Here is a 72,089-nt window from a genome sequence, read left to right as displayed (position 1 = left end):
CGCGGATAACCGCCCTGCCGCCCTGTTTAGGGTGACCCGCTCCCTTTTATCGCAGGGGGCACGGGAGACACCCTTACAGGGTAGAGCAGAGGAGTTTGGGGAATATCTTCAGGACAAAATCGATCAGATCCGGAGTGGGTGGACCTCCGTCAGTGGACCAGACGAGCCGCCAACAGCGAGTCTTGAGAGACCATTCTGGGAGGGGTTTGACTCTGTTGCCCCCGAGGATTTGGACAGGTTGCGTGGACGGCTGCGACCCACCACATGTTTAATGGACCCGTGCCCCTCCTGGCTGGTACTGGCAGCCTGGGAGGTGACACGAGGCTGGCTCCTGGGCCTGGTGAACGCCTCATTGGGTGAGGGATACTTACCAACCGCCTTGAAAGAGGCGGTGGTGAGACCCTTGCTCAAGAGACCTTCGCTCGACCCAATGGAGCTAGCTAATTATCGTCCAGTCTCCAACCTCCCCTTTTTGGCGAAGGTTGTTGAGAATGTGGTGGCGCAGCAATTTCCACGACACCTAGACGAATCCGACTATCTAGACCCACGCCAGTCCGGCTTCCGACCCGGGCACAGCACTGAGACAGCCTTGGTCGCGTTGGTCGATGATCTCTGGAGGGCCAGAGATAGGGGTTGTTCCTCTATCCTGGTCCTATTAGACCTCTCGGCGGCTTTTGATACCATCGACCATGGTATCCTATTGCCCCGGTTGGAGGGGATGGGAGTCGGAGGCACCGTTTTGCGGTGGTTCGGCTCCTACCTCTCCGACCGGAAGCAATGTGCGTTGACAGGGGGGCAGAGGTCGTCCCTGAGGCCACTCACTTGTGGGGTGCCACAGGGGTCGGTCCTCTCGCCTCTCCTGTTCAACGCATACATGAAGCCGCTGGGTGAGATCATCCGTGGTTTTGGGGTTGAGTACCATCTTTACGCTGATGATACTCAGCTGTACATTTCAACCCCAAACCACCCCAACGAGGCCGTCGAAGTGATGTCCCGGTGTTTGGAAGCCGTCGGGGTCTGGATGGGGGACAACAGACTCAAACTCAACCCCTCCAAGACCGAGTGGCTGTGGATACCGGCACCTCGGTTCAGCCAGCTGACTCCATCGCTGGCCATAGGGGGTGAACAACTGTCCCCTGTGGAGCGGGCGCGCAACTTGGGCGTCCTCCTTGATGCCCGGCTGTCAATGGAGGACCATGTGGCAGCCGTGGCAAGGGGGGCGTTCCACCAGGTCCGCCTGGTGCGCCAATTGCGCCCCCTACTGGACCGGAGTGCCCTGCGCACGGTCACTCATGCGCTGGTGACGTCTCGCCTGGACTACTGCAATGCCCTCTACATGGGGCTTCCCTTGGGACGCATCCGGAGACTGCAGCTAGTTCAGAACGCAGCCGCGCGGGTTATTATGGGAAGTACACGTTACTCCCACGTAACACCTCTCCTGCGCGAGCTGCACTGGCTACCTGTGGCCTTTCGGGTGCGTTTCAAGGTATTGATCACCATCTTTAAAGCGCTCCATGGCATAGGACCTAGTTATCTGCAGGATCGCATCCTACCACACACGTCCCTGCGACCTATCCGCTCACACAGGGAGGGGCTCTTCCTGGTGCCGTCTGCTAGGCAATGCCAGCGGGCGACGCCTAGGAGTAGATCCTTCTCTGTGATGGGCCCAACCCTCTGGAATGACCTCCCCCCAGACATTCGAACTACCACCGACCTCCGTTCCTTCCGGCAAAAGTTAAAGACTCACCTATTTCAATCAGCTGGCCTGGCACTTTCTTAGTTTTACCTCCCGGGGATTTATTTTATTTTAATTGGGTTTGGGGTTTTAATTGTGATGTTTTTAGGATTAGAATATATTTATTTCTTAGTACAGCCTATCTCCCCCTCCAAATGTATCTTAAATGTATTTTATTATTATGACCGATTTTATTAGTATTGACTGTACACCGCCCCGAGTCCCTTTCTGGGAGAGGGGCGGTCTAAAAATCTAAGAAATAGAAATAGAACAGAAATAGAAGAGAAGCATGAAATGAAAGGAAACATAGATCTTCAGTGACCAATATGAAATGAGGTATTGCACTGTATTTGATAAACATGTCATAAAACAAGGTGATTGCTCCATATTAGGTTTTACAGTTCCTTTTGTAATTTCACATAGATAGAATTTATTCTTTAAAATGAGATTATTTGGTAGCTCACATGAGGAGCAGGATCATGAAATAGGCAGTGTTTCAGGGGTGGTATTCAGCAGGTTCTTACCAGTTCTGGAGAACCGGTAGAGGAAAATTTGAGTAGTTTGGAGAACCAGTAAATACCACCTCTGGCTGGCCCGCCCCATCTATTCTCTGCCTCCTGAGTCCCAGCTGATGGGGAGGAAGTAGGAAATTAGCAGTAATCTTCCCCTGGAGTAGCGTAGGAATGGAGATTTTACAGTATCCTTCCCCTGCCATGCCCACCAATCCACACCCACCAATCCATGCCAATGCCACACCCACCAAGCCACACCCACAGAACCAGCAGTAAAAAAAGTTGGAATCCAACCACTGCAGTGTTTAATTGACCAAATCAAGAAAAAGCAGAATTTTTAGCAAATTGGTAAAGAATATACGGCCAACATTTGGTTCTATTTAGGTTAGGATGATTACTTCGGGTTTGTATTTAGGTTATAAGAGGTATTATAAGAAGTTTATTATAATGGCTCTATGGAATCCAAAAGATTTAAATCCTTGAACTTGAAAAACGTTAGGATAGGAGCTTGTCCTACCCATCTATGAAGACAAAAGAACATGGATATATTTTGCATAATCAGAAGGAATTGTTTAGTGTTGTCCTCTCTATGTAAATCAAGGTTTTGTATGTTATTAAAAATCCAAATTTTCCATTTTTTAACAGTGAGATATTATTTCCCCCCATTTCCTTTTTCTGTAGTATATGTTGCAGTTGAGTGTTAAAACTGAGCAAGCAGGGATTGGATTCTTATTTATATATGTATTAACGTTATATGTTGCCAATCTCACTTATTTATTTATTTATTTATTTATTACTTGAACTTATTAGTCGCCCCCTCTCCCCACAGGGACTCGGGGCGACGTACAAAGGTATTATATAGCGTATAGAGGAGGTAAGAATAAATAAATAAGTTACAATACTTAAAAAGTTAAAACCCCAGTGAAATTGACCCTTAAAAACTAAAATTACAATTAAAAATGCCCTGGGCTGGGGAGGTTGTAGAGTTATGCCAGGTCAGCTAGTCGAAACAGGTAGGTTTTCAGCTTCATACGGAAGGAGCAAAGGTCGGTCGTAGTTCTGATGTCTGGGGGGAGGTCATTCCAAAGGGTGGGGCCCACTACAGAGAAGGCCCTACTTCTGGGCGCTGCCCTCTGGCACTCTCTGGAGGACGGCACCCGGAGTAGTCCCTCTCTGTGTGAGTGGACGGGTCGCAGGGATGTATGGGGCAGGACGCGATCCCGCAGGTAACTAGGCCCTGTGCCATGGAGCGCTTTGAAGGTGGTAACCAGTACCTTGAAGCGCACCCGGTAGACCACAGGAAGCCAGTGCAGCTCGCGCAGGATAGGTGTTATATGGGAGAACCTCGATCTCCCCATAATTACCCGCGCGGCTGCATTCTGGACCAACTGCAGTCTCCGGGTGCACCTCAAGGGGAGCCCCATGTAGAGAGCATTACAGTAGTCCAGGCGAGACGTCACCAGCGCGTGAGTGACTGTACGCAAGGCCTCCCGGTCCAAAAGGGGCCGCAACTGGCGCACCAGGCGAACCTGGTGGAACGCCCCTCTCACCACGGCTGTCACATGATCTTCCATAGACAGCCGGGCATCAAGGAGGACGCCCAAATTGCGTGCCCCTTCCACCGGGGCTAATTGATCAACTCCGATGGTCAGCGATGGCATATGCTGGTTGAACCGGAAAGCCGGAAGCCACAGCCACTCTGTCTTGGAGGGGTTGAGCCTGAGCCTGTTGTCATCCATCCAGACCCGTACGGCTTCCAGACATCGGGACATCACTTCAACAGCCTCGTTGGGGTGGTTTGGGGTGGAAATGTACAGCTGAGTGTCATCAGCATACAGATGGTATCCCACCCCAAAACCACGGATGATCTCACCCAGCGGCTTCATATATATGTTGAACAGGAGAGGCGAGAGGATCGAGCCCTGTGGGACCCCACAGATAAGGGGCCTCGCGGTCGACCTCTCCTCTCCTGCCAACACACATTGCGTCCGGCCAGAGAGGTAGGAGCGGAACCATCGTAATACGGTGCCCCCGACCCCCAACCCCTCCAGACGGCGCAATCTTATGCATTCTTAAGTACAGAAGCAGAAATTAGAGCACCTTTCTAAGCCACAAATGATATTATTATTATTATTGTTGTTGTTGTTGTTGTTGTTGTTGTTGTTGTTGTTGTTGCATCAACAGAATTGTATCACAGCGGCCAGTTGTTTCGCCGGATTTGGCATTAATTACTAGTCGGGCCCCACCCAGGGGCCTAGGACGTCGTAACATATTTTCGTAATATGTGTGCAGATCCAAGCATTGCAGCCTTTTGCATTTGACTGATGGTGATTTTGTCAATTTTTAACTGTTTTAAATGTAATTCCAGTGCTTTTGGAATAGCACCCAGTGTGCCGATTACCACTGGAATTACCACTGCTGGTTTGTGCCATAATCGTTGGATTTTGATTTTTAAGTCCTGGTATTTCGCGATTTTTTCATATTCCTTCTCGGTGACCCTGCTATCACCTGGTATTGCGATGTCTATGATTGTAACCTTATTTTTCTCAACCACTGTGATGTCTGGTGTATTATGCGCCAGTATTTTATCCGTTTGTATGCGAAAATCCCACAAGATCTTGACCATCTGACTCTCGATGACTTTTTCAGGCTTATGTTCCCACCAGTTTGCTGCTGTTTTAATATTATAATTTTTGCACAAATTCCAGTGGATCATTTGTGCCACTGAATTGTGCCGCATTTTATAGTCAGTCTGCGCGATTTTTTTACAGCAGCTGAGTATGTGGTCAACAGTTTCATCAGCCTCTTTGCAAAGTCTACATTTGGCATCATCAGAGGATTTTTCGATTTTGGTCTTAATGGCATTTGTTCGGATAGCTTGTTCTTGTGCAGCCAGGATTAGTGACTCTGTTTCTATCTTTAATGTACCTGCTGTTAACCATAACCAAGTTTTTTCACTGTCCACTTTATCTTTTATTTTTTCCAGAAATTGGCCATGCAATGCTTTGTTCTGCCAACTCTCCATTCTTAATTTTATCACATCTTTTTTGTATTCTTGTTTCGTCTGTTGGGCCTTCAATAGATTTTTGTTCTTTACTTCGATTAATAGATGTTCTTGACTTTCTTTTAAATAATCAGCCAGTGCATGTTTTTCTTCTTCAACTATTTGCTTCACTTGTAATAATCCTCTGCCACCTGATTTTCGGGGTAGGTATAATCTATCAATATCACCACGTGGATGTAAACTGTAGTGCATTGTCATTAGTTTCCTGGTTTTTTAGTCTAAAATGTCCAAATCAGCTTGTGTCCAGTTAACTATACCAGCTGTGTATCTTATAACTGGCATTGCCCAGGTGTTTATGGCCTTGATTGTATTTCCACCATTCAATTTAGATTTCAAAATTTTCCTAACTCTGTTGGTGTACTCTCCCCTGACAATAGTTTTTACTTCTCCATGCTTGATGTTATCCAACTGCAGAATGCCTAAGTATTTGTAGGCTTCATTTTCGTTGCATTTAATTAGTTGGCCATTGGGCATTTCAATTCCCTCACATGGAGTGATTTTGCCCCTTTTTATGGATACAGTGGCACATTTTTCCATGCTAAACTTCATTGAAATATCGGTGCTGAATACTCGGACTGTGTTTGTCAATGATTGGATTTCTAATTATTATTATTATTATTATTATTATTATTATTATTATTATTATTATTATTATTATTGCATCAACAGAAGTGTATCACAGTGGCCAGTTGTTTCGCCGGATTTGGCATTAATTACTAGTCAGGCCCCACCCAGGGGCCTAGGACGTCGTAACGTATTTTCGTAATATGTGTGCAGATCCAAGCAGTGCAGCCTTTTGCATTTGACTGATGGTGATTTTGTCAAGTTTTAACTGTTTTAAATGTAATTCCAGTGCTTTTGGAATAGCACCCAGTGTGCCGATTACCACTGGAATTACCACTGCTGGTTTGTGCCATAATCGTTGGATTTCGATTTTTAAGTCCTGGTATTTCGCGATTTTTTCATATTCCTTCTCAGCGACCCTGCTATCACCTGGTATTGCGATGTCTATGATTGTAACCTTATTTTTCTCAACCAGTGTGATGTCTGGTGTATTATGTGCCAGTATTTTATCCGTTTGTATGCGAAAATCCCACAAGATCTTGACCATCTGACTCTCTACGACTTTTTCAGGCTTAAGTTCCCACCAGTTTGCTGCTGTTTTAATATTATAATTTTTGCACAAATTCCAGTGGATCATTTGTGCCACTGAATTGTGCCGCATTTTATAGTCAGTCTGCCCGATTTTTTTACAGCAGCTGAGTATGTGGTCAACAGTTTCATCAACTTCTTTGCAGAGTCTGCATTTGGCATCATCAGAGGATTTTTCGATTTTGGCCTTAATTGCATTTGTTCGGTGTGATTGCGCGGCTGGCTGCCACGCGGCGACCTCGTCTACTTTGGGTGGGAACCCTTGCAAAGGTGAGCCGGAGCTAGGCATCGAGACCCCTGCAGGGGTGAGCCTGACTGAGCTCGGCTATGGGACACCCGCTGGGGTGCGCCTAGGTTAGGCGGGTCTGGTACTGCCAAGGAAGAACGGACTCCATGGTGTGTTGCAACGCATCAACCAGCTCAGCAAGATCAAAATACCTCGACCGGCCGATTGAGACGGTATTTATTGAAAACATACAAAAGGTTTCTGTATTACAGCGTGTTATTGCATGATTGGTTAAGATACTTGTTGCTGGGCAAGCTTGTTCACTTGTTACACATACTTGTTACTGGGCAAGCTTGTTCACTTGTTACAGAAAGATGTTACAGAAAAATGTTACAGAGCAGAACCTTGAGCAGGCTTTGTGCAGGCTCAGCAAGAATGTAATATCTTTAATGCAGCTAGCAGCTTTAAACATAATCGCTACATCTCCTCTGTTTTTACTTTATTAAGGCTGAAAACATGGAGCTTTTACGTCCATGGAGGTGAGTGCTATATCAGGTTGCGTGTTGCCCTCCGACCCCAGGCTTCCTGTGTCCGCACCTACCATTCTTTTAGCGTCATCTTCCGAATCATTATCCGAGGAGAAATGTAGCAAGGGTTGCTTACTATCATCTGTTGGTACCAACATATATGCATTATTCTCAAGCATCATAATTTGTGCAGTAGCTTTTGCTTCAGCAATAGCATTCAAACTACGCTTTATCATGAATACAAAAATAGGCAATAAGCAGGGTAATAATATACATCCCATAGCAATCATTGCAACAAATATAAAAACAGCTTTTAAACCTGGGAATTTGGGTAAAATACCATCAAACATACCTCCAAAATTAAATCCATTCCATGTTTGTACAGGAACATGGGCAATTTTCATCATTTTGTCAGTAATTTCCTTAATTACTTTACCACTTTCATCAATTTCAATACAACAATTAGTTAAATTGAATTTTCCACATACTCCTCCTTCTTTAGCAAGCAGGTAGTCTAGTGCAAGTCTATTTTGCATTATGTATGTTCTGGATTTTACACTTTCTTTGGCTAATTGTGTCAAGCCTTTGACAGTCTCATTTGTTATTATTTCTACTACAGCTTGTAAACGAATAAGTCGGTTTAATAAGTAGATGGGTGTGCGGTATCCATACATACCATCTTCGGCCCATGTGGCAGGGCCGTATACTTGTATGATACGGTCAGCTGGCCATTCATCATTTCCCCATGTGCCTTGGTTCCCTCCCACAACAACTTTACTTATTGAGGAAACAACGTCCTCGCGCTTTCTGCGGTGGTTTCCTATCTCGTCGTAAACGGGGACCCCTAAGACTTGTCGTGTGTTTAGTGGGAGGAGAAAAAACCCAGGTCGAATAATGCCCAAGACACATGTTCCGCACCAATTAGCTGGGAGGTGTCCATAGGCCATTTTTCCACATATCCAATACAGCCCATCGGGTGCTAACCATGTGAGTGATTGATTGTTTGGGTTTGTCAAGAACTTTTTCATGTTTATAACTTTAAACAAAGCAGTTTCGTCTTGTCCAGCTGAGCTATTTTTTCCTGACCACCATATCCCATTTTCCCATTTCCCAGTACAAATTAAGTTCCCTACTTTTATACATTTGGAACCAACAGGTCTGGAGAAGCAAACATTTCCCACAAGATTTGTTGTAAGAGTCCAGTCCCCATCTTTCCCTTGTGTGTATGACAAATTACCCAGCTTGTCCATTTCCATTATTTTAGAATAATTCAGTTCTTGGGCTTCCCAGGGCCATTTTTCCCCCATGTTGGTTCCCCCACATACAAAACAATTAGTAACATTCAATGTGTTAGCAATGTCCTATGCCAGTTGGACAAAAGTGTTAGTAACATGTTGTGGTATTTCGGGGATATTCAATTTCTCAATTTCCTGATAAAATGACCAAAAAAGTCCTTTAGTTGTTCGCAGTTGCCTAGTTTGCTTGGTTACTGTCCAGCGTAACGCAATGTGTGGGTCTCTACCATTTGCTTCTATGGCCAAGCCATATTCTACTTCTCATGTTTTGGTAGGTGTGCAGGTTATGGTAATTGGGTTGCACGAATTTCTTGGACATTTGCTGTTGGCTATGCCCGTTTCCAACTTGCATTTATGGTTTCCACCAGGTGGATCCCCTGACCACATGCTGACACAGGACCAATATGGACAAAAGCTGTAAGTGTCCCGGTCGGAGCAAGTCCCTTTGTTATTGTAGCACATGTATTTTCGTTCGAGCATGAGACTCCTTTCCCATTGTAATGTCCCACAAGTTGATTTCCAACAGTTGCGATTGATTGCTAAGCAAGCGTCAAAACTGAGGCGGACTTGCGTGTTGAGGGATTTAAACTCAGTTTTGTTGAGTAATTCTTGTCTACCGCATTCAATGGTGTAAATGGACATTACATATGTAGTAACGGTTTTCGCTTCTTTTGGGTTGTAACATTGAATCTTGTTGTTAAGGGTACACATGTGATATACAGTATTGTTGACTCTACAAGTTGATGGAGTAGTAATTTGACAATGTTCAGGTTTGATGGTATGATATATCAATGTCTTAGAGACCTTGCCATTGTGTATTGTGGTGGTGATGCAATCACTACAACTTTGATTGTTAGACGTAAGTGATGTAGCACGCCGAATTCGTGGGGAATGAGAGGATTGTTTCTGAAACAACAATAAGGTCAATCTGGCAGAAGTGGCAAGTCCTTTAACCATTTTGGTAATTTCACACTGATATAGTCCCAAATCTACTGCCTTAGGGTTTTTGACAATCAATTGAGTAGTACGGAAATGAAATGTTTGTAAATAATGTTCTGAATCGTCAGGAAGCCATGTGTTGTTAAAAAACCATCGCCAAAAAGTACCTTTTTTCTTGATAGGAGATCGTTGTCGACAAGACATGGTGGGAGCATATGGCACTCCTTGTATGAAGGTGTAGCGTACCTGGTGTGTTCATATGAGGGAATTGTATTTTGGAAAGTCAGGTGCATTTCGGCAAATTCTTGCTCCTGGGAGAGGCTCACTTACTCCTGGTACATAGTCTGGAATTTCTTTGGCTTTCCACAAACAAGTATTCACATCGCATGGCTCTGGAAAACAGCATGAAAAATGGCGAAGCAAAGTTCCTGAAGAGGGGTGTGAAGAGGTGTGGACAAGAGTCATCCAGGAAAGAAAAATTGAAGATAATGGAGGATAAGCCACAGAGGGTGTTGAGTAGAGATAAACAGTTTGGTTAAAATAGGTGTTATTGGACAAAAATCCGATGCACGAGTAGGAGCCAATAGTTTGAGGAGTTACGTGTAAGGAAAGACGAACTTGACAAGAGTCATGATATAAGTATTGAATTAATATCAAAGGTTTTAAAGAAGGGAAAAGAAATTGGCCCTGATGCTGCAAGGCATAGGGGCAAGCAGTGAGAAGAGTGTCTTTGAACACAAAAGTCACATGAGTGTCAAGAGGTGCAAAAATCACCCGAGGGTGAGCAACAAATCGAGCAGAGGCATAAGATAACAATGAGAGAAAGAGTTTAAAGAAAAAGGAGTGATATGTCAGGGGGAGAAGAAAAGGCAGGGTCATCTTGATCTTCTTCGGGAATGCGGTGATACGGACGAACACAACGAGCAGGAACCCAGAGAGTCTTGTCGTCAATTTGTACCGCTGCGTAGCCTTTTCCCCAAGTGATCAATTGTGCCGGACCTTTCCACTGTGGATCCGGCAATTGCCTGTAGTAGACAAGAGGTCGGGAGGCAGGGAGAGGAGGTTTAGAAAAGTGACGAGAGGCTGCAGAGGAGGCAGGTGTGCCAGTAAGGTTAAGAAAGTTGATAGTATAAAGGCAAGTATTTAGAATGTTTTGCAACATCGGGAGATTGGGTGTGTGTGACCCTTTTGACCCCATATGCCGATCAAGAGCTAATTTCAAGGTTTTATTTGCTCGTTCTACTATTGCTTGTCCTTTTGAATTAAAAGGAATTCCAAATTTATGAGTAATGGACCACCTATAGCAAAACTCAGCAAAGGCAGAGGAGGTATAGGCAGGACCATTATCAGTTTTTAAAATTTTTGGACACCCCAATGTTGCAAAAGATCGAATACAGTGATTAATTGTTTGTTTGGTATTTTCACCCCTTTGCGGGGTTACCATAATAAAACCCGAAAAAGTGTCCACAGAAACATGAAGGTATTTCCATGGGGCAAAGGGAGAATACTGAGTGACATCCATTTGCCAAGTTTCACAAGCCTCAGTACCCCTTGGATTTACTCCTTGCGGGATACTATTGGCTTGGAGACTACACGTGGGGCATTGTTGAATAATGGCAGTTGCTTCTGCCATTGATATGCCAAATTGCTTCATCAAGGCTTTTTTATTTTGATGAAAAAAGGTGTGACTTTCACCTGCTGTCAATGGGGCAGGCTGAGGTGAAACAATAGTTAGAGGCATCATTTTGCAGGCCTCGTCTGCCATGTGATTTCCTTCAGATAGGAACCCAGGCAGATGCTGATGACTACGAATGTGTGCTACAAATAAAGGTTTAGTCCTTGCGTGTAGTACTTTTTGCAATTGTGTAAACAACATCAAAAGGGAAGGTGTTAAAGAGGGTGAGATATAGGCATCAAAAATGTGCAAAGTTAATTGAGCAACATACAGACTGTCTGTGATGATATTTAGAGGTTCGGAAGAAAATAATTCCAAAGCCAGAATGAAGGCTGCCAATTCAGCCTGTTGTGCAGATGTTTGTGTATCAGTCAATTTCTTATGCCATATCTGTTGTGTATTCCAAGTACATGCACCATGATTTTTGGACCCATCTGTGAATACGGTTAACGCATCTTTAATGGGTTGTGATGTTATTGGTGTATAAAATTGTATCGGAATGGTCTTAATAACTTGTAGCCTTGGGTCAGCTGGCAGATGACATGAAATTTGACCAGGCCATTCCGTGAATGCATCTTGGAGAAGAGTAGAATTTTGAAAAAGAGGTTCCCATTGAGATAACTTGAAAGGGAGGTAAAGCGTAACAAAATCCATTCCCATTAAGGCACAGGTTCTTCTTCGTGCCTTTTCAATGAGCAAAGCCATTTGGGCTGCTCTGGGTGTGAGTGAGTTGCGAGGTGTATGTGCTAGATGTAACCATTCTAAAATGTAAAGTTTAGGTTTTGGGATCATCACTACTTGTATGATGATCCCTGTCAAAAGTTGAGGAGTTGCAAAAAGAGCTAATGAAAGGGGAGTGTGTGGGAGTGCTCTATCCACCCATATAGTTTGTAATGTATGGTTGATCTTTTCCAAAGAATCAAGTTGTTGCTGATTCAAATGCATGGTATCAGAAGGATGTTTAAGGCCTACCAAGCCTTGAAACAGGGGGGAAAGGTCATTTGTAGAAAGGGATAAATAGGGTCTGGCCCAATTAATGGATCCCAAATATTGTTGTAATTGCAAAAGTGAAGGTTTGGGTGGCAACTTAATGTGAGGTACATTAGGTGAAGCATGAGATGCAAGCATTTTATATCCAAGGTATTGAAAGGGGGGGAAACCTGTACCTTGTCTGGAGCAATATGAAGTCCCCCCATATGTAACAAGTGCGTCCTTGTGGCAAAATTATTCTGTTTGATGCACAATTCTGCAGGAAATGAGATAAAAAGTGCAACTGAGTAAGTTTTGTTCGTAGTGTGATGGTTTGTAAAGTCATCTTCTTTCAAAGGGCTAGAAAAGGAGCTATGTCAGGAGAGGGATATCCCTGCAATTGTCTATACAAGGCATAAACCTGACCCTGGGGCAACGTTAGAGGTGGTTTCGGGATTAAACATGTAAAAAGCAAATTTTCCATATATATCCCCAAGTAATTAAAGGAATCGGTGTTTTGTCTGGTAAAACAGTAAAAATATACCAGAGGGAGAGGCAAACTTGTTTTTTGTTGAAAATGCCTCTGATACGTGGTCAAATTAGAAAGTGAAAAAATTCAATTGATTGAAAGGTACAAATGCAGTGGTTGATCACACCCTTTGGCGGGGTGCTATAATAAATCCTGAATAAATATCCATGGAAATGTGCAAATATTTCCATGGGGCAAAGAAAAGGTATTGAATCATCCGTATGCCAGAGTTCACAAGTCCTCACATACACAAGTCCTCACATATTCATCTTCATGTTCCGTCTTCAAAAACATACTCTGACTGTCTGAAAAAACATTTCTCTAACTTTCTTTCACTTACTGAAATCCTTTCTTGCAATGACCAGTTGCTGTACAAAATGCACATTGATTTGGTCCCAAAATGACCTCACCAACTGCCAAGCTTCAACTGTCCTTAGCAACTTGCCTTTCTTCCTCTCTTTTGTTTCTGCAACATCTCCAGTACCTTCCATTCAACAAAGCACATATTGTTCTTTTTCCCACGTCCATCCTGACTTCCAATTTAGGTCAGATGCCTTTTACAACATTCTCTTCCCATCTATATACAAAGTAACTTTTTTCCGAGGAGCTTCCGGGGAATGGCAGCTGACTTCTGAGCTCCGAAAATGCTCCGGAGCTCTTTGACAAAGGAGGGGCTGCTGCCGGCCCTTTTTCCACCTTTTGGGCCGGGATTGAGCCTCAATGACCACCAGAGGGAGATTAAGAAAGCACTGGCTGACATGGAGATTGCAGTTGGAATTGGAGACCGATTATGGCGGCGGCCACCGGAGGGCAGCGCGAGGACGGAGAGAGGCCCGTGATGCAGGATGCCGACGGAAGGCCTTCGAGAGGCCTTCAAGAGGGCCGTAAGTCGGCTGGAACGGCGCCCAGACCAGGAGGGGAGGCAGGTTGAAGCCAGGACTAGCTGCTGGAAGCTGTGGAAGCTGTGCTGTGTGCTGGAACCAGGCAGAAAGGGGAAGAGGGGCAGAACAGGGCTTCTGCAGTAGGGGCAGAACAGGGCCTGTCCTGGAAACAGGCAGGAGCCCCCCCCACCTGGCAGACTAAGATCTATTGCCCCCCCCACCTGGCAGACTAAGATCTACTGTCCTTTTGCAAACTACCTGCCATGGCTTGTGCTCAGGTGCCCCTGATGACTATAATCTGCCCGCTTAACATCTGGTATCCTGCTGACTTCCTGCTATTTATGACTTATGGCATTTCACCTGCCGGGCTACTCCTACTACCTCTCCCCCTCCCACCCTCGCCATCTGCTATTTTATAACAACTAGCTACTACAAACTATCTGCCCTCTTCCGCCCATAATGGACCGCACCCAGGCCTCCATCTATTTATTTACCATCCATCTTCCAACCGATCACCTGGCCAACATAAGATCTTCCCACCTAGTTGTGATCGTGGACATTTCTTTCCTCCCATTAGATCCTGGCTTATTGATTTTAACATCAACAGCACCCTGACTTTGTCATAGCTTTTTACCATTACGTATTCGAGGTCGGACTTGCTCCAGCTGCAGGAATCCCCCCTCTCGCAGGCATGGCCCTTTGCCCCCTCCGGGGCCCACCTTGATGACGGGTTTGTGAACCCAGAGAGGTGGAGGAAGCGCAAACTTAGGGGGTTTTTAATGAAATGTTTTCTATCCTTTTTAGGGGGCTCCAGGGTGGGGGGGCGGGGGCGGGTGGGTCAGATCAGGAGCGATGTGAGAGCTGGGCCTCCAGGTGTGGTCGTGAGCAGAAGGAGCGGAAGGGAGGAGGAGGGGGAGGATATCATTCCTATACAGGGCTCTTTAATTCCAACGGTCGCAGGGAGGGGCAGATACGAGGACAGATTAAGAACTTATAGTCGGTTGGGAGACCGTGGTTGCTGGTTACACCCGGTCGCTTGTACCAATCCCCGTGGTCTAGGTGGTCAAGAGTTACAGACCCAGGGCCTGAGGCTGTTGTTATGCAATGCGAGGTCCGTTGTTAACAAGGCCCCCCTCATTCACGATCTAATTTTAGAGGGGGAGCCGGACCTCGCGGGAATAACGGAGACCTGGTTGGGCCACGAGGGAGGTCTTCCCCTCATGGAAATGTGCCCACCAGGCTACCGAGCATTTCATCAGCCCCGGGCCCAGGGAAGGGGCGGTGGGGTGGCAGTAATTATTCGGGAGGACTTAGAGCCGAGGGAGTCTACTGCGCCACAGACGTCCGGATGTGAATCCCTTGTTGTGAAATGGGGCCCTGGGAGACAGTTGGGCCTGCTGATAGTATACCTGGCTCCTCGCTATACATCAGCGGCCCTGCCTGAACTCCTCGAGTTGATCGCATCGGTGGCGGTTGAGACCCCCAAACTTTTAGTGATGGGGGATTTTAACCTGCCATCGATGGGAGAAGCATCAGAGGGGGTTCAGGAGTTCATGGCTTCCATGACAGCCATGGACCTGACTCAAATGATTCAGGGCCCGACACACGAGGGAGGACACACTCTGGACCTCGTTTTTGTCTCTGGCCAGTGGTTGAGTGATCTGGGAGGAGGGGACTTAACCATCACTCCCCTGTCATGGTCAGATCACTCACTCCTTCGTCTTGACTTCCCTGGTGCTACCTCCCGCTGCGGGGAGGCGGAACCGGAAAGCACTAGATGGTTCCGCCCCAGGCGCCTGATGGAACCAGATAGGTTCCAGACGGAGCTTGGGCCACCTCCTGTAACCTTGACCCGCCCCCGGGTAGAGGACCTGGTGGTCGCGTGGAATAATGCGACTTCTGGGGCCTTGAACCGGGTGGCGCCTTTGCGGCCTCTCCGGCGGCAACGATCCACCCTGGCCCCTTGGTTTACCGAGGAGCTGAGGGTGATGAAATGCCGCAAGAGACATCTAGAGAGTCGTTGGAGATCCTCTCGTTCCGAACTTGATCGAACACAGGCACGAGCCCATTTACGGACGTACCTTGTGGCATTGAGAGTGGCCAAACGCCAATATTGTGCCACTCTCATTGCATCCGCAGAGAACCGCCCTGCCGCCCTGTTTCGGGTGTCCCGCTCCCTCTTGTTTCAGAGGCCGCGGGAGGCCCCTCTACAGGGCAGAGCAGAGGAATTTGGGAAATATCTGCAGGATAAAATCGCTCAAATTCGGAAGGATTGGGTCCCTGTTAGTGGTCCAATGGAGACGTCCGCAGCGAGTCTTGAGGAATCGACCTGGGAGGAGTTTGACTTGGTTGCCATCGAGGATTTGGACAGAATGCGTGGACGACTGCGACCCACCACATGTTTATTGGACCCGTGCCCCTCCTGGCTTGTACTGGCATCCTGGGAGGTTACACGAGACTGGCTCCTGGACCTAGTGAACGCCTCGCTGAGCGAGGGGTCTCTCCCGGCCGCCTTGAAAGAGGCGGTGGTGAGACCCTTGCTCAAGAAGCCTTCCCTGGATCCTTTGGAGCTGGCCAATTATCGTCCTGTCTCCAACCTTCCCTTTTTGGCGAAGGTTGTAGAGAGTGTGGTGGCCTACCAGTTTCCACGGCATCTGGAGGAAAATGATTATCTAGAACCGCACCAGTCCGGCTTCCGCCCCGGTCACAGCACGGAGACGGCCTTGGTCGCGTTGGTGGATGATCTCTGGAGGGCCAGAGATAGAGGTTGTTCCTCTATCCTGGTCCTATTAGACCTCTCGGCGGCTTTTGATACCATCGACCATGGTATCCTGCTGCGCCGGCTGGAGGGGTTGGGGGTCCGGGGCACCGTTTTGCGGTGGTTCGGCTCCTACCTTTCTGGCCGGACACAGCGTGTGTTGGCAGGGGAGGAGAGGTCGACCCTAAGCCCCCTTACTTGTGGGGTGCCACAGGGGTCGGTCCTCTCGCCACTCCTGTTCAACACATATATGAAGCCGCTGGGTGAGATCATCCGTGGTTTCGGGGTGGGATACCATCTGTACGCTGATGATACTCAGCTGTACTTTTCCACCCCGAACCACCCCAACGAGGCCATCGAAGTGATGTCCCGGTGTTTGGAAGCCGTACGGATCTGGATGGATGACAACCGACTCAAGCTCAACCACTCCAAGACGGAGTGGCTGTGGGTACCGGCTCCCCGGTTCAGCCAATTAATTCCATCATTGGCCATCGGGGGCATTCAACTTGCCCCCGTGGAGCGGGCGCGCAATTTGGGCGTCCTCCTGGATGCCCGGCTGTCCATGGATGACCATGTGACAGCCGTGGCAAGGGGGGCGTTCCACCAGGTTCTCCTGGTGCGCCAATTGCGCCCCCTACTGGACCGGGACGCCTTACGCACAGTCACTCATGCGCTGGTGACGTCTCGCTTGGACTACTGTAACGCTCTCTACATGGGGCTTCCCTTGAAATGCACCCGGAGGCTACAGTTGGTCCAGAACGCAGCCGCGCGGGTAATTATAGGGAGTACTAGGTACTCCCATGTGACACCATTCCTGCGCGAGCTGCACTGGCTTCCTGTGGTCTATCGGGTGCGTTTCAAGGTTTTGATAACAATCTTTAAAGCGCTCCATGGCTTAGGACCTAGTTACTTGCGGGATCGTATTCTGCCCCATACATCCCTGCGACCAATCCGCTCGCACAGAGAGGGCCTCCTCCAGGTGCCGTCCACCAGACAGTGTCGAGGGGCGGCACCTAGGAGTAGAGCCTTCTCTGTGGCGGGCCCAGCCCTGTGGAATGACCTCCCCCCGGATATTAGGAATACCTCTGACCTCCGCTCCTTTCGTGTAAAGCTCAAGACCCACCTTTTTCAAGTTGCTGGCCTGGCTCAACTTTGATCCAACTATATCGCTCCTGACGGGTTTTTTATTTGGGGTATTTTAATTGCATTCAATTTATTTAGGGGTTTTTAAACATTGTGTTTTTACTTGTTTTTATCTATCAGTTCACCTCCTCCTTGTATATGTCGTATATATGTCTTGGTATATGTTTTGTTATATGTATGTCGATATATTTATTTCCTATGTTTTGTTGTACGCCGCCCCGAGTCCTTCGGGAGAGGGTGCGTCTAAGAAATAAATATATTATTATTATTATTATTATTATTATTATTATTATTATTATTATTATTATTATTATTATTATTATTATTATTATTATTATTATTATTCTGGCTCCAATATTTGATCGTCCCTCTAAATGTCCGTGTGAAACTGATCTGGATTCTAGCAAAAATGTTACTCATTCTTTCTGACTGCATTTTGTATTTTTTAGGTCATCTCTGTTAAAGTTCTAAAAGGGACAGCAACCAGTGCTACCGACAAACAAACAGACAAAGAAACAACCAACAGACCAACAAACCATTGAACAAACAGACGTGACTTCTGTTAAGCATACAAAGTGCGCGCAAACATAAAAACATAAAAGAGAAAAAACACAGCTTCAAAAATAAAACAAACAATTAAGATAGTTTGAGTATACTCTGAAATAGAAGGCAACGTTGCATTGAAACTACAAATGAAGGCATCAAATATCACCCTTAACCCCGCCTTTCTGAGGCTGGCAGGGAGAGGAGAGAAAAAAAAATGGTGAAAAGAACACAGCCCCCCCTCCTCCTGCCTTCTCACCAGAGGCAAAGAGGGGGATGAGAGGAAAGGAAAAAATGTTTTGTTAAAATGACAGGCTCCCTTTTCCTGGGAAGACAGGCAGAAAAAATAAATTATCATTATTCATCCAAAGCACCTCTTTTAGCACAACACGCTCTGCTTTTTCAGCCAACAAACCTTACATTTCAAGCATCCAATACTGACGACATACACACCCATTCACACCTGTAGTTACATTTCTTTTGCAATAAATCAGTCATTAAATTTATTTCAATGAACTAGCTTACCCCCAAAGCAGTGAAAACCCAGGCAGCAGTTTCAATCACAAAAGTGATAGGGCCCTTTAACGACTGCCTGTGTTGGCCTGCCTCAAGGCAAAAGCACATTCATTTTGCTGGCCAGCAATTAATTAATTAAATCACATTAATTTTACACACTATCATTATAGATGCTAAAAACGATAAGTCAAAGGAAATTAAATGCACAGCGGGGGAGGATTGCAAAAGCAAAAGTCAGGAAAGGGGAAGCGAGAGTTGTATCTTTATTCCAAGGCAATTTACAATCCATAGACACATAAATCATTTTGTACTAGGGTTTTGATCCCTGATGAAAGAGAGGGCGAGATGTTACGGACATGCCCCTCCTTGGATTTTTACACTCCCTTTTAAAATAAGACTTTCCTTGAGGTTTGCTGCCTTGTAATAAAGCAGCTACTAACAAATTAGTTTTATAAGAAGATATTCTTATGTCCTGACACACTTTAATCATATCTACCAAATATATTTTAAAAGGTAAATCAAATTCTTTTTTGATATTACGGGCAGGACTTTCCCATTATTTGTAAAATCAGCCAATTGTTTTTCTTTATTGGTAAGAGTTTGCCATGATTAAGACAGAAGGTCAATTAATTCCTTGTTTTTCAAATGGGGAAGTGTTTTTCCACCATTAGAAGAGATTTTAAGGCAGGAGGCGGTTAACTCTCTCATTTCCTTTAGGTGCGAGACCAGATACTGAGAGAGTTTTCCACCTATACTCACGATTATCCAACCGTGTTTCAGGCAGGACGAAGTGCACATGCTCGTAGATTCTTTTAAAACACGCAGTTCAATGTTGGTATGGACAGGAGGGCCGGGGGCGGCCGGCACAAAGGTAAGAGGATAGGCGGCAGGGAGATCGGAGGAGTCAAGGGAAAAGGAACGGGAACGGAGAAGGGAGGAAACGTGACCGCCCTGGGAGGGAGAGGGGAGGCAAGAGGCAGAAGAAGGAGAAGGAGGAAGAGGAGGATAATCAGGAGCCGTAGGTGGAGGATAGGGAGGGGGAGGATCAACAGTTACAGGAGCATACAAAGAGTGTTTATCAGAAGAAGAAACAGAAGGGGGGGTGTGGGAGAAGGAAATGAATCCTTGGGATAGACAGTATTGAGGGCTGCCATAACGGCGCGCCAAGAAGACATAACACCAAAGGGAGCACGAGGAGGAGAGTGAAAGTAAGAGCCGAGGCGTTCCCATGTGGAACGTTTGACAGCTCCAGTGTCAGGATAACCCGGGCAGTGTTGATAGAGATAAAAAAGAAGGTGATCAATATCAGATTTAGAAAGAGGATAGACAGTGGTGCCGTTAAGTTTTTGCAAACTATTGGCCTTCTTGATTAAAAGTGAAAGTTCATCCCGATGAGCGGTATGAGACTTTGAGAGTGAGGTGTCCATACTTACGATGCACTTGCCCGCCAGGTGCGTAAGATGGGAATCAAGGCGCCGAACGCGTAGACACGGGACTTGGCGAGGGACGTCCGAAAGGCAATTCGAACCGTCGGGGTCACCAGTTGTGATTGCGCGGCTGGCTGCCACGCGGCGACCTCGTCTGCTTTGGGTGGGAACCCTTGCAAAGGTGAGCCGGAGCTAGGCATCGAGACCCCTGCAGGGGTGAGCCTGACTGAGCTCGGCTATGGGACCCCCGCTGGGGTGCGCCTAGGTTAGGCGGGTCTGGTACTGCCAAGGAAGAACGGACTCCATGGTGTGTTGCAACGCACCAACCAGCTCAGCGAGATCAAAAGACCTCGACCGGCCGATTGAGACGGTATTTATTGAAAACATACAAAAGGTTTCTGTATTACAGCGTGTTATTGCATGATTGGTTAAGATACTTGTTGCTGGGCAAGCTTGTTCACTTGTTACACATACTTGTTACTGGGCAAGCTTGTTCACTTGTTACAGAAAGATGTTACAGAAAAATGTTACAGAGCAGAACCTTGAGCAGGCTTTGTGCAGGCTCAGCAAGAATGTAATATCTTTAATGCAGCTGGCAGCTTTAAACATAATCGCTACAGTTCGGATAGCTTGTTCTTGCGCAGCCAGGATTAGTGACTCTGTTTCTTTCTTTAATGTACCTGCTGTTAACCATAACCAAGTTTTTTCACTGTCCACTTTATCTTTTATTTTTTCCAGAAATTGGCCATGCAATGCTTTGTTCTGCCAATTCTCCATTCTTAATTTTATCACATCTTTTTTGTATTCTTGTTTCGTCTGTTGGGCCTTCAATAGATTTTTGTTCTTTACTTCGATTAATAGATGTTCTTGACTTTCTTTTAAATAATCAGCCAGTGCATGTTTTTCTTCTTCAACTATTTGCTTCACTTGTAATAATCCTCTGCCACCTGATTTTCGGGGCAGGTATAGTCTATCAGTGTCACCACGTGGATGTAAACTGTAGTGCATTGTCATTAGTTTCCTGGTTTTTCGGTCCAAAATGTCCAAATCAGTTTGTGTCCAGTTAACTATACCAGCTGTGTATCTTATAACTGGTATTGCCCAGGTATTTATGGCCTTGATTGTATTTCCACCATTCAATTTAGATTTCAAAATTTTCCTAACTCTGTTGGTGTACTCTCAATTTCAATTCCCTCACACGTAGTGATTTTGCCCCTTTTTATGGATACAGTGGCGCATTTTTCCATGCCAAACTGCATTGAAATATCATTGCTGAATACTCGGACTGTGTTTGTCAGTGATTGGATTTCTATTTCTGACTTTCCATAGAGTTTCAAATCATCCATATATAATAAATGTGAAATTTTTTCAGCTTCTTTGGCTGTTTGGTAGCCTAATTTCATTTTTTTAAAGATTACTGATAGTGGGATCATCGTGATGATGAAGAGAAGAGGTGAAAGTGAATCATCCTGGAAAATTCCTCGCTTGATATTGACCATTCCGTAGTTCTCATTCCCTACTGCCAACTCAGTTCTCCATTGTTTCATCGCCTTTTCAGTGAAGGATGTAATATTTTTACTAATGCCAGTTGTTTCTAAGCATTTTATGATCCAACTATGTGGCAATGAGTCAAATGCTTTTTTATAATCAATCCAGACCATATTCAAGTTCGTTTTTCTTTTCTTACAATTTTCTAATATCATTTTATCAATTAGGAGCTGATCTTTTGTGCCCCTACTCCTTCTTTTGTTGCCTTTTTGCTCTACTGGCAAGATGTTGTTTGTTTCCAAATAATCCATAATGTTATCTGCAATAATGCCTGTGAGTAATTTAAAGGTTGTTGGCAAGCATGTTATTGGTATTATTATTATTATTATTATTATTATTATTATTATTATTATTATTATTATTATTATTATACGATTGTATCACAGCGGCCAGTTGATTCACCGGGTTTGGCATTGATTACTAGTCGGGCCCCACCCAGGGGCCTAGGACGTCATAACGTATTATTATTATTATTATTATTATTATTATTATTATTATTATTATTATTATTATTATTATCATCATCATCATCATCATCATCATCATCATCATCATTATTATTATTATTATTATTATTATTATTATTATTATTATTATTACGTGGTTAATCTTTGGTGAGATTCACAGCCATCGGGGCTGGTTGGTAGCTCAACAGCTCAAGTCCTAACCAAGGACCTAGGAACTGTTAAGGTAATGTCGAAGGATATAAGTAGGGCGGTTTTTTGTAGAATCAGGATGTTCAAGTCTGATAAATTTAAAATTTCCATATAGCAAGTTAGCCCCTTGGGTATTGCTCCAAGAGCTGCTATTGTTGTTGTTGTTATTGCTGTTGTTGTTGTTATTGCTGTTGTTGTTGTTGTTATTATTATTATTATTATTATTATTATTATTATTATTATTATTATTATTATTATACGATTGTATCACAGCGGCCAGTTGATTCGCCGGATTTGGCATTGATTACTAGTCGGGCCCCATCCAGGGGCCTAGGACATCGTAACGTATTTTCGTAATATACGTGCAGATCCAAGCAGTGCAGCTTTTTGCATTTGACTGATGGTGATTTTGTCAAGTTTTAACTGTTTTAAATGTAATTCCAGTGATTTTGAAATAGCACCCAGTGTGCCGATTATTATTATTATTATTATTATTATTATTATTATTATTATTATTATTATTATTATTATTATTATTATTATTATTATTATTATTATTATTATTAGTTATTCTTTCCTTTTAATCTTTGATTCAATAGTCACACTTGGTTGCAGCAAAGGCGGTTGAGTGTTGTTACCATGAGGAAGTTAGGCCTGGGGAAAAAAAGGCCTGGAACGCCAAATACAAACCCAGTTTGAGAGATTTTTGGAGAATCTTAGAAGTAAAAAAGGTATCTGATAACCTCAAGTGATATTGTATCGAGTCTCAATCTGCAGAAATTTTTTAGTATCTGAGTAGTTTTAGTAATAAAGCCAGGTACCACCTATTCTATACTTGTGCATTTGGTTTCTCTTGCTTAAATGTATTCCTTTTCTCTACATTGAAATTCATTTTGTTCTTTTGAAATCTTTTATTTTTCTGCTTCTTTGGAATTGTGCTAGACTGGGCTTTTATAATCTCACTTTTCACTTTCCCAAGATTCTTAGGTTGTTTCCTCCCTGAGGATTCTTATCTATAGAACCCTTCTCAAGCTCTATCTTCTCAAGCTCTATTTATTTATTTATAAGTTCTTTTGAAGTCCATGACTTGATATTTCTCTATTGCTTGAGCTTGTATAATGTAGAATTCCAATAATGCATGATCATTTCATGAACAAGGTTCCTATAATTTCAGCTCCTTTTACCATTTCATCTCTGTTAGTGAGAACGAAGTGCAATATGGTTGAACCTCTACGTTCTCTACGTTTTGTGAGACAAAGTTGTCTACTAGGTTTTCAAGAATCAGTTTGATCTTCTATTTGGCGCAATCCGTTTGATTTTCTACTCGCCTTTACTAACTTTTTACTCCTGGCACCATTTATTTATTTTTAATAAGCTTTATTAGACCAAATTGCTATTATAAGGTGACCAACTTTTTTACAATGAAAAGGAGGACAAATAAATTGGAAAAAATATATCGTAAATAAAAGAAATATTTTATTCATTGCAACAATAACACACTAAAATATGATATATGCATAATAAAAACATTTGCAACATTTTATATTGTAATTATGCTTACATGCCTGTTAATTATTATTTAAATGAGTACTTTTCCATTGAATTAATATTTTTTGTCAATGTATTATCTTCTAACAATATATTGGAAATATCTGAACAAGAAATATCCTTCATATTGAATTTTACGGCAGGTGCTGCAGCTAGAGTATCAACATTCAATCTCAATTTCTCACTTGTCTAAAAATCATTGGCAATTGAAAAAAACTCTTTCAACTGCTGCATTAGTTCCAGGGCAGCACAACGTAAATTGAACAAGTATAAATAAATGTTCACATGGAATATGTTCATTTTTGAAATGGCTGAAAATATCCACCCATCTTTTATCAATTTCAACATATTGATTTTCCCATTGTATTAATTTTTCAGAATTTAAATATACATTCAGTCTTCTAGTTTCTTCAAAGAGACAATTGTCATCTATTTTAATGTCTAGCATTTCTTTAGATAAAAATTCAACACAAGATTCAATATCTGTTCAATATATTTGCGATGAAGTAAAAAAAACACCATTAAAAACTATTTAATAAAACGTGAATTGTACTTACCTCTGTATAATTGAATATTCACTGAGAAAGAAATAATTACCGTGAGTCATTCAATTGCCGACTTGCCGTGAGTCTACCGCGTGAGTATGTGCCGTGTTTCGGTAAGAAGTAAACAAAGCCACTTGCACGCGACACTCTCTCTCAAGGTCTCCCGTGCGGAGCGTATGCATCTCATAATCGCGTCTTATACCGCACTATACCGAGTCTTGACGAATTGTCATGTCAAATACAAATACGTCACATAACGCGCAACAGATTAGTCTTCAAATATCGAAAAGGAGGACATGTTAGGAGGACACTTTTCGAGGGAGGACAGAACTTAAAAAAGAAGGACTGTCCTCCCTAAAGGAGGACGTTTGGTCACCTTAGATATTACTACTAACATGAAAGCCAGAATTAATGTGAATATTAATAAAAGTTTTCTGTCATCAGGACAGCCATTTGACCCATCAATGTACATGACACATTTTGTTAGCAATGTGATCGCTGCTATAGTTTTGGGACATCGTTTTTCCACTGAAGATAAGGAGTTTCTGGAATTGCTTAAATCCATGGATATTTTTTCAAAATTTGTAATGACTTTCTCCCACATCGTAAGTATTGTGGTCATTGACCTTCTTCCCTAAGTGGTGCAGAATTAGCCAGAACAATGGACTCTTTAGAATTACCAGAATTGTATTTCACTAAATTATTTTTTCTTTTTCATTCTCAAATTGCAATACGTATACTGTTATTTTTAAACTAACTGATCACTAAGCTTAAAGTTGAATAATTTTAAATGTACATGAGGACCATTGGGAGCAGATAATATTGCACAGTGGCAGGCACTTTAGTTCCCCAAATATTTTGGGAATTTAAAATGGAGTGTTGGGTGGCAATATGTATTTAGAGGACTAACCTAGGACAGAAATTCTATACATTTATGTACTCAGTTCAAAGAAATGTGTTCAGTGTCAGATATGGGACAGAACATGAGGCTGAACTGGTAATTTATAGGAACTGATTCATGATTCATGTGACCTGTCTTGTAACAGGACTTATTTTCTCTTTCTGGTAGATTTATGAAATATTTCCATTTATCATGAAATATCTCCCAGAGCCTCAGCAAAAAGCCTTGTCTGCTGTGGAGAGTATACTTGCTGTTATGAAGAAGGAGATCACACACCATAAGGAGTACCAGAGCCAGCATGAACCACAGGATTTCATTGATTATTATTTGCTTCAAATGGAGAAAGTAAGTACAGGTAGTCCTCAATTTATCACCACAACTGAGCCAAAAATTTATGTTGCCAAGTGAGAAATATGTTTTCGCTCCATTTTATGGCTTTTCTTGCCACATTTCTTGAGTGAATCACTGCAGTGGTTAAATTAGTAACAAGGTTAAATGAATCTGGTTTGGAATTGCTTGGCAGAAGGTTGCCAAGAGTGATCACATGACCATGGGACACTCCAACCATTCTAAATGTCAAGCAACTGATTGTAAACCATGTGATCAGGGGATGCTGCAGTGGTCATAAGTATGTCCCAAAGGTGATTTTTTCTCTCTCTCTCTATCAAGAGGCAACTGGACTTTCTGGTTTTTCTTTGAAGGCGTTTTGCTTCTCATCCAAGAAGCTTCTTCGGCTCTGACTGGATGGTGGGGAATGGAAGGATTTATACTTCCATTCCAAGGATTTAATTTCGGAAATTAATTTTTACTACTATATTAGTATAGTATGGTGGGAGGGGTGGGTGCGAGGATGGAAGAAAATCCTGAAGTCGGTTGGGAGACCGTGGCTGCTGGACACGCCCGGTCGTTTGTACCAACCCCCGCAACCTAGGTGGCCAGGACCTACAGAGCCAGGGCCTGAGGCTGATGCTCTGCAATGCAAGGTCCGCTGTTAACAAGGCCCCCCTCATCAATGAGTTGATCTCAGAGGGGGAGCCGGACCTTGCAGGGATAACGGAGACCTGGTTGGGCCACGAGGGTGGTTTACCCCTCGTGGAGATGTGCCCGCCAGGCTACCGTGCATTCCATCAGCCGCGGGCCCTGGGTAAGGGTGGTGGGGTGGTGGTAATTATACGGGAGAGTCTGGAACCGAGGGAGTTCACTGTGCCACAGATATCCGGGTGTGAGTCCCTTGGTGTGAAATGGGGCCCGGGGAGGCAGTTGGGCTTGCTGATTGTATACTTGGCTCCTCGCTATGCATCAGCGGCCCTGCCTGAGCTCCTCGAGCTGATCGCGGAGACAGCGGTTGATACCCCCAAACTTGTGGTTATGGGGGACTTCAATCTGCCGTCGACGGGCGAAGCATCCGAGGTGGCTCGGGAGTTCATGGCTTCCATGACAGCCATGGACCTGACCCAATTAATTCAGGGCCCCACACACGAAGGTGGGCACACACTGGACCTTGTTTTTGTCTCTGGACAGTGGACGAGTGATCTGGGAATAGGGGATTTGGTTATTACACTCCTGTCATGGTCAGATCACTCATCTCTCCGGCTCAACTTCCCCAGCGCTACCCCCCACCGCGGGGAGGCGGAACCAGATTGTCCCAGATGGTTCCGCCCCAGGTGACTGATGGAACTGGATAGGTTCCAGACGGAGCTTGGGCCACTTCCTGTAGACCTGACCCGCTCCCGGACGGAGGACCTAGTAGCCGCTTGGAATAGGGCGGCTGCTGGGGCCTTGGACCGGGTAGCGCCTTTGCGGCCTCTCCTACGGCAACGAACCACCCTGGCCCCTTGGTTTACCGAGGAGCTGAGGGTGATGAAACACCACAAGAGACGCCTAGAAAGCAGGTGGAGGTCCTCACGCTCCGAATCTGACCGAACACAGGTAAGAGCCTATTTACGGACCTACCTTGTGGCAATGAGAGCAGCCAAACGTAGACACTGTGCCGCTCTTATTGCATCCGCAGATAACTGCCCTGCCGCCCTGTTTCGGTAGACCCGCTCCCTCTTATCACAGAGGCCGCGGGAAGCCCCCTTGCAGGGTAGAGCAGAGGAGTTTGGGGAATATCTGCAGGACAAAATCGCTCAGATCCGGAGTGGATGGGCCCCCTTCAGTGGACCAGGGGAGACGTCGGAAGCAAGTCTTGAGGCACCATGCTGGGAGGAGTTTGACACTGTTGCCCCCGAGGATTTGGACAGGTTAAGTGGGCGACTTCGAGCCACTACATGTTTATTGGACCCGTGTCCCTCCTGGCTTGTACTGGCATCCTGGGAGGTTACACGAGGCTGGCTCCTGGGTCTTGTGAACGCTTCGTTGGAGGATGGGTCCTTACCGGTCGCCTTGAAAGAGGCGGTGGTGAGGCCCCTACTCAAGAAGCCTTCCCTGGAGCTGGTGGAGCTAGCTAATTATTGTCCCGTCTCCAACCTTCCCTTTTTAGCGAAGGTTGTAGAGAGTGTGGTGGCACAACAGCTCCCACGTCACCTGGAGGAAACCGACTATCTAGACCCGCGCCAGTCTGGCTTCCGGCCCGGTCACAGCACGGAGACGGCCTTGGTCACGTTGGTGGATGATCTCTGGAGGGCCAGAGATAGGGGTTGTTCCTCTATCCTGGTCCTATTAGACCTATCAGTGGCCTTCGATACCATCGACCATGGTATCCTATTGCGCCGGCTGGAGGGGATGGGAGTTGGGGGCACCGTTTTGCGGTGGTTCTGCTTCTACCTCTCCGACCGGATGCAATGTGTGTTGGCAGGGGAGCAGAGGTCGACCCTGAGGCCACTCACTTGTGGGGTGTCGCAGGGGTCGGTCCTCTCGCCTCTCCTGTTCAACACATACATGAAGCCGCTGGGTGAGATCATCCGTGGTTTTGGGGTTGGATACATTTTCATTTCCCATCTCTCGAATAATGCTATATAGTCTATAATAAAAAATTTCCTGGCCTTCATTAGGTGCATATATTACAACCAGTGACACCTTTTTTTGGTTTAACATTATTTCTACAATTAATATTCTCCCTTCCTCATCATGATAAATTAGTTTAGTCTGGATCGTATCTTTAACATATAATGCTATTCCCCTTTTCTTTTGATCAGCTAATGCTGTGTAAAGTTTACCCAATCTAGGATATTCTAAGATCTGGATCTGTCGTTTAGTTATATTGACCTCTTGTATTGCAATTATATTGTAATTCTAATGTTTTAGTTTATTAATTATTGTTTTCCTTTTCTGGGGTAGGTTTAGACCATTGATATTCAATGATAGAATCTTGATTTCTCCTGACATAATTCTAGGTGTATTTAGGTCGTGTGCTTCTTGTTGCCCTTATCTCTCTCACTTCCTTTGGTTCTTCCCCCTTTTTGTCTAGAACAACTTCTTTCTCCTTTCTTGTCTCCACTGGTTCCTTTTCTCTTCTTATCTGTGCCCTGAGTCCTTGCATCCTAACTTCCGACTGTTCTCCTTTGTCTTCCTCATCCTCCTGCCCAGCAAGATTGTTGTAGAAATCTTCCGCTTGTTCCACCGTGTCTATTCTGAATTTCTATCTCTCCAAGTTACCAGTACGCCCTCCGCATCAGCCATCTGCCTTCTTTCCTCTCCCTCTCCTCCCTTTCCCTCTCCTCTTCCCTCTTTCTCTACTCAATTATCAATTTTAAGTAGTATTAAAGGGTGATATAGTCTATATATCAATACATTTGTATATTATATGGAAACAACTGTCATAGGATAGAGATAGAATGAGAGAGACTTATCAATTTATCACTGTCTATATATCTATCTATATATCTCTATCTCTATCTCTATCTATATCTATATCTATATCTCTATATCTCTATCTCTATATCTATATCATCTATCTATCTATCTATTAATAATATAGAATATATATATATAAATAATTTTCTTTTCGTAGATTTTCACGGGTGTAGGTATGCTGGTTTTGTTGTATTCGGGTCTTTTCCCGTGTAAGGTTGAGACAATCTCAACCTTACACGGGAAAAGACCCGAATACAACAAAACCAGCATATATATATAAATTTATTAATCCATTCTATTAACCTAAGAATAAGATCTAAGAGTAAATTGCTTATAGTAATTGATTAATCAAACCATCTCCTTAATTAATCAATACTAATGCCAATAATATTGAAAATTGTTGGAATTAATAATCTTACAGCAATAACAATAACAATATGTTCCTTTGATAGTAGTATTATAACATTACCTGCGAGGCTCCTGAGTTAAATAATTATATGAAAATATTCTGGGTTCCCTTGGTCCGGTAAACCTTCTTTCTCTCTCTCCTGTTGTTTCTTTTAGTAATGTCCAAAGATTAACCTCAATATTCTCCAGTAGTCAGCTCTCTTGTTATCCAAGGGATATAGTCACCAAAATTTCTGTTTTCTCTTAAGGTATTAAGGGGGGAGGGGGGGGAGTTCCAGATTTCGCCAGTAGATGTCACTCTTCCACAAGCTAACCAAATACAAACTAACAAAAAACAGATGTGGCAAGTTATACTGCCATGAGCCAGCTTCTTTTTCCTTCTTCAAACTTTGAATAGTTAGCTCATTCCCCCCTGAAGGTATCTATGTAATCAGAGTTATTTACAACCGGCCTTTGTTTTGTTAACAAATTAAATTTAGATTCAGCTCCTCAGACAGTTCAGAGAATAAAAGAAGATCGCCTCCAGCCTTCACTCAGCGTATTCCTCTCACCACTATAATGCGGGGGGGGGGGGGTTAGAAAAAAACAATCACCCCACTTCTTTATTGAGCCCTTAATCTCTTGAGCTGTTTTGGAATAAAAATACCTTCTGCCAAGATCAGGAATCTGTTAAATCACTTGCGACTCCGGCAGCTTCTCTGTAATAAATCCTCGCTTATTTTGAACTGCTATCAGCACTCTGGGATGGCCATTACAGATCGCCCTCTTCCACGTCCGGGGTTATGAAGGAAATTTCAAGCATAGACCATGAACTGCCATCCTATGGTCGTGCCAAACCAACCTTCTCTTCAGTCTTCCCTCCAGGAAGCCTTGGTTTACCAAAATCTTTTCAGCAACCCCCTCCAGATGCTAGATCCAGCTGCTCTTCACGGAGCTCTCAGTTCAAGCAGCTGTCGGTGCTGGCAGCTAGCCCCACCCTCACATTTTGTTCTTTCTTTTGGAAGCTACTGGGATGTTTGCAGATTTCAAAAGCCTGTTTCTGCTGTCATATATAGTTGACCAATTGCCCAACAGAAACTTATTAATTAAACTTGTATTAATTTGGATGAGAAGCACAGGGACAATCTTCATATGAAACTTAATGTATCTGCCAATGGCTCTGGTTATTTCAAATTCAAGGTTTGGAAGATTAATTTCAATATCAATTTACATAGTAATTTGGGGCTTCTACAAAGGAGGCAAGTCCTAGAAGAAACGCTACAAAATACTGAAGACATGTTAGTCATCTCATCTAAGACCGTGATGGCGAACCTATGGCACGCGTGCCACAAGTGGCACGAGGAGCCATTTGTCAGGGCACGCGAGGCGCTGCCCTGTCAGCTGGCCAACGCGCATGAGCACGCTGGCCAGCTGAGTTCACCTTTTCAAAACCTATTTTTCGCCTTCCCCAGGCTCCAGAGGCTTTATAGGAGCCTGGGTAGGGCAAAAAGAGCCTCCCCCCCCCCCCCCGAGGCTTCAGGGACCATCCCTGAAGCCTTCGGAATGCTTAAAACCACCCTCCGAGCAAACCGGAAGTGACTTCCGGGTTGCTCAGAGGGTCGTTTTAAGCGTTCCGAAGGCTTCATGGACCGTCCGAGGCTTCCCTGATGCCTTCGGAGCGCTTAAAACGACCCTCCGAGCAACAGCGCTCCGAAGGCTTCAGGGACCGTCCGAGGCTTCCCTGATGCCTTCGGAGCGCTTAAAATGACCCTCCGAGCAACCCGGAAGTCACTTCCGGTTTGCTCGGAGGGTGGTTTTAAGCGCTCCGAAGGCTTCAGGGAAGCCTCCGGACAGTCCCTGAAGCCTCCGGAGGGCCTCTGGGGGGTCGGGGAAGGCTCTTTTCACCCTCCCCAGGCTCCTATAAAGCCCCTGTAGCCTGGGGAGGGCAAAAAAAATGTAAAAATGGGGGGGTTGTGCGCGCATGCGCACTCGGGGGGTCGCGTGTTGCATTATGGGTGCGGCACGCCCGCACTCGACCCCCCTGCGCTCCCCCCACTTGTGGCACGCGAGCCAAAAAAGGTTCGCCATCACTGATCTAAGAGATACCTCCACAAACCTAATGAAATAATGGAGACCGTGACACTGATGATGAGTGCCATTACCCTCCAGTTATATTACTGGAGTGATATTCCTACCATTGATTTGTATTTTGTGGAAGAAACTTTTAAATTCAGCTGCTTGCTTTGCTGGAATTAAACCTCTAAAAATGAATGACATTTCTTCTGAGTTAACATCACTGCGCTCTTAATAGGAAGGAGCGATAATTCTTTTTAATGTTATTAATTTGACCATTTCTCGAAAGCTCCCACATCTCAGTTGAATGCAGATTGCCAATGCAGATACAAAAAATACAAAAAGAGAAGATATATTTGCCTCTTTTCTATGAAGGGGCAAAATTTCAAAGAAATCAGGAAAGGCAATAGGCAGTATACAATAGTGCAATAAGTGGAAAACCAAGTAGATGTTTATTTAGAATTATCTGAATAAAGCCAGACATGAAAAATTGAAATTTAGGTTCTACAACATCAAGTTAATACATTTCCATGAGACAGTTAGAGGGTTCCACATCATTAACAGAGGTGAAAGCTTTTCTGAAAGTGAGGATGATTTGGAGAGGTAAGTTTCATTTGTACATAATTATAGCTGAGCCTATGTACACAATACACATACATATGGCTTTTAATACCAATCAATTCTTGACCATCATTAGATATGTAAGCCCTTGGCCAACAAGAGCTTGGTAGAGATTTGAAGAGTGCCCTAGACTTGCTCCATGTACCAAACATGTAGCTTCAGTCTTCAGAAAGCAATACTTTCCGTTCAGTTTAATTATCATAGCACACATTCTTTTTCTGTAGTTAAGTAGTGTTCATCCTGTTTTATAGCAGAGTGTAAATGAAGTTTACAATTCACTTCACATTTAGCTTTATTCTTATTATCGCAATATAGGTCGCTTGCTGCTGGGAAATATTTCAGCCAAAATCAAGATATAAACACCATCACTGCACTACCATCATCCTACATTTATTGATCTGGAAGGAACCATTGAGGACATCAAGGTGAATATCCTGCTAAATTCAGGATTCCAAATGAAGAAATTCTAAAAAGATGTTTATTCAACCTCTTCATGAACATATAACACCAGAGCCCACTGCTTCTGATCAATTGGTTCGACTGTTAAACTGCCTTTATCATTTAGATTTCTTCTTCTTCTAAAAATAAGAGATTTGTTCCAGCTACATCACAGGGCCAGTTGATTCCTACACAGTAGAAATGTCCCTCATTCCAAGATTTTTTTTTTCATCCTGATTTGGTGATTTGGAAGACTGCCAAATTCAAGTTTAATTTTGCTTCTGAGATAGAAATTAATGGCAATAATTTTCCCATGAAACAAAATTACATGGTCTTTGATCGGTTGATCTTCAGATCCATGTTGCATTAAATTATCCAGGAACTGATTAAATCATTGTGGTTTTCAGCCAAAACCCTAAGTTTTGTCTACATAGAAAACTGCACATCACTATAAGCCTTCTTGAGTTTTGCCATTCAGAACCCAATGAAGGGTGGTTGCTGATTGACCTAATTATTTGCATTTTCCTTCCAATGCAGTGCAAGGACCTTAATTGGTACATGGTGTTCTCTTTGTACCAAGCTTAACAAAAGCAAAGATCGGAGGAACATTTTAGACTACTTGAGTGGAACTGCCGCATAAGTGACTTAGGAGTACTCTTCTCAAATGATCTAAGTCCCAGGACTCACTGTAACAGCATTGCCAAAGAGGCATTAAGAGATTTTAACCTAATTTTGCGAAGCTTCTTCACAAGTAACATTGTACGGCAAACTAGGGCATACAAATCTTTTGCCAGACCAATTCTTGAGTATAGCTCATCTGCCTGGAATCCACACTGTATATCAGACATTAAGAAAATCGAGCGGTCCAGAGGTATTTCATGAAAAGAATCCTCTGCTCACAATACAATACCTTATATCACCAGGCTTGAAATTTTGGGCTTGGACAACCTAGAATTACACCGACTAATGTCTTACTTAAGCGAAGTACACAAAATTGTCTGCTACAACGTCCTACTTGTCAATGACTACTTCAGCTTCTCACCGCAATAATACATGGGCAAGCAATAGATACAAATTCAAGGTAAACCGCTCCAAACTCGATTGAAAAAATATGACTTCAAGCAACAGAGTAGTCAATGCCTGGAATGCACTACCCGACTCTGTTGTTACATCCTCAAAACCCCATAACTTTAACCTTAAACTGTCTAGCGTGGACCTCACCCCTTTCCTAAGAGATCTGCAAGGGGATGCACATAAGCCCACCAGCGTGCCTACCGTCCCTGTCCTATTGTCCCCATTTATTCGTACCCATTTCCTGTGTTCATATCCACTTTTGTACTTATACCTGTTAACTTGTACATGTTTGACAAACTAAATCAATCAATCAATCAATAAAGTTAGAAGAATTTCTAGCAATGCTTGTTAACTGCTCTGTTTAAACAATTAAAATGGAAGTTGCTACAAAAAGAACTTTGAAATAAACAATGACCTAGAAAGAGCATTTGAAGATTTTAGAATAATTTAGAAAAAACAGAGTTGGAAGGGACCTTGAAGGTCTTCTAGTCCAACTCCCTGCTTAGGCAGGAAACCCTACACTACTTCAGAAAAATGGATATCCAATATCTTCTTTAAAACGTCCAGTGTCTTTAAGACAAGGAGTAGACGATGATGTGAATCCAAAACGCAAGAAACTGAAATGAAGATTACATCTTAAGTTTAAGCTATTTGTGGTAATAGAGAACATTTCTCTATGTTGTTCCCAACTGTAGTTGGCAATGTAATATGGGTAGCAATATATACAGGTAGTCCTCAATTTACAGCATGGTTTAGTGACTGTTTGAATTTACAGTGGCACTGAAAAAAGTGACTGGATCATTTTTAACACTTATGACCATTGCAGTATCCCCAAGGTCAAAATTCACACAGAATAAGAGTGTTGGAAGGGACCTTGTGAAGTCTTCTAATCCAATCTATTCTTAAAAACCTCCAGTACCTTCCTATATCTCTGCTTCCCAATATAGGTGTCTGCCTGCTTTAGTGGGACAGTTGGGATGACCTTCACACTTTGGGTGACCCTATTGGGAATATACACTCCCAGCATATTTCGCTCATCCCGCTCAAGACACACACAGGTTTAAACTGGTTGCAATCGTCTCCATACAGAGCAAACTCCCAGGCAATGGTGATATCATCAGCTAATCTTTTTAACTCGGAAACACCTTGGTGCTTCTAACACAAGTGTTACGCAATCACTCTGAATTATTCTTCTATCCCTATTTGTGACCTTGACTGTCCTGGAAAAAGGCAGAACTCCCAGGCAATGGTGATGTCATCAGCTAATCCTTTTAACTCGGAAACGCCTTGGTGCTTCTAACACAAGTGTAATGCAATCACTCCGAATTATTCTTCTATCCCTATTTGTGATCTTGACTGTCCTAGAAAAAGGCAGAAAAGAAGCCACAATACAAACTATTGTGGATCCATCATAAAATTCAATTATTATCCTTTTTCTACATATTTTTTCTTCCTTCATCCTTTTTTTCTTTACACTATTTTTTTGTCTTTTTCTTAATTTGTATATAATTTGTATATTATTAAAGATTTTTAACGTTTAATGCAATTATTAGTTGTTGTTTTTTTTAAAGTAATGTATTAAGAGGACCCAAACTTGACTTTTATCTCTGGTGAAGTTATCAACATGCCATTCTTAGCTTGACATGTACTGTAAATGGCCCGCTAACCAGAAGTGGGTTGCTACGGTGGTGGTAGAAACTATTGTGGATCCATCATAAAATTCAATTATTTTCTGGGAGCTATTTTACAGTGGGTCAGCATTCTACCATTGTTTTGTGAATATTCCACACATTGCTAAATAAAACTTCCACAAGGATAAGGATCATTAGTTTTCCCCAATACAATGATTTCAGGTTGGTAATATCCACAGCTCCCAGCTGAAATCTTTGATTTTGCAAACCTCACATATTGGGAGATACTAGATTGGGAAAAGCTAATCTGACATTCCTAGCTTTTAATTTATCAACTGATTTCTGAAAGAAGCAAAATGGGATCTTGGTAACATGTTCTTAAGACTGGCCAGAGGTGAGATTTCCTCCAACAGATTTTGAGGATGGGACATTCGGGAAAACTAGTTTAGAGGTTTAGCCAGCTAAATGGCATCAAAGTGGCCATCATTTAATTAAGGCATATCGCTCATTGCAAAAAGCTATTTCAAATTAAAATCTGACAAAAGGAGAATATCTCAATACCATTATGTCTTTAAGAATAATCATTTTTAAAAAGTCTTTTAAGAATAAACATTATTTTCTGTAGCTGGGATAATTTTTGAAAGTTAAACCTATTTTACTGGAACAACAGAAAAGCAAGCACTCTCCCCAGTGTCAATTAGGGAATACACAACATGTTTATGAGAAGTTCCTAGGAAGCCAGGAATAAAGCGACAGCTTAAAGGACGATATCAGTATCTTTCTTTTATATAGATCTCAGATACCTGAGATTGTCATGAGTAATAGTTAAAAACTCTACAAATAAAAAGGCATTGTACCAGTGGTGAGTTCCAGATCTCATCGCAATTGGTACGCTGTAACAGGTCCGGGCATCCATCTCGGGCACAGGTGCTGCGCAGGCATATGCACCCACCACCCTGCAATGCTCCAGTTCCTCGGAGGGGGTCACGTAGGCACCGTACACTGCACGTGTGCGATCATATGGTCTGATTAGCTTAAATATAGGCAAGGAACGCGGGCAGGCAGAACAGCATTCCGGTATGGTGGCTTTGGTACCCAACTGCCACCGGTACACCCGTACCGGGGATACCGGCTGGAACCCACCAATGCATTGTACCATTTTTCCCTATAATGACACAGCTATCCTTAATATCTATGATACATACTTGATCTTTTGCAAACTACGGTTGTGCAATATAATCTCTGAAGTTTCAACTCCATGCAATTATACATTTGCAAAAGGCTATAAATTATAACCCATAGCTTATTGGTTGAGATAATCACAAGGTGTTTAAAGTGTCCTGCATTTTTGCAGCAGCCACTCAAAGTTGGAAAAGGGGAAGGCAGGAGAATGTTGATGCTTGTTCTGCCTGGAGCATTGTAGGCTTGTTTGGGCTCGGCTCGAAGTTAACTCCATGCTTAGGAATCTCATTCAGATCAAGTTTATTAGCAGGCATTCTTAATAGCAAAACGTAGAGTTCAGTGTTAAGATTCTTCTGACTTTCCATAAACTGTCCCATCACGTGGTGTCAAAAGATGATGATTTTACTCCCATTCTTGAGAGAGGGGGAGGAACATAGCTGCAGGCAGAATGTCCCAGTGGCCAATCAGAAACACAGATGTGATCACATGTCATGGAATTACACTTCCCATAAGGCAGTCTCTGCCTATATTTCCACGGATGTAGTTTCTTAAAGGAGACAGCTGTTAATCCCTACACTCACTAGCTACTGCTGGGGCAGCACAATGCTAGCATTATTCTTTATCACTGTGATTTTGTGTGCAATGCTTTTCTTTCTGAAACAGTTCAATAAACACAACAACCATCCCCCGGGACCTTCTCCAATTTCCTTATTAGCAGGAAGACTGTTAGTGAGATCATCCGTGGTTTTGGGGTTGAGTATCACCTCTACGCTGATGATACTCAGCTGTATATTTCAACCCCAAACCACCCCAACGAGGCTGTTGAAGTGATGTCCCGGTGCTTGGAAGCCGTCGGGGTCTGGATGGGGGACAACAGACTTAAACTCAACCCCTCCAAGACCGAGTGGCTGTGGCTACCGGCACCTCGGTTCAGCCAGCTGATTCCATCGCTGGCCATAGGGGGCGAACAATTGCCCCCTGTGGAACGGGCGCGCAATTTGGGCGTCCTCCTTGATGCCCGGCTGTCAATGGATGACCATGTGGCAGCCGTGGCGAGGGGGGCGTTCCACCAGGTTCGCCTGGTGCGCCAATTGCGCCCCCTACTGGACCGGGATGCCTTACGCACGGTCACTCATGCGCTGGTGACGTCCCGCCTGGATTACTGCAATGCTCTCTACATGGGGCTGCCCTTGGGACGCGCCCGGAGACTGCAGTTGGTTCAGAACGCAGCCGCGCGGGCTGTGATGGGGAGTACGAGGTACTCCCACGTAACACCTCTCCTGCGCGAGCTGCACTGGCTACCTGTGGTTTTTCGGGTGCGTTTCAAGGTGCTGATTACCATCTTTAAAGCGCTCCATGGCACAGGACCTAGTTACTTGCGGGATCGCATCCTCCCACATACATCCCTGCGGCCAATTCGCTCACACAGGGAGGGACTTCTCCTGGTGCCGTCCACTAGGCAATGCCAACGGGCGACACCAAGGAGTAGGGCCTTCTCTGTGATGGGCCCAACCCTCTGGAATGACCTCCCCCCCGACATTAGAACCACTTCTGACCTCCGCTCCTTCCGGCAAAAATTGAAGACTCACCTGTTCCGATTAGCAGGCCTGGCATAATTACAACTGTCCCTCCTGGCAAATGTATTATTATCTGGTTATCTTAGGGTTTTTTAATCTGTTGTGTCAGTTTTAGGGATTTAAAAAAAATTATATTTATTTAGCTTTGTACAGTTCTTTTAATTGCATTTTAACCTCCTCCAAACTGTACATATTTAATTTTTTATTGTATTTTTGTGATATTCTCTATGGACTGTACACCGCCCCGAGTCCCTTCTGGGAGAGGGGGCGGTCTAGAAGCACAAATAAATTGAAATTGAATTGAAATTGTTGGAACGGTCTCTCTTGACAGAGAAGACATTAATGAAGGTATGTCTTTTAAAATGTTAATCAAATAACAATTGAAATAGGGGGAGCTTGACAGACTTGGACTCTAACCAACAAAATTTGCTCAATGGTGAGAAACATAAACTATGTTTATTTAGGCAAATACACGGGAATAATATAGGTAGTACCTGGTTAAGCAGTGATACTTTTGAGACGGACAAAGGCAATAAGAGCCAGCAGTATTTAGCAGCTGGCAAAAGATCCAATACAGTTTTGGTCTGCCTCAATACAGCTATATCAAAATCACAGAAATTGATAGCAATTGCACCTACGGACTTACATTCCATAGATAGGAATTTTTCAGCACTCTGGCGGACTTAAAGGAAGAACTCAGACAGAATCAACATCAGACTGTACAAAATAGTCAAAAAATAAATGCTTTGGAGGAGAATGCTGTAGGGGTGGGAGAAGAGATGAAGGCTTTACAAAAAAAAGTGTTGGGTTTGAGAGCTATTTGGAAAAAAATGGAATTTGAAAGGATGTCTCTTTTTCTTAGGTTTCAAAATATACCTGAAACAGAGGGTGAGGACCTAAGAGAGATTATGATAACAATGTTAGCAGACTATACCAAAAGGGATAGGCAACAGCTGGGGTGGGATATTGACCTGATATATAGAATCAACTCAGCATATGCCAGAATACACAATGTCCCAAGGGAGGTTCATGTTAAATTTTTCAGAAAAACTACAAGAGATGAGATTCTAGGAATTCAAATGGGGGAACCTCTAAGATATAAGGACAAAGAAATAACCATTTTGAAACAGATACCAAAAAGAATAAGAGATAAGAGGAAGAAATTCCTCTTTATAACTAAAAAGTTATATGAAAAAAACATCTGGTTTCGGTGGTTAATTCCAGAAGGCCTGTTGATCTTTTGGGAGGGGGCCAGAGTGAGAATTAATACAGTGGTGGAGGCAGAAGCCTTCATGGAAAAACACAAAGACCTCCTAGGTGAAACAAGAGAGGGCGCACAAGACACGAAAGGGGGGGAGCCTTGGCTCAGCCAACAGACAGGGGAGAGGAGACAGTAATGAAACTTAGGTCACAGAAATGAATTAAAAACATATTGCAATTGCTAATATAATGAAATGTAGAAGTGATATAAAATATGGTTGAAGATGCTAAAGAATTGAGTAAAATAACTGCTAATATAAATGTAACAATGATATTATGATATATATAAAACATGAAAGAGATGTAAGATTCCGGGGAAGTACCACTTTCCATATGATGTAGCTGTCAAAAAATTTTCTCCCACATTTATGTACCCTTTTCCCCAAAATACTTGAAAAAAAACCAATAAAACTTTTGTTTGGAAAAAAAAAAAAGAATTTTTCAGCACTCTGAGTTGTTTACAAAGTCAGCATATTGTTCTCAGCCATCTGGGTTCTCCTATTACTGACCCCGGAAGGATGGAAGTGTGAGTCAAACTTGAGCTGGATAAAGATTTTTTAAAAAAGAACTTTATAGATTAAAGGCATACGTTGATGATTTGATGTTATTTATGGAGAATCCATTCAAAGGAACAGAAATATTAATGGGGAAACTGAAATAATTTGATATGCTAACAGATATTAGATTTATAATCAGAAGATTAAAAATGTTAACAAAGATATGTAAATAGAGAATCAAAGAAAATTAATTAAATTAAAGGAGTTAAACCAGTTTGTGTCCAGGATATGAGAGGTCTGTAGACACTTTCTCAGCCTTCCTTCTGACTTGTGCAATATACAAGTCCTCAACGGAAGGGCAATTCTGGTTCCAATTGTTTTTTCCTGCAATCCTAACTATCCATTGAATTCTATAGCTGTCCTGTTTGGTTGCTGTTCCAAACCAGGTAGTTACAGAAGTACAAACGACAGACTCAATAATTCCTCTGTAGAACTTTATCAACAGCTCTTGAGGCAGCCTGAACTTTCTGACTTGATGCAGGAAGATCCTTAGAGTCATTGGTATACCGTATTTATCGGCGTATAACACGCACTTTTCCCCCCGAAAAATAGGGGGCAAATGATGTATGCGTGTTATACGCCGATATACGCCAGGCGATATACGCCAGGTGCACAGAAAAGGATCACGGAGCGCTTCGCCCCAAAAGCAGCTGCTTTTCTGTGCGCCTGGCGTTTAAAACATCCGGCTATCTATCTAAACGCCAGGCGCACAGAAAAGGATCACGGAGCGCTTCGCCCCAACAGCAGCCGTTTAGATAGATAGCCGGATGTTTTAAACGCCAGGCGCACAGAAAAGCAGCTGCTGTTGGGGCGAAGTGCTCCGCGATCCTTTTCTGTGCACCTGGCGTTTAGATAGATAGCCGGATGTTTTAAACGCCAGGCGCACAGAAAAGCAGCTGCTGTTGGGGCGAAGCGCTCCGCGATCCTTTTCTGTGTGCCTGGCGTTTAGATAGATAGCCGGATGTTTTAAACGCCAGGCGCACAGAAAAGGATCGCGGAGCGCTTCGCCCCAAAAGCAGCTGCTTTTCTGTGCGCCTGGCGTTTTAAACATCCGGCTATCTATCTAAACACCAGGTGCACAGAAAAGGATCACGGAGCGCTACTCAGCGGGGTGTGGGCGAGAGGAGGAGAGAATGGATGAGCCGTCTCTCCTCTCCCAGACACCCGACTAAAACACTTTCTTTCGCCCGCGGAAGAGCTCGGGCGGGCGAAAGGAAGCGCCTTAGACAGCGGGGTGTGGGTGAGAGGAGGAGAGAATGGATGAGCCGTCTCTCCTCTCCCCGGACTCCCGACTAAAAGTTAATAAAAAAAAGGAAGGAGGGAAGGATGGAACTGGAAGGGAGGCAGGGAAGGAGGGAGGGAGAAAGGAAGGATAGGAGGATAGGGAAAGAGGAAAGAAGGCAGGCAGGCAGAAGGGAGGGAGGTGCAAGGAAGGAAGGAAGCATAGATAAGCAGGAGGGAAAGAAGGCAGGCAGGCAGGAGGAAAGAGGAAGGAGGGAACTGGAAGGGAGGCAGGAAGGAAGGGAAGGAGGAAGGGAGGGTGGAAGATAGTAGCAGTGAAAGCAGCAGTGTTCATAGTTGCTTTTACTGTCCTTTTACATTATTTACCTTATAAGTGGTAATAATATTAATAAAAAAAAAAGTTCTGAGCTACCCTTATTTTGCTTCAAAGTTCTTTATTTAAAATTTAAATTTTTTTCCTGAAATTTCCCTCTTAAAATGAAGGTGCGTGTTATACGCCTGTGCGTGTTATACGCCGATAAATACGGTATATGATACAGATGCAGTACTGGGAGTCACATGTAATGGAAATTCACTGAGTTCTGGAGGAAGAAAAAGGCAGGTAGTTGAGAAGGCAAGAGGCAGGAACCTGGAACAGAAGGTCACATATTAATCTGTATTATGCATTGTTGGATCAGGTGAATGGATGAGACAGACTCAGGCTTCAGTGACAAACAACAGCTCTTTATTCGACAACTATTTACAAATCCAGCACCGGCCTTTTTCACAGCTAGCCTTTTTATAGGGAGCTGTCAAACGGCTCGGCCAATCGGCTTTCAGTATTTTCCCACCAGATCAGAGGACCTTGGTGGAACCAACCATTTGGCTGTCAGTATGTAAGATGCATAATAACACAGAAGGTTTATCTTTTCCACTTTGTACAAACTGCAGCTGGCAAAGCAATATGGGAACATTTATTCTCTGTGGGGAGGAAATTATTATGTTATAGTCTTCTCTGGATACCAAACTGTGAAAGAAGCATTAACTAAACATGCAGAAGCCTTTGTTGATCGTCCGGTTACACCATTCGTATTGACTGTCATCAAAAATAAGGGTAAGTTTTGACCAACTTTGTGAATTTACTGGACTCTCCATATTTAGCATCTACATATCCATGGCCAATTTTTGTTTAGATTTTGTTATAAATATGTAATCTTTCTTGGGTCTGATGAGAGGAGATGTGATATAAATAGTAAAAAAAATTTTTGAATAACTACAATAATAACAAAGAAATGTTAATTGATAATGTTTAACGATTTTTACATGTGTTGGCATTGGTAAAAGCAATCAGATATAAGCCTTAAATAGTGAGTTGGAGGGGGGGGGAGAATATGTTATAAAAGGGTAATGATTGGAGGTTTATTGAAATAGCTAATGAATGCCAGTAGGTGGTTGTGTCTTTAAATATAAATGATTCCAGATAAAAGCACGTTTAAATAATTCTAGTTAAATGAGAATGGTGGTACATTGATAGTAAAATTCATAAAGATTTTTGATTTAAAATGTACAATTCAATACGAAGGAAGTATAAATAATGACTTTGGTAGTAACGCACGAAATCTATTTGTAACCAATCGACACGCTTTCTACAAGATGTAGTGAATGATTATTCTTTTTTTGTATTTTTGTTTAACTAAAACAATAAAAAAAATTCAAAAAAAGAAACTTTTAATTACATTCCTGCTAATATTAGTGAAGCACAATGTTGCCTTAGCCGATTAATTCCTGTTTTGCTTAATACAATGCAACACAATAGTAGAGTTGGAAGGGACCTTGGAGGTCTTCTAGTCCAACCCCCTGCGTAGGCAGGAAACCCTATACCATTTCAGACAAATAGCTATCCAACATCTTCTTAAAGACTTCCAGTGTTGGGGCATTCAAAACTTCTGGAGGCAATTTCTGTTCCACTGATTAATTGTTCTAACTGTCAGGAAATTTCTCCTCCGTTCTAAGTTGCTTCTCTCCTTGATTAGTTTCCACCCATTGCTTCTTGTTCTACCCTCAGGTACCTTGGAGAATAGTTTGACTCCCTCTTTTTTGTGGCAACCCCTGAGATATTGGAACACTGCTATCATGTCTACCCTAGTCCTTCTTTCTAGACATACCCAGTTCCTGCAACCGTTCTTCATATGTTTTAGTCTCCAGTCCCCTAATCATCTTTGTTGCTCTTCTCTTCACTCTTTCTAGAGTCTCCACATCTTTTTTACATCGTGGCGACCAGAACTGAATGCCGTATTCCAAGTGTGGCCTTACCAAGGCCTTATAAAGTGGTATTAACATCTTGATTCTATCCCTCTGTTGATGCAGCCTAGGACTGTGTTGGCTTTTTTGGCAGCTGCTGCACACTGCTGGCTCATATTTAAATGGTTGTCCACTAGGACTCCAAGATCCCTTTCACAGTTACTACTACTGAGCAAGGTACCACCTATACTGTACCTGTGCATTCCTTTTTTGTTGCCTAAATGTAGAACCTTACTCTTTTCACCATTGAATTTCATTTTATTAGATAGTGCCCAATGTTCAAGTTTGTCAAGATCCTTCTGTATCTTAAGCCTATCTTCTGGAGTGTTGGCTATTCCTGCCAGCTTGGTGTCATCTGCAAATTTGATGAGTTCCCCATTTATTCCCTCATCCAAATCATTGATGAAGATGTTGAAGAGTACTGGGCCTAAAACAGAGCCTTGGGGTACTCCACTGCATACTTCCCTCCATGTAGATGCAGTTCCATTGAGGACTACACGCTTTTTAAACAGCACCTTCACTCAAGCCGTTCTCGACATGGAGTCATGCTAGACAGCACTTGTGAATCTGAGATAGCTTTGCTTAATAAAATAGAATATATAGCATTGGCTATATTTATAGTGGGTGTGCCAGTGCCTGTTGCTTGCGCTTATTTTAATATTAAGGCTGCTGTGTATAATTTGGCAAAAATAATTAATGCTACTTTTTAAACTATTTTAGTAATTAATGTGTTGTTTCAATCTTTTAGATGAATTATGAACTATCCAGCACCAGTTTAATATTTTACACAATTTGGCCTCTGATTTGAAAATTGATACTTTAGGATCTTGGTGGGAAAGCTTTTGGGCTTGGTTGCCCACAGGCTTATTGGGAAATGTCCTACATTATTTAGTCATCATTTGTGCTATTCTAATAATAATAATAATAATTTATTAAATTTCTAGACCGCCCCCTCTCCCCGGAGTGACTCTGATTGGTGGGTGCTGTTTTGTTTAGTGTCTTCCCTCCCTTTGCAATATATATGTATCACAGATTTTTGCCCTCAAACCCGCTTCCACACTGCCTCAGGGTCAAGTATATGCCCTGTATAAGTAATTATAAGGATGTTCTTCTTTTGACTATGATTCTTTTACTAACCCCTCCTATGTTGCCTGGTCTAACAAAATAAAAAAGAGTGTGATGTAGAAATAAGAGGAAAGGTTATGTAAAGACATACGTAGCAAACCCATGATCTCAGTGGCTGTTTACCTTTTAACCTATGAGCTCACCTAGCAGAGACAGGCCGTAGCAGGGAGTTATGTGAGATTCAACCTTGGCTGGGATGGTCTTAGAGATTAACAAGGACAAGGCTACCCCTGCTTTTGCTTTGCTTGTTAAAACTGTATAAAAGCCAAATAAACTCTGCGTAAGGCAGACAGGCCTGCTGTGATGGATTTCTGAGACCTACAGTTTCTTTAGGTTATTAGAGGTATTATAAGAAGTTTATTATGGCTCTATGGAATCTGAAAGACTTAAATCCTCAAACTTGAAAAACATTAGGATAGCGGCTTGCACTAGCCCATCTACGAAGGCAAAAGGGCATGGAAATATTTTGCATAATCAGAAGGAATTCTTTAGTGATGTCCTCTCTATATAAATGAAGGTTTTCTATATTATTAAGAATCCAAATTTTCCATTTTTTAACAGTGAGATCTTATTTCTCCCCCATTTCCATTTTCTGAAGGATATGCTGCAGTGGGGTGTCAAAACTGCACAGGCAGGGATTGTTTTCTTATTTATTTACTTATTAAAGTTATATATTGCCAATCTCACTTATGCATACTTAAGTACAGGAGCAGAAATTTGAGCTCCTTTCTTAGCCACAAATGATTTTAATATTATTATTGGTGTGAACTATTCTTTCCTTTTAATCTTTGATTATTCAGGTATTGCATTTTCAAATGGTCACACTTGGTTGCAGCAAAGGCGGTTGAGTGTTGTTACCATGAGGAAGTTAGGCCTGGGGAAAAAAGGCCTCCCAAATACAAACCGAGGTCGAGAGATTTTTGGAGGATCTTGGAAGTAAAAAAGGTATCTGATAACCTCAAGTGATATTGTCTCGAGTCTAAATCTGCAGAATTTTTTTAGTATCTGAGTAGTTTTAGTAGTAGAGCCACGTACCACCTATTCTATACTTGTGCATTTGGTTTCTCTTGCCTAAATGTAAACCCTTATTTTTCTGTACATTGAATTTCATTTTGTTAGATAGGGCCCAGTGTTCAGGTCTGTCAAGATCATTCTGTATCTTGAGCTTATCTTCTGAAGCATTGGCTATTCCTGGCAGTTTGGTGTCGTATGCAAATTTGCTGAGTTCCCCATCTATCCTTTCATCCAAATCAGTGATGAAGATGTTGAAGAGAACTGGGCCTAAAACAGAGCCTTGGGGTACCCCACTGCATACCTCCCTCCATGTAGATGGAGTTCCATTGAGGACTACACATTGAGAGTGGTTCTCATCAGTAACCAATCCATCTGGTGGTGATGCTGTATAACCCACATTTTTCTAGCTTATCAAGCAGATTTATTGCTTGATTATCTTTTCTAGAATCTTTCCAGGTATTGATATCAGGCTGATAGGTCTGTAGTTTCCTGGATCCATTTATTTTTTTTCTTTATTGAATATGGGAACTATATCAGCTCTTTTACCATCATCTGGTAGTTCTCCAGTGCTCCAGGATCTTTGAAAGATGTGGTTCAATGGTTTTAAGATCAAGTCTGCCAGTTCCTTCAGAATCTTGGAGTGTAATCCCTCTGGTCCTGGTGATATTTTTTTTTGAAAAAAAAGTTTTATTGGTTTTTACAAATATTTTGGGGAAAGGGGTACATAAGTATGGAGAAAAATTTTGACAGCTACATCATACGTAAGGTGGTGCTCCCCCGGGATCCTACATCTCTCTCTTATTTTATATATATCAAAGTGTTGTGGCCCAGCCGGTGCCGGTGCCGCTGCCACCAGACTCCGAGAGTGATAGTCCATACGAGTCAGCTCCAGAGGAGATGGGCGATCCTGGACAGGATTCGGAGGCTGAGCAGGGATCCGAGAGTCTGGTCGGCCACCAGGTGGTGCCAGAGGCATGGAGCAGCAGTGAGAGCCAGGGGAGGAGGACTCCCGATGCCCTGCCTTGGAGCAGCGGGGAGGACTCATGTGACAGTGACTCAGGACTTAGCAGGGCGTTTCTAGATGCCCGTTTCCAGCGCGCCCACAAACGCAAGGAGCGTGGGCGTAATTATAGGCAGTAAAGAGCTCTCAGGTGCTGTTTGGGAGACACCCTTTTTAGGTTATAAAAGGGTTGACTCTGGAGAGGCTCTGCGTAGCAGTCAACAAAGGACTTATGCCAGAAGCTCTAGTCTGGGATCCTGGCAAGCTGGATAGCTGCTTTTGTGTTCTGTCCCTGTGAGTTTTGTCTTGGTGGCTTGCTGCCACGAAACCTCTTGTCTGTTCGTGTAATAAACCTTGTTCCCTTGTACTGTTCCGGAGTGTGTGTGCTGTGTGGGCAACGGAGGAAGGGGGGTCAGAACATCAAAGTATCATTATTACATACATATTAGCAGTTAAAGTTTACCTCAAATTCTTTAACATCTTCAATCATTTACTTTATATCACTTCTAACCATTTCATTATATCAACAATTGCAATGTAATTTTAATTCACTTCTGTGACCTGAGCCTCATTGCTGGCTCCTCACCCCTGTCTGCTGGCAGAGCCATGGCCCCTCCCCTTCCATATCTTGCGTGGTGTCTCTTGTTCCGTCTAGAAGAGTCTTGTGTTTTTCCATGAAGGCTTCCGCCTCCACCACTGTATTAATTCTCACTCTACCACCCTCCCAGAAAATCAACAACCCTTCTGGTATTAGCCATCTAAACCAGATATTTTTTTCATACAATTTTTTAGCTAAAGAGGAAAATTTCTTCCTCTTATCTCTTACTTTCTTTGGTATCTGTTTTAAAATGGTTATTTCTTTATCCTTATATCTTAAAGATTCCCCCCTTTGAACCCTTAGAATCTCATCTCTTGTAGTCTTTCTAAAAAAAATTCAGCCTCTTTTTAGAGGAAAAACGTGCATCTTATACACCAAAAATATGGTATTTATTTTAAATAAACTCTATTAAACCAAATTGCTTTTATTACTAGCATGAAAGCCAGAACTAATGTGAATATTAATAAAAGTTTTCTGTCATCAGGGCAGTCATTTGACCCGTCAACGTACATTACACATTTTGTTGGCAATGTGATCTCTGCTATAGTTTTGGGACATTGTTTTTCCACTGAAGATAAGGAGTTTCTGGAATTGTTTGAATCCATGGAAATTTTTGCAAAAGTTTTAATGAGCTTCTCCCACATCGTAAGTATTGTGGTCATTGACCTTCTTTCCTAAGTGGCACAGAATTAGCCCGAACAATGGACCCATGGGAATTACCAGAATTGTATTTCACTAAATTATTTTTTCTTTTTAATTCTCAAATTGCAATATGCATATTGTTATTTTTAAGCTACCTGATCACTAAGCTTAAAGTTGAATAATTTGAAATGTACATGAGGACCTTTGGGAGCAGATAATATTGCAGGGTGGCAGGCGCTTTACTTCCCCAAATGTTTTGGGATTATAAATTGGGCGGTTGGGCGGCAATATGTATTTAGAGAACTAACCTAGGACAGAAATTCTATACATTTATGTACTCAGTTCAAAGAAATGTGTTCAGTGTCAGATATGGGACAGAACATGAGGCTGAACTGGTAATTTATAGGAATTGATTTTAGATTCAAGTGACCTGTCTTGTAACAGGACTTACTTTCTCTTTCTGGTAGATTTATGAAATATTTCCATTTATCATGAAATATCTCCCAGGGCCTCAGCAGAAAGCCTTGTCTGCTCTGGAGAGTATACGTGCTATTTTAAAGAAGGAGATCGAGCACCATAAGGAGTACCAGAACCTGCATGAACCACAGGATTTCATTGATTATTATTTGCTTCAAATGGAGAAAGTAAGTACAGGTAGTCCTCAATTTATCACCACAACTGAGCCAAAAATTTATGTTGCCAAGTGAGAAATATGTTTTCGCTCCATTTTATGGCTTTTCTTGCCACATTTCTCGAGTGAATCACTGCAGTGGTTAAATTGGTAACAAGGTTAAGTGAATCTGGTTTGGAATTGCTTGGCAGAAGGTTGCCAAGAGTGATCACATGACCATGGGACACTCCAACCATTCTAAATGTCAAGCAACTGATTGTAAACCATGTGATCAGGGGATGCTGCAGTGGTCATAAGTATGTCCCAAAGTTGATTTTCTTTCTCTCTCTCTCAAGAGGCAACTGGATTTTCTGGTTTTTCTTTGAAGGCGTTTTGCTTCTCATCCAAGAAGCTTCTTCGGCTCTGACTGGATGGTGGAGAATGGAAGGATTTATGCTATTCCAAGGATTTAATTTTGAAAATTAATTTTTACTACTATATTAGTATAGTATAAAGACAAAAATATGATTAATAAAGGCAAGCATCAGATGAAACACTACATCCTTTCATGTCAGTGCAAGCTCAACAATGCGTCTGAATTATTCCTAATGTTTTCTTCTACTGAAATGTATCTAAATTGGGTCTATATTTCACAAATATGTCCCACTTTTATAAACAGTCTCTCACCTTGTTTCATCTTGATGGTTTGATTACAGCTTCAATCTCTACAGAGAAAATGGACCATGAACTAGAAAGGGGAAACACTAGGTTGGGGAAGAAGTGGTAATAATAAGGAAAATATCTAGAAATGACATTTCATCTTTCTCACTATTAACTTTAGAGCAAGGATGATCCAAATTATACTTATGATGAAGAGAACTTGGTTTATTGCATTCGTGACATCTTTATTGCTGGGACAGACTCAACTAGTAGTTCTCTGCAATGGGCATTGCTACTCATGGCAACTCATCTGGATATCCAAGGTGACAATAAAGTAGAATTTTTAGTAGGGAACTGAAATGGAATAATTCAGGTGGAAAAGAATCTCTCCACATTCATCTTACTTATTTTCTGAGATAATTTATAAGCTCTTCAATAAAAGATACTTTTTTACCCTTTTTCTCAGACAAGGTCTTCAAGGAGATTGAAAATGTTTTGGATCCATCTCACTCCATCTGTTATGGAGATCGGAAGAACCTGCCTTACACCAATGCTGTGGTTCATGAGATTATATGAAGCAAATTCATCACATTCTTTGGAGTACCAAGAAAATGTAAGAAGGACGTTTACTTCAATGGGTTTCTCATTCCCAAGGTATGAGTCTCTCTGAATTCCAAGTATAACAAAAGAGAATAACAGAGTTGGAGGGGACTTTAAAGGTCTTATGTTCCAATCCCCTGCTCAAGCAAAAGACTGTACCAATCCAGACAAATGACTATCCAATCTCTTCTTTAAAATCTCCAGTGATGGATCACCCATAACTCCCAGAGGCAAACCACTCCACTGATTGATTGTTCTCTCTGTCAGGACATTTCTCCTTAGTTTTAGGTTGAATCTCTCTTTGGTAATTTTCCATCCATTGCTTCTTGTCCTGCCCTCAGGGGATTTGAAGAATAGGTTGACCTCCTCCTTCCTCGTGACAGTCCCTCAAATATTGGAAGATGGCTACCATGTTACCCCAGCCGTTCTCTTTGTTAGACTTTACCAGGGGTGTCAAACTCACAACAACACTTTGTCATCACATGACGTATCAAAACTTTTTCCCCCTTCGCTAAAATGGGGGTGGCCAGGCATGACACATCTGGCTCACAGGCTGCGAGTTTGACACCCCTGGACTAGACATAGCCAGTTCTGCAACTGTTCCTCATATATTTTAGCCCCCAGTCCCCTAATAATCTTTTAAGAGTTCTGTTGAACTTCCACTGTTTGCTAATATTTTGTTGGAATGCAGTCTTTCGATCCAAGTGATCCATTTGCTGTTATGCTAAGGGTGTCTTTTAAGGAAGAATGTATAAATGCTGGTTTTGTCAAAATTCTGGTTTATCACACTAGGCCAACTTCCAACCCAAAGCTTTCTTCCAGTAGCTCACCTGAGAAGTTTCAATGCCTTATTGTCATACTTCTTTTAAGTATACCCCACTCAGTGGGCTCCACAACATAAGAGAGTCAACCCCAAAACACAAGACCTTAGGCAACACACATATAAGCACTTACATGCCTGAACTCACTGCTCACTACTCCACTCTTCCACACTACATCTCCTCCTACTGCTCCTCAATCTTACTCCTTGTTTTATTTATTTATTTATTATTCGTATTTATAGACCACCCCTTCTCCCGAAAGGGACTCGGGGCGGTGTACAGTCACTAAAATGCGTTATAAAATACATACATAAAACAGTTAAATAATTAAATACGTAGGTGGAGGAGGTTGCAAGACTGTATATAGAATAATAAATATAGTACATTAAAAGCTTATTAAAACCCCAAACCCAATTAAAATGAATAAATCCCCGGGAGGTAAAACTAAGAAAGTGCCAGGCCAGCTGATTGAAATAGGTGAGTCTTTAACTTTTGCCGGAAGGAACGGAGGTCGGTGGTAGTTCGAATGTCTGGGGGGAGGTCATTCCAGAGGGTTGGGCCCATCACAGAGAAGGATCTACTCCTAGGTGTCGCCCGCTGGCATTGACTAGCAGACGGCACCAGGAGGAGCCCCTCTCTGTGTGAGCGGATAGGTCGCAGGGACGTGTGTGGTAGGATGCGATCCTGCAGATACCTAGGTCCTATGCCATGGAGCGCTTTAAAGATGGTAATCAATACCTTGAAACGCACCCGAAAGGCCACAGGTAGCCAGTGCAGCTCGCGCAGGAGAGGTGTTACGTGGGAGTAACGAGTACTTCCCATAATAACCCGCGCGGCTGCGTTCTGAACTAGCTGCAGTCTCCGGATGCGTCCCAAGGGAAGCCCCATGTAGAGGGCATTGCAGTAGTCCAGGCGAGACGTCACCAGCGCATGAGTGACCGTGCGCAGGGCACTCCGGTCCAGTAGGGGGCGCAATTGGCGCACCAGGCGAACCTGGTAGAACGCCCCCCTTGCCACGGCTGCCACATGGTCCTCCATTGACAGCCGGGCATCGAGGAGGACGCCCAAATTGCGCGCCCGCTCCACAGGGGACAGCTGTTCGCCCCCTATGGCCAGCGATGGGGTCAGCTGGCTGAACCGAGGCGCCGGTACCCACAGCCACTCAGTCTTGGAGGGGTTGAGTTTGAGTCTGTTGTCCCCCATCCAGACCCCGACGGCTTCCAAACACCGGGACATCACTTCGACAGCCTCGTTGGGGTGGTTTGGGGTTGAAATATACAGCTGAGTATCATCAGCGTAAAGGTGGTACTCAACCCCAAAACCACGGATGATCTCGCCCAGCGGCTTCACATATGCGTTGAACAGGAGAGGCGAGAGGACCGACCCCTGTGGCACCCCACAAGTGAGTGGCCTCAGGGACGACCTCTGCCCCCCTGTCAACACACATTGCTTCCGGTCGGAGAGGTAGGAGCCGAACCACCGCAAAACGGTGCCTCCGACTCCCATCCCCTCTAACCGGCGCAATAGGATACCATGGTCGATGGTATCAAAAGCCGCCGAGAGATCTAATAGGACCAGGATAGAGGAACAACCCCTATCTCTGGCCCTCCAGAGATCATCAACCAACGCGACCAAGGCTGTCTCAGTGCTGTGCCCGGGTCGGAAGCCGGACTGGCGTGGGTCTAGATAGTCGGATTCGTCTAGGTGTCGTGGAAATTGCTGCGCCACCACATTCTCAACAACCTTCGCCACGAAGGGGAGGTTGGAGACTGGACGATAATTAGCTAGCTCCATTGGGTCGAGCGAAGGTCTCTTGAGCAAGGGTCTCACCACCGCCTCTTTCAAGGCGGTAGGTAAGTATCCCTCACCCAATGAGGCGTTCACCAGGCCCAGGAGCCAGCCTCGTGTCACCTCCCAGGCTGCCAGTACCAGCCAGGAGGGGCACGGGTCCGTTAAACATGTGGTAGGTTGCAGCCGTCCACGCAACCTGTCCAAATCCTCGGGGGCAACAGAGTCAAACTCCTCCCAGAATGGTCTCTCAAGACTCGCTGTTGGCAGCTCGTCTGGTCCACTGACGGAGGCCCACCCGCTCCGGATCTGATCGATTTTGTCCTGAAGATATTCTCCAAACTCCTCTGCTCTACCCTGTAAGGGTGTCTCCCGCGCCCCCTGCGATAAAAGGGAGCGGGTCACCCTAAACAGGGCGGCAGGGCGGTAATCCGCGGACGCAATAAGAGCAGCACAATGTCTACGTTTGGCCGCTCTTATTGCCACAAGGTAAGTCCGCAAATAGGCTCTTACCTGTGTTCGGTCAGATTCGGAGCGTGAGGACCTCCATCTGCTCTCTAGACGTCTCCTGTGGCGCTTCATCACCCTAAGCTCCTCAGTAAACCAAGGAGCCCGGGTGGGTCGATGCCGCAGGAGAGGTCGCAAAGGCGCAACCCGGTCCAAGGCCCCAGTCGTCGCCCTATTCCAGGCAGTCACCAGGTCCTCGGAGCGGGAGCGGGACAAGGCTACAGGAATTGGCCCAAGCTCCGTCTGGAATCTATCCGATTCCATCAGGTGCCTGGGGCGGTACCAGTTTATAGAGTCTGGTTCCGCCTCCTCGCGGTGGGGGATAGCGCCAGGGAAGTCCAGCCGGAGGGATGAGTGGTCTGACCATGACAGGGGCGTGATGACTAAATCCCCTATTCCCAGATCACTCGTCCACTGTTCAGATACAAAAATGAGGTCCAGTGTGTGGCCCCCTTCGTGAGTGGGGCCCTGCACTAATTGGGTCAGGTCCATGGCCGTCATGGAAGCCATGAACTCCCGAGCCACCTCGGAAGCCGCTCCCGTTGACGGCAAGTTGAAGTCCCCCATGACCAAAAGTCTGGGAGTCTCAAATGCCGTCGCTGAGATTAGCTCGAGGAGCTCGGGCAGGGCTGCTGATGCATAGCGAGGAGCCAAGTATACAATCAGCAAGCCCCACTGCCTCCCTGGGCCCCAGTTCACACCAAGGGACTCACACCCGGGTATCTGAGGGACAGTGAACTCCCTCGGCTCTAAACATTCCCGCATAACCACCGCCACCCCTCCACCCTTACCCAGGGCCCGAGGCTGATGGAATGCACGGAAACCCGGTGGGCACATTTCCACGAGGGGTAAACCACCCTCGTGGCCCAACCAGGTCTCCGTTATCCCTGCAAGGTCTAGCTCCCCCTCTGAGATCAACTCATTAATGAGGGGGGCCTTGTTGGTGACAGACCTTGTGTTGCAAAGCATCAGCCGCAGGCCCTGGCTCTGTAGGACCTGTCCACTTAGACTGCAGGGGTTGGTACAAGCGACCGGGCGTAACCAACAGCCGCGGTCTCCCAACCGACCTTGGGATCTTATCCTGTCCTCGCATCCCCTCCTCCCCGCGACCGTCCTACTGCTGGAAAATAACATCTTTCTGTCTGTTTTAGGCTACTTCAGGCACTTCCACAGACAAATGCACCACCCCAACCTGCCTCTCTGCTCAACTTTTATAGCCAACAGTTCAGAGGTGGGTTTCAGATGGTCCTTTCTGGTACGAGTGTACCAGTTGAAAGAATTTGGCATGCCTTCCCACACCAGGGCTTCCGGGGGGCCTGGTACCGGAACGGTCCCTCAGGAGGTTTTGGCTGGCAGGTGTGTGGAGGGAGGGTGGGGAATTGCAGAGGGAGGAAATCGCATGGATTCCCCACCCCCTTCATTGGAAATGAGGTGGATGTCAGAGGAGAGAGCAGCATGCGCCCATGGGCTTGCCCAACAAATCCTCCCCTCCTGTTCCTTCTTCTGCTGTTTGAGCAAGCCACATGGGAAATGAGGCGTCTGTGAAAGACAAGGCAGGGCGCCCCATGCAGCATGTACAAACAGCAAAAGAAGGAACATGAGAGGAGTTCAATGCGGGGCTTTTCAAACAGCCGAACTCCTTCCTGTTCCTTCTTGTGCTATTTGTACACGCCGTGCAGGTCGTACTCCCTTGTCTTTGACTGCTGCCTCATTTCCAATTGGGGTAGGGATCCATGGAGAGGGATGGAAAAGATGGAATTCTCCCCCCCAATTGGAAATGAGGCGGCTGTCAGAGAGAAGAGGGCAGCGCATGCCACATGGGCTTGCCTTGCGCAGCAGTGGAAGAAGGAATAGGAGGTGAGGATTCTGCTATTGCATAAGCCCATGGGCGCTTGCTGCCCTCTTCTCTCTGATAGCTGCCTGGTTAAAAAGCCATTCCCAGCGGCATTTTTCCCTGAGGGGGCTCCGCAGAACATCCCAAGACCGATGCCACCCCATCTGCCCTCTTCGGGGATATGTCCTCTTCAGAAGAATGAGGCCCCGCTGCCCCCCTCATGTTCCTCATCTTCCAGCCACAGCCCCATGCTGTGGAAAAGATAGGCACCCCCACACCTGCACAATTACAGGCCCGGAGAGGGAAGCCTCTGCACAAGCCTGGGCGAGTGAGAACAAGTTCCTGCGGTTAAAAAGGCTCTGGAATGAGGGACGGAATCTTCACCGTGGGTCAGTAAAGCTCTGTCGGCCAGAGGCAGGCAGGACCAAAGCCCCTCTCCCAACTGGCCCTTCCTCCCTCTGAGGGTGAGGGGCCCGCCTGCCCTCCGCTCTCCAGGGCTGTAATTGTGCAGAGGTGTCTACATCTTTTATACAGTGTGGGGCTGCGAGCGGAAGACAAGGAACGCGAAGGGGCCAGCAGGGCCTCATTCTTCTGAAGAGAACCTATCCCCGAAGAGGGCAGATGTGGTGGCATCAGTCTTGGGATGTTCTGCAAAACCTCCCAGTAAAAAACGCCACTGCCAATACTTTTAACTATATATTTTGGTGCTATGACTGCAGAATGCTGCAAAAAATCAGAAATACAGGCCAGTTGTTGAATGTTCCAAATGTGATTGGAATACTCAACAAGGTGACCACAGTCTGTGTGTGTGTCTGTGTGTGAGTGAGTGAGTGAGTGAGTGAGTGAGTGACAGACAGACAGACAGAGGCGCACAGAGAGGGAGAGACAGAGAGAGACACAGAGAGTGTGAGAGACAGACAGACAGACACACACACACAGAGGGAGGGAGGAGATACACACAGACACACAGACACACAGAGAGAGAGAGAGAGAGACAGACAGACAGATAGACACAGAGAGAGAGAGAATGACAGAGAGAGACACAGAGGGAGGAAGGGAGGAAGAGACAGAGTCACACAGAGAGAGACAGAAATAGAAAGCGAGAAAGAGAAAGGTAGAAAGAAAGAAAAAAGAAAAAGAAAAAGTGGGAGAGAGAGATTAAAGAAAGAAAAAAAGAAAGAAAGAGGGGGAGAGAGACAAAAGGAAGGAAGGAAAGAGAGAGAGAGGGAGAGAGAGAGAGAGAGAAAGAAAGAAAGAAAGAAAGAAGGAAGGAAAGAAAAAAAGAAAGAAAGAAAGAAAGAAAGAACTTATGACCACAATTGAGCCCAAAATTTTAGTTGCTAAGCAAGGAGCGTTGTTAAGTGAGTTTCACCACATTTTCCAAGTTTGCCACGCCCACCTGGTCACATGACCGCCGAGCCACTCCCACAAAACAGGCCACACCTACAGAATAGGTTCTAAAAATATTGAAACCCACCACTGCAACAGTTGATCTTTGACCAGGGGGAGACCTTAAAGGGACAGCAGCAGCACAGATGCTGGCCCTTTCTAAAAAAAATATTATTATTTAATAACTGCACTGTTTGAGCATTTCCTGCATAGGCAGACATTCTAAACAATTGTGTTGAAAATTAAATCCCTTTCATCTCTTTACCTACAACCCAAAGCCATTTTTGAAATTTTACATTTAATATGAAATTAAACATTAAACAATGTTTTAAGCACATGCCCAGCTAATTCAAATAAAATATTCCAAGAAAATTCCCCCTTAATCATTGCTGGGGCTTAAATGGCATTTGCTCATTCATTTGCTGTAAACATGATGTTCATCCATCGTGTTCGAAGAGGACCTTGACATCTAACAGGTTGTGGGTTGTCCATGATGTGTCCGCAGGTGGCTGGTAAGGCCTATCCGAGCACAAAATGTTCTGCCACATGTCGGACAGACATCTGTGGGCACCATTGTTGCAGCATTTGCAGCTCTGGCCATAAACATATATAAGCATGGTCTACACCTTTTTAATACCGCACCTCAAATTTCCAGTTCCCTAATCACTGTGACATCAATTCCTCATGCTTGCATAAGCAACGTTGGGAAAAGACCCGAATACAACAAGACCAGCCACACGGGAAAGAAAAACTTTCTCACACATCTCAACAGCCTACACCCCAAAATACAATTCACTATGGAAATAGAAGCAAATAACCAACTTCCCTTTCTGGACGTTCTAATCTACAAAAAACCTAAAGGCTCCCTAGGTTACACCATCTACCGGAAAAACCGCACACCAACCGCTACTTAAACGCACAATCCCATCACCACCCTCCACAGATCAACTTTGTAGCCAAGACCCTCATCTCCAAAACCAAACGCCTACCTGACAAAGACCACCTGAAAACTGAATTACACATTCTCACAAATGTAGTAATCTCCAACGGATTCCAAAGAAAAACAATTATCAACCTAATCCAAAGGGAGACTACCCAAAAAAACCAAGACACAGAACAGGACAACGGCATTGCCCTCCTCCCTTACATCAAAGGCATCACAGATAAAATCAGCAAAATGCCCCTCAAACACAATATCAAGACAGTCTTCAACACTGACCAAAAAATAGCCAACATCTTAAGAAACCCCAAAGACAAAATCCAGCTGGAAAACCAAGGAGTCTACAAAATACCATACAATATCTGCCCTGCAACATAGATAGGACAGACGAACAGGAGAATAAATGCACGCATCGCAGGACACAAGAATGCAGTAAGGAAAAAAGAAAAAAACTTCCTCCCTTTTCCAGCATCTTAAATCTACAGGACATGAAATTAATTTTGAAGGAACCAGGTAAATCTAAAAAACTGAACACTTCAACAAGAGAATAATTATGGAAGCTATCGAATTAGAGAAACACCCCCACAACATGAATAAATGTGACGATACCTCCCGCCTACCAGACATCTGGAAACCAGCCCTAGTCAAAAAAAGAGCCCTAACCACCACCCAGGCCGTTACAACACAAAACAACAACGGACACACAGCCAGCACCAATCAGCACCAATCTACCAATCATGATACAATTCCACTTACTGAAACAAAGCCAGCAATCCACACATCCCCACCAAGATTTATAGAAAGACGGCAATTCCGACCATGCTTTAAGCCCAAAACCCAGCCGAAAGATGGCAAGTGAGACTTCGCCGAAACGTTGCCAAGACAATCAGAGACTGAACAGATGAAGACAAATATCAGTAATTAACATTGAGGTGCATTAAAGGAATTAACTGTTTTGATAAAAAATATCTAGGTGCTGGCCATTTTCTAGGCAGCCTGTCCGGTCAGACTTACTTTTGTTAAATGCTTATGTCTTCTCCTTTGCAGTTTTTTTTCCTTTTTATTTGCATGATTCAGTGTCTGACATTCATCCATTCACATCCAAGGTTGCTCCCTCTTGGTAATATAAAACAGCATTCATGGTGGAAACCAGTGTCTGGGCCTCGGTTTACCCTTCTGCTTATTATTTCTATCTGATGTCTAGGTGTGAATGAGGAATTCCTTTTTAAACTTACATTGTCTGTTCACTTCTTTCACTATTGTATCAAACCACCAAGGCTTCTTTCTTCTTCAACTGAGTTGGCTTTCTTTTGTTTTGACACATATACATACACTTCAGAAATGACCATTTTTATTTGCTGTAAACTGGGCTAATTTCCAGGCTGTAACTCAAAGTAGACCTTATGTTAGGTCTTTCATTGGGAAAATTAGCACTACCCACCCAAGACTTTGAGGAGACAAATTCTCTCAATGGAGGACCTCCCCATTTGCCTCTCAGCTGCTCCTATGAAGAGATGGGAGTCAAAGCAAAAAGGCAGATTAGTTATTTCTAAAAATAATAAATTCAGGGTACAAATTAAGAAATAAAAAGGGAGGTGGCAGATGTAGCCTGCAAATTAAGCAAGGGAGTGCTTGAAGAATTTATTTTATTAACATCAGATTAATTTTTAATTATTTTTATTATTTTATTGACTTTATTATAAGTAACTCAAGGCACCAAACATACCTAATATTCCTTCCTCCTATTTTTTTCCCACAACCTCCACCCTGTGGGATGGTTTGGGTTGAGATTGCTTGGCCCAAGGTCATCCAGCCAGCTTTCTTGCCTAAACTGGGACTAGAACTCATAGTCTCCAGGTTTTCCAAACTAGCACCTTAGCCACTAAAAAAAATCTGACTACCAGAATATGCTAAATATATACCTGAAACATGCAAAGAACAGAAGTAGGATATAGAGAAACACATGAGATTGTCTAGATTTTTCCATTTGTTTCTTTCTTCATTTTAGGGAGCTATGATTTTACCGGACCTGCGCTCTGTTCTTTTTGATCCTGAACAATGGGAGACACCTGAAAAATTCAACCCCAACCATTTTCTGGACAAAGAAGGAAAGTTTGTCACAAAAGAAGCATTCATGCCCTTTGGAATAGGTAATATGTAGGTTTCTGTAGAACCAAGGTGGCACAGTGGTTAGAGTGCAGTACTGCAGGCTACTTCAGCTGACTGCTAGTTACAGTTTGGCAGTTCAAATCTCACTAGGCTCAAGGTTGACTCAGCTTTCCATCTTTCCAAGGTTGGTAAAATGAGGACCCAGAGTGTTGACGGCAATATGCTGACTCTGTAAACCACTTAGAGAGGGCTGTAAAAGTACTATGAAGCTGTATATAAGTCTAAGTGCTATTGCTATTTCTTTTTCTTTTGTAAAAAGAAAAAAAGATTTAGGTTTCTTTTGCTTGTAAGGAAAGAGATTGCATTTGAAAGTGTTAAGGGGCAAAATAATATTTATCTACTGGAGATTTGGGGAAAGGTGAATTAAGAAGCTTCTTTTCCACATAACTGGAGCAATGGAGAAGGGGACACAATAAAACTGAAATAAATATTTAATGATGCAATTTCCCCTGATGTTAGATTAATCTAAGTAAAACTCAGGAATGCACATAGCTGTCTTAGCTCCAGCCAGTTAGTTTAGTAATCTATATTTCTCCTAAGATGAGACAAAAGTCCCAGAGAGGCTGTTTGAAAAAAGAGGCCCCAGTACTCGGTATCTTATGGATCCTCCACCCTCATCCCCAGAGCATCTGGCAGGGTTAAAAAAGAACAGAAATACAGTATATCCATGGTGGGTCCAAATGATGATTCTGCAGTGGCCCTGGACTGTATGTTTCCTCTCTATGCTTGTCTTAAGAAATGGCCCCAGCTTGAAGAAAAGGGAGGAAAAGGTAAGTGGATCAGGAAATGAGGGTTTCCTTGAATATTTACTACAGCTGGGGAAGGAGCCTCTAAGGTACTGCAGACACCACTATCAGACCTCACCATCCTGAATCAAGGGCTGACAGTGCCTGATATCCAAGGACAGTGACTAAGAAGAAGACAGCTGGTTGAGTCAGAGGAAAAGTTCAAGAAAGAATTAGGGGAAGCTGCTCAAATCGCACATATAAGATGGGATCCTTCTATCTCTAAAGCCTGTATGCTGAGGTGAGGGAGATCAGAGAGAGGAGATGAGAGAGGGAGAAAGAGCTGAGAGAGAGAGAAAGAGATAGGGAGAAAGAAAGAGAGAGAAATGAGAGTGATAGGGAGATAGAAAAAGAGAGGAGATGAGAGAGAGAAAGATATGAGAGGGGGGGAGAAAGAGATGAGAGAGAAAGAAAGGGAGAAAGAAAGAGATAGATGAGAAAGAGAGATGAGAAAGAGAGAGAGATAGGGAGAAAGAAAAAGAGAGAGGAGAGAGAGAAGATGAGATAGAGAGAAAGAGAGTTGAGAGAGAGGGATAAATAAACAGACAAAGACCAGAAGAGCTCTGGAGGCCAGGCAAGCAGGGCGAGGCAAGGCGCCCCTTGATCTGAGTGATGTTTAATTGGCCACACCCATCCACTCACATGACCACCAAGCCACACCCACAGAATCGGTAGTAAAAAAAACTGAATCCCACCACTGGGCAAACGTGCTAGTCTTGGTTGAGGATTTCTCCTGATAGGGTATGGAAGAGGAGCCAGATCCTGGAAAAGTCTCAGCCTAAGATAGTTGTGTCGTACGGACTATTCTAATGAATGTTAATGAGTAAATGAGTAAAAAAAAGAGAACAGTGCTACAAAAGTGGTTACTAATAATAGAATTGCACTAATTAGTTCCTGCTGGTGTCTTCCCACCAACATCTAGTTTCCACAATAGAAACAGAAGCTTAGACTAGATAAGCCTTTGGTTTGAAATCTTTGTTTTATGAAATTTATTATAACTATCCAGTCAGGCAGAGTCCATTCCTGTTAATTAGTATGGGATTAGTAAGTGAAGTAGGAGATACCTTTTGTAGATTGTTGCTAAATGTGGTAAAGGCTGCTACTAAATGAACAGGCTACTTTTGATTTTGTGTTTTTATTTTATTTTCACTGTAGGTGCTCGGAGCTGCTTGGGAGAACTCTTTGAAAGGATTCAGTTCTTCATTCTGTTCACCAGCCTATTGAGGACATTTAGATTGCAACCCCCAGAAGGAGTGGAGAAACTCAGTGAAAAACCAGTGTTAGCAACGACTCTGCATCCCTCTCCTTTTAAGATCTGCGCTGTTCCTCGCTCTAGTACACCATAGAAGGGGAAAATGACTAAATGTTTATTTCATTTTAGAGATCTTATTGTCTTTTCCTATTTCAAGTATCTGTCACACCAGTATTGAAAAGTCAAGGATTTGTCACACCAGTAATGAAAAGGAACAAGACAGATTAGACATATGTATGGCAATATGAGTCAGGGCTTATCGGGATAGGTAGAGTAGAATTTCCGCAAAAGTCTAGGAGCTCTAACATGGGACTTATCAACCCATTCAGCTTGGGATGGGGGAAAATGTTTCCAGGAGACCAGATATTGAACCTGATTCCTACGTCTCCTGGAATCAAAAATCTCTTTGATCTCAAAATGTTGCTCTCCTTCAATGAGAAGAGGGGCAGGAGGCGGCTGTACGGGTGACCGAACAGAGGAGGTGTGCACTGGTTTCAAAAGGTTAACATGAAACATGGGGTAAATACGGTTGAGATACTTCGGCAATTCCAACCGTACAGAAACAGGGTTAATGATGTTCACAATAGGAAACGGACCAACATACTTAGGCCCTAATTTCTTCGACTTTTGGGTAGTTTGGAGAAATTTGGTAGACAGAAAAACTTGATCTCTAATCTTGTACTCCCTTTCTTTCACCCTCTTTTTGTCAGCTTGTTTCTTGTGTGCTCAATGAGCAGCTTCCAATGTCTTTCGGGCTATGGGCCAAACCTTTTGGAGGTGGTCACACCACTCTGAGAGGGACAAGATTTGTGGTTTTCTACGGGGCAATTCTGAGATTGGCACAAAGTCCTGCCCAAAGACAAGTCTAAATGGGGTGAAACCTGTGCCGCTGTGCACAGAGTTGTTGTACGCTACTTCAGCATGTGGTAACAGTTCAGTCCAATTACCTTGCTGATAATTGATAAAACACCAGAGGTACTGCTCCAAAACAGAGTTAGTCCTTTCACAAGCTCCATTAGTCTGAGGATGGTGGGCGGAGCTTAACCCCTGGGCGGAGCCCATCAACTTCAAAAACTCCTTCCAGAAGAGGGAGGTGAACTGTACCCCTCTATCTGATATTATGCGCTCTGGCACCCCATGCAAATGGTATATATGTGTAATAAACAATTTAGTAAGGACTTAGCTGAAGGGATCTTGGAACAAGGCACAAAATGAACCTGTTTAGAGAACAAGTCCGTGACCACAGTATTTCCTTGACTCTCCGGTAATTCGACAATGAAATCCATTAATATTTCCTTCCACAGGGATTCAGGACAGGCTACACCTTGAAGCATGCCTTGGGGCTTTCCTGGAGGTCGCTTAGCAGCAGCACATACAACACAACAGGCCACATATGATTCAATGTCTTTTTTCAAAGATGGCCACCAAAATTGTCTTTTGATGAGATGCAGAATTTCCACAAACCCAAAATGCCCTGCCATGCGGGAATCATGAGCTCGTTGTAGCACCAAAGACTTCATGCTTGCAGGAACATACAATTTAGCACCTATCCAGGCCAGTCCGTTTTTCATGGTGCATTCATCTGAATGTTCCTTAAACCAGTAGTCGGACTCAAGGCTTTCCTTGAGTTTGCAGATGAGGTCTGTTGTGACCTCCAACTTAGAGTTGCTTTGGCTTCTGGTAACCATTGGAGCAGCAAGACTTTTCGCTGGGATGACTGGAAGTACCATGCTTAACTTGGAACTGTTGTATTGTGGGAGTCTGGATAATGCATCCGCCATAAAGTTCTTCCCTCCAGGGATGTACTTTAGGGTGAAATTGAATTGGTTGAAATGTTGCACCCAGCGTATTTGTTTAGGAGATAGCTTTCGAGGGGTCTTTAATGCTTCCAAATTTTTGTGATCAGTCCACACCTCAAAAGGGTGTTTAGCTCCCTCAAGGAAATGTCGCCAGGTCATCAAAGCCCACCTGACTTCAAAAGCTTCCTTTTCCCATATAGCCCATTGCCGCTCTGTCTCTGTTAGTTTTCAGGAGGTGTAAGCGCAAGGCTGCAGGTACCCGTCAGTGTTTGCTTGAAGTAACACTGCTCCCACCGCCACATCACTAGCGTCAGCTTGAATGACAAATGGTGCATCCATGTCCGGGTGTTTCAAAACGGGTTCAGCTGCAAAGAGTCGCTTTAGTTTTTCGAATGTGGCCTGACATTCCACAGTCCATTTTAATGGCTTTCCCGGTTTGGGTTTGGCCTCTCCTTTTGACTTTAGGAGATTTGTAATGGATAGCACAATGCTGGCAAAGGATGGAATAAATTGACGATAAAAATTCGCAAATCCCGTTTCTGCTTCCGGTCTCTGAAGATGACGGACATGTTGTCTGCCGTTTGCCGTCTTGGTGGGCTCCCCCTGATTCAGGGGGGGGCACAGGGTGCCTTGTAGGGGCGCCCTGCCGAAGGAGTGGCTTGCTGGAGCCCCCTGGAGTGGCGGCGGCCTCAGGGTGGCTGCCAGCTTTGCCCTAGGTGCCGGGAGGCATAGGGGGTGCGCAATCCATGCGCGCCTTCGTCCTGAGGAGATCAGAAGAAACGCTCTATGTGATGGCAACAGCTGAAATGCGGTGAGAGGGGAACTCCCCCTGGGTCTCTCTTTTTCTTCTCGGAGCAATAAGTAAATACGGATTAGCAGCTTCCCTAAGACTCTTCGATCTTGGAAAAGTGTTAAGATCGGAGAGGGGGTTTTCTCCCCTCCCTCTCAGAAAAGCGGCTTTACATGATCTCACTCTCGGAGGAGAGTGAGAGAATTGGAAAAAAAAACCTTTTGATATTCACTTCTTTCAAGCAATGGGACAATGACTTGCTAGAACAATTGCGAAAGAAAGAATGTGAGCTGACTTTATAAACCATGAATGGAAACTTTTTGAATGGTTGTTCTCTGATCCCTTGGGAGGGCTGAGCCAAAATGGATTTTCTCCTTCCTTTTCTACTGCCGTTACAAATGAACTGTCGCTTTTGAAAAATTTTCTGGGTTGGAATTACTATACCCCAGTGAATCCTAGAGGCATCTCTTCGTATAATCTTTCTTGGGCTGGAAAAAATTGATTTTAATTGGCAGGGAGCTGTATTGAAAGATTAATATCCCACATTGGACTTTGCCTGCCTGTGGATCTCCCCTGACAGTGCACTTCTGCAGACGCCATTTTTTCTGTCTAGACTTATAACTTTCTCTGAGTTTTGCAATGCCTGCGAAAAAGCCCCCCCCCCAAACCAGTGTCGGCTCCAACATCTTCTGTTTCAAGTCCTGTTCCCCAACAAACACAATTATCTTCCTTTTTACAACCTAAAGCTTCTGAGGGGGAACAGCTGTCTCAAGAAATGTTTCAACAAATGTTCCAGACGCTTATAAAGGGACAGGATGAAATTAAAAAGCAGTTGGCGGACTTAAAGGAACAAGTCAGAAAGAATCAACAACAAACTTCACAAAATAGACAGAAAATAGATGCCCTGAAGGAGGGTGCTGTGGGGATGAGAAAAGAGGTGAAGGCACTGCAAAAAGACAATGCTGGAATTGAAAACGACATGGAAAAAATGGAATTTGAAAGGATGTCTTTCTTTCTTAGATTTCAAAATATACCTGAAACGGAGGGTGAAGATTTAAGAGGGACTATGATAACAATGTTAGACTATATTAAGAGAGATAAACAACAGCTAGGGTGGGATATCGACTTGATATATAGAATTAATTCAGCATATGCTAGAATACACAATGCTCCAAGGGAAGTTCATGTTAAATTTTTTAGAAAGACTACAAGAGATGAGATTCTAAGGGTTCAAAGGGGGGAACCTTCAAGATATAAGGATAAAGAAATAACCATTTTAAAACAGATACCAAAAAGAATAAGAGATAAAAGGAAGAAATTTTACTTCTTAAATAAAAAATTGTATGAACAAAATATCTGGTTTAGATGGTTAATTCCAGAAGGGTTGTTGATTTTCTGGGAGGGTGGTAGAGTGAGAATTAATACAGTGGTGGAGGTGGAAGCCTTCATGGAAAAACACAAGATCCTTCTAGACAGAACAAGTGACAGTGCGCAAGATATGAAAGGGGGAGGGGCCATGGCTCAGCCAACAGACAGGGGAGAGGAGGCAGCAATGAGACTCAGGCCACAGAAATGAATTAAAAATACATTGCAATTGTTAACATAATGAAATGGTTAGATAAAGCATGATTGAAGATGTTAAAGAATTTGAGGTAAACCTAAACTGCTAATATGTATGTAATAATGATATTTTGATATATATAAAATAAGAGAGAGATGTAAGATCTCGGGGGAGCACCAGCTTCCATATGATGTAGCTGTCAACATTTTTCTCCACACTTATGTACCCTTTCCCCCAAAATATTTGTAAAAACCAATAAAAAACTTTTATTAAAAAAAATCGCAAATCCCAAGAAACTCTGCAATTGTTTGCAGGTGCGGGGCGGTGGCCATTTGGTAATGGCTTGGACTTTAGCTGGGTCCATCTCGATGCCATTGTGGGAGATGCGATAACCAAGGTAGTCAATTTTTTCCTGATGAAATTCACATTTAGACAATTTGGCATTAAGCTCCGCCGCGTGGAGTTTTTTGAGAACTGAACGCACCAAAGTCACGTGTTCCTCACGTATTTCCGTGTAAATAAGGATGTCATCGAGATAGACTATCACGCCTTTGTATAGGTGGTCATGCAAAACTTCATTTATTAGTTGCATGAAAACCGCTGGTGCCCCTTGTAGGCCAAAAGGGAGTACTCGGAATTGAAAACAACCAAATGCGCAGTTGAAAGCAGTTTTCCATTCATCTCCCTTTTTAATCCTGACTCTGTAATAAGCCTCCCTTAAGTCCAATTTTGTGAAAATCCTCCCTTTACCCACATGGGCCAACATGTCCTTCATCAGAGGGAGGGGGTAAACATTATATACAGACACTGCATTTAAGTTCTTATAATTCACACAGAGGCAAAGAGAGCCATCTTTTTTTTCTCTAAACAGCACTGGAGCAGCCACTCGGGGCCTGGCAGGTTCAATAAACCCCCTTCGTAAATTTTTATCAATAAATTTCCATAATTCGTCCATTTCACGAGGGATTATTGAGTAGATTTGGGATTTTGGAAGTTTCCCCCCTGAGAGAATATCAATACTGCAATCTGTTGCGCAGTGAGAGGGTAACTTATCGGAGGATTTTTCACTGAAAACATCCTTTAGGTCCCAATATTCTTTTGGGATTTTCTCCTCCCCCTCAATTTTTTCTTGTCCTGTGGCCACTAGATTAGATTTAGCGTTAATGGGCTTTGGACCCCCCCCCCACCCTCAGGAGGTGTTGCGGATCGGATGCGCAACCACTCTTTCCGAGAATTGATGTGTGGGTTCCACTTCCGTAACCAAGGTAATCCTAGTATGAGAGGCCGATCCATTCCTGGGGTGACAATAAAACTTATAGTTTCTTGGTGAGTTCCCATCCACATGTCTATTGGCTCAGTTACAAAATGGGCAGGGCTCCCCCCAGCTATTGAGCCGTCCAGGTGGCAAAAAGCAATGGGGACTTTTAAAGTTTTCAATTTCAGCCCCAGGTTTTTCCACCACCTCAGGACAAATGATGCAATGTGTGCATCCTGAATCTAAGAGGGCCAGCATTTTTTCTTGCGCTCCAGTAGAGGGCACTTTTAGTTCTACTGGGATAGTCATGGGGCCCGATCGGAAACTTACCAGACGTTCGTCGTCAGATTCGGTTTCACTTTCTTCCAATGAGGAGGATGGTCCCCCCTCCCTTAGGGTGGGATGGAACTGCGCAGTCAGCTCCACCCCTTTCATGGCAGTTTCCTTTCTTTTCCCGGGATGTTTGTCTGGTTTTCTCTCTCCCCCAGTAGTAGGTTTTGGTCCCATCTTGGTGTGGCAGTTTGCTGCGATGTGCCCCTCCTTTCCACAATGGAAACAGGTGATGACTCGGGGCTTGCTAGTGGACCAACTTTTCCCTCCTTTTGGAACTCTTTGGAGGGCCTGGGGGGGGGAGTAGCCTTCTCCTTTTCACTGTCATTACGGTACTTGTCTCGGGCCAAATCAATTTCCACATCCACTGCCAATTCATACCAGTGCTGCAATGTGCAGGGAGCCCGCTTGTTTACACAGTTCTGGTATATATCTTTCTTTAAACCGTCCATGAAGCCATCCAACAGGGCTTGTTCGGACTAACCCCTCATATAAACAGACAATTCACGAAATTCTTTCGTATATTCAGCAACTGGCCTGTTAACCTGGGTGAGGGTTTTAAATTTAGTTCTGACTTTTTGCTCTGTGAGTGGATCATCAAAGCGTTTCCTCAGGGCAGCCATAAATCTATTGTACTCTCTCAGTAGGGGGGAATTAACGTTATTCAGAGCAACCATCCAAGCAGCCGCTTTACCTTCTAATGCTAGGGTAACAATTCTCACCTAGGCTTCTTCTGTAGGCAAATCCTCGCCAAACTGATGCATGTAATTCCACACTTGAACGAGAAAAAATCCTAGATCTTTTGCCTCCCCACCGAATTTCATTCCAAGTGGAGGAACTTTGGCCATCCGGTCTCTGCGGGGGGGGGGCTTCCCCTCTTGGGATGGCTCTGTCGGCCGCTGCTACTGGGGTTGGGGCTCATTCATCCTGATCAACACCCCCATCCGCGGTCCCAGTCTCTCTCAGGCAGAACACACCCTCGGCAGTTCTCTCCTCTGTTTCTGGGAGAAGATCTTCTCTTCCAGGACCACTCTCACGTAAATGTCACCTCTCCCAAGCCTCTTCAAGAGTTTCATGGCCTGAGACATCATAAGGTTCTCCTCCTTGACCTCCTGCCACTCAGCGGCTGGACACCTCTGTCTCATTGTGGTGACCCCAAATGGAGTTTCCTCGGGATCATACTTCTGCCCCACTCCCAATGTCCATGGTGTTAACTCCAGGTTGAATGCGAAACTGAGATCTTGCTTAATGTCAGGGCAGCCTCCATCAGTAACCAAGAAAGAAACCACTTAACTCCATTTTTCAGAATTAAGAGTACTTTTACTGGTTATGAGTAGAAAGCAGCTAGCAAAGCAAGATCTGAGGCAAAAGCATACATAATTATAGATATCAATATGTGACCCAACCCCCTCCCCCTAGTAAGCCCAACCCCCAGTCCAATCCGCACACCCCACAGGTGTCATGTGGGCTGCAGCTTCAAAACCCATCATCAGGTTGGTATGCCGGACGGTTGACCTTGACGGCAATTCCACTAGCTGCAGCATGCGCAGTAGATGGTGAGAAAACCACTCCCTTCTTCATTCACTCCTGTGCTGAAGCTTCCCCTCCCAAATGCCATGTCATCTCCCCCTCCCCATTTCAATGGCAGCCGAAAGCAAGCAGCAAAGTAGAGGCTGACAATAAATTTGCATATTGTGTTATTTTATACATATGTAGCCACCCACAAAAGGGCCACTAGAGTCCCAATTCCCCCACTCCCATTCGACAGGTACCCAGGCTCTTCCCCGCTACACAGTCATTGGCCGGGTGTCTCAATGTCCATTGTTCTGGACGTCAGTCTGCTCTGATTCTCATCCAGCTGAGGTCACACCTCCGCTGTCCACTGGGGTGTCTGGTGCCCCTCTGGTCACTAGCTTGGTTACTTGTCTGGGTCAGTTCACCTCTGTTGCATCTGGCACCCACTCTGTCTGGTCACAGGCTCACTCACTCACCTGACTGTCTGCCCTCTTCCCTCCCCTTTCAGGATTCCAGCCAACTTCCTCCTCCAAAGTCTTCGTGCCAAAAACTGTCAGAATCCCTTTCTCTTCTTTCCCTTTCTCTTTCTCCCCCAGCCAAAGCTCCAGGGCTCAAGCCTTCCCCACTACACATATTTTTAAAAGAAAAAAAAATTAGAAGATCAGAATCTTTTTCTAGCTTCATTAAGGTGTTTCACTTTCACAGTCATATAAGCAAAATGAACATAGTATTCCTCAACTTGGTCTCAATTATGGGAATTAAGGCCAAGATAGGGATCACAGATTGACACAGTTGTGAAATGTATTTCACAGAGAAATGCAGCTGTGCCTATCCTAATCCTACATCACTGGCCAGAGGCCAAAGTGGGAGCAACATCAGAGCCATGAAAACCTCCCTCTTATTGGATTTCTGGCAGAAGGAAGCAAAATGGCTTCTCCCTTGTGCATCAGAACCCAGAGGACATCAGGGCCCCTGGATTTTAACCCCAGGAAAAGGAGCCAGGTTGTACGAGGGAGGCCTTTCCAGCCAGAGGGCTTCTTTCCTCCTCCATCTTGCCCCTGCTGCCTCTCAGAGGGTTGAGGAAATGGGAGTAGTTCCTCAGCCAAAGACATTGCTGAGGGGGAAATGGCTGGAGGCGTTGCTGAGGGGGAAATGGCGGGAAGGCCCTCTTGGGAATGGCAGCTCACATGTAGCATCCCTGCTCTCTGGGAGCCTCACTAGTCAGCCAAATGAGTCTGAAGGAGGGGAAAGCCACCCTGTGTCCTCTTGGCCTGCTCTGTCCCTTACAAAAGGGGAACAAAGAAAAAGCGATGGAGGAAAAATAATTTGGGCATAAAAATAAGCTGTAGGGGAATGAAATAGAAAGCATCCATCTGGAATGAAAGATCTATTTGCTCCCATATTAATATTTCCCTGAAAACAATGTTATCTGTTTTCCCAGCATTCCTAGAGGTGATCCAGGAGATGTGAAGTAGGAGGCCATGGACAATGATACCTAACACCCACATGGGTTAGGAGTCTGTGGTCATTTGCCATGCTAACAAACACCTGCCTCAGAGGTTTAAAAAAGAACATTGGTGCAAACACTGAGGATTTGGAAGAGTGAATCCATTTTTTCTTCAATTTGTCATCCAAAAACCCTCTCTGTTCTGTACTGAGAACAGTGGGTGGTTGCCGAATAACTGAGGCGGAGGCAGGAATAAAGACTAACAAGTTTATTCCTGAACAGTAACAAGCTAACAGAGGAAACCTGTTCCAAGCCAGGCACAGCTGAGCTTTTCCAGCTTTTATACTTGGAGCTGTCAGATGGTAGCCAATCAGCTGTCGGCTGTCTCCCGCCAATACACGAACGTGGTGAGCATGCTCAGAACATGACACCCTCCAAGGTGGCTGACTTTCCAATAGACACGGGATATTACCTCCTCCATGGAATTTGGGCTCTTGGATTTGAGTTGTGGTACAGTCTAAGGTGTATGTGGGTATGTATGTGTGTGTATAGTTGTCTCCTACTCCACAAACATATTTGTAAGATTGGAGTGTTTGGAATAGCAGAAGAATAAGTAAGCTGGGCAGGCATGGATGAAGAATGAGAATGGAATGCTTTCAGGTGAGGGACACAAAGTATTTTTTTTTCCTTATTTTCAGAGGACATCCTTTGATTGTAGCCAATCACACACACACACACACCAACATAATAAGAACATGTGAAAAATCAGCCACACAAAGTGGCAAGAATTCAGTGTGGTCTTTTATTGTCAAGGACGAAGGTTTGGTGAACAGACCAGTTTGTACCATCTTCTCATTAATTGTTTCTATCAATATTGGTAAACTTTATGAGTGGTAAATTAAAGCTTTGCACTGTGGTCCCATCTGTGAAATTGGGTGTAGCCCCAGAGTTTATAAGGCTTGAGAGTTGTATCTCCCAGTCTAAGCAAAATCTAACTCTGAATCTAAATGAAGAACTATCGGGAGTAATAGAATGCATTTTCTGTTATCAGTTGTCTGAACTACCCTTCATAGTCTGAGGGACTCCTTTGTAAACTCTTGGGATGAGAGCCAGGCAAGTTTCCCAAATCCATGGCCTCAAGGTAAGTTGGGCATTTTCTTGCTACATAGTTGCTGCCCTCATTCAAAGGCATAAAGTTTAATGGTGCAAGATCTGGAAGTAAATAAAGATCTCTCCTCTCTCTCTCTCTCTCCATTGTCTGTTCCATTATCTATATGATTCTCCAGTAACTAGTGGAGAATCATATATGGTAACTAGTGATAGAAACAGGCTGTACATGCCCTCATCTTGCCATTTCTTTTCTGCTTCAGTTTCCAACCAGCCATCTATTGGACACAGCATTGGAACAGCTCGTCCACATTATCTAGGATGCCTTGCCTCACCAATTCATTCCTCAATAATTCTTCTTGAAATTCATTAATTAAAGCCAAATAATTCTTCCCCAGATCTCCAGGGAAATTCTTCAAAATAAGATGTGTTGCTATTCACTATAGAATGACCTTGTTTTAGCTTGTGACCCTGATCTCTTTGGCAAACTCCCATGTGAGCACAGAAATACCTAAGGGCAGCTAGCTGGGGTGCTGCTGCTGGATGGGTAAACCTTGCCTTCCTTCTGAAGTAGTTTCATCATGGCATTTTGCAAGTTAATTATTTGCAAATCCATATATTGTTGATATTGCAATAAAGCAGCAGGAAGATATTCTGCAAAGAGTTGGCTGCTCCAAAGTCATCCTAGTGGCTTTGAAATATCTTCCATGCTGGGATATAATCATTTATGTTTTTTATTATAAAATTATTAACCGTCCTGAAAAAGGTTGTCAATGACTACTTCAGCTTCTCACCGCAATAATGCATACCATACCATCATCCTACATTTATTGATCTGGAAGGAACCACGGAGGCCATCAAGGTGAATATCCTGCTAAATTCAGGACTCCAAATGAAGACATTCTCCAAAGATGTTTATTCAACCTCTTCATGAACATATAACCCCAGAGCCCACTGCTTCTGATCAATTGGTTCCACTGTTAAACTGCCTTTATCATTTAGATTTCTTCTTCTTCTAAAAATAGGAGAGTTGTTCCAGCTACATCACAGCGCCAGTTGATTTCTACACAGTTGAAATCTCCCTCATTCCAAGATGTTTTTTCCATCCTGATTTGGTGATTTGGAAGACTGCCAAATTCAAGTTTAATTTTGCTTCTGAGATAGAAATTAATGGCAATAATTTTCCCATGAAACTAAATTACTTGGTCTTTGATTGGTTAATCTTCAGATCCATGTTGCATTAAATTATCCAGGAACTGATTTAAATCATTCTGGTTTTCAGCCAAAAACCTTAGCTTCGTCTACATAGAAAACTGCACATCACTATAAGTCTTCTTAAGTTTTG

The 72,089-nt window shown here is 43.8% G+C and overlaps 1 protein-coding gene across 1 annotated transcript; it reads left to right on the top strand.

Annotated features, from left to right (window-relative positions):
* Positions 1–13,413: 13,413 nt before the first annotated feature.
* Positions 13,414–69,660, top strand: LOC309393795 (cytochrome P450 2U1-like; the record flags this gene model as incomplete). Its single annotated transcript, XM_081956292.1, has 8 exons — positions 13,414–13,507; positions 48,093–48,229; positions 49,037–49,201; positions 49,322–49,326; positions 49,434–49,509; positions 58,743–58,884; positions 68,444–68,605; positions 69,632–69,660. The coding sequence occupies 8 exons, from the start codon at positions 13,414–13,416 to the stop codon at positions 69,658–69,660; spliced, it is 810 nt and encodes a 269-aa protein (XP_081812418.1).
* Positions 69,661–72,089: the final 2,429 nt, after the last annotated feature.

This window comes from Natrix helvetica (genome assembly GCF_964273705.1).
Source record: "Natrix helvetica genome assembly, chromosome: 5".
In the NCBI taxonomy this organism is placed as follows: Eukaryota; Metazoa; Chordata; class Lepidosauria; order Squamata; family Natricidae; genus Natrix; species Natrix helvetica.
This window is presented reverse-complemented; position numbering and strand designations above follow the sequence as displayed.